Source organism: Miscanthus floridulus, chromosome 11, assembly GCF_019320115.1.
Source record: "Miscanthus floridulus cultivar M001 chromosome 11, ASM1932011v1, whole genome shotgun sequence".
Lineage (NCBI taxonomy): Eukaryota > Viridiplantae > Streptophyta > Magnoliopsida > Poales > Poaceae > Miscanthus > Miscanthus floridulus.
Window position 1 is genome coordinate 7,977,809 of NC_089590.1, and position 72,089 is coordinate 8,049,897.

The 72,089-nt window shown below is 43.1% G+C and overlaps 3 protein-coding genes and 1 pseudogene across 3 annotated transcripts in view; 1 reads left to right on the top strand and 3 right to left on the bottom strand.

The window, feature by feature from the left end:
- Nucleotides 1-10,473: 10,473 nt before the first annotated feature.
- LOC136491600 (uncharacterized) lies at nt 10,474-11,725 on the bottom strand. Its single transcript, XM_066487893.1, has 4 exons — nt 11,409-11,725; nt 10,995-11,154; nt 10,611-10,901; nt 10,474-10,515 (listed from the first exon to the last, which is right to left on the bottom strand). The coding sequence occupies exons 1-4, from the start codon at nt 11,723-11,725 to the stop codon at nt 10,474-10,476; spliced, it is 810 nt and encodes a 269-aa protein (XP_066343990.1).
- A 16,221-nt stretch (nt 11,726-27,946) lies between these two features.
- Nucleotides 27,947-43,627, top strand: LOC136491601 (probable RNA-dependent RNA polymerase 3; annotated as a pseudogene).
- Nucleotides 43,628-60,293: 16,666 nt separating this feature from the next.
- LOC136494393 (bifunctional L-3-cyanoalanine synthase/cysteine synthase 2, mitochondrial-like) lies at nt 60,294-65,391 on the bottom strand. The gene is made up of 10 exons (XM_066490562.1): nt 65,066-65,391; nt 64,621-64,730; nt 62,443-62,500; nt 61,978-62,241; nt 61,717-61,854; nt 61,587-61,638; nt 61,419-61,498; nt 61,269-61,328; nt 60,682-60,762; nt 60,294-60,590 (listed from the first exon to the last, which is right to left on the bottom strand). Exons 1-10 carry the CDS (start codon nt 65,255-65,257, stop codon nt 60,492-60,494), a joined length of 1,134 nt encoding a protein of 377 aa, XP_066346659.1. The 5' UTR covers nt 65,258-65,391; the 3' UTR covers nt 60,294-60,491.
- Nucleotides 65,392-71,568: 6,177 nt separating this feature from the next.
- Nucleotides 71,569-72,089, bottom strand: part of LOC136494394 (protein pleiotropic regulatory locus 1-like) — a 15,289-nt gene continuing 14,768 nt past the window's right edge. Inside the window, exon 16 of the mRNA XM_066490563.1 lies at nt 71,569-72,089. This exon is cut by the window's right edge and continues 49 nt beyond it. Within this exon, the coding sequence (XP_066346660.1) occupies nt 71,966-72,089 (124 nt within the window). The 3' untranslated portion in view covers nt 71,569-71,965.

Sequence of the window (72,089 nt, forward strand, 5' to 3'; positions counted from 1 at the left end):
ATAGATGTGTGTGGACTATAGGCCGCTTAATGTCATAACCATTAAGAACAAGTACCATTTACCTCGTATTGATATTTTATTTGATCAATTGGCAAGAGCAAAGGTATTCTCTAAGATCGATTTGAGATCAGGCTACCACTAGATTAAGATGAGGCTAGAGGATATACCTAAGACAACTTTCTCCACTACATATGGCTTGTATGAGTATTTGGTCATGTCTTTTGGACTGACAAATGCTCCTACCTATTTCATGTACCTGATGAATTCGGTGTTCATGCCCGAGCTTGACAAGTTTGTGGTCATGTTTATCGATGATATCCTGATTTACTCTAAAAATGAGGCAGATCATGTAGAGCATCTGAGAGTTGTCTTGTCTAGGCTGAGAGAGCATAAATTGTATGCAAAGTTTAGCAAGTGTGAATTCTAGCTAAACAAAGTACCTTTCTAGGGTCATATATTATCTAAAGATGGAATCTCTATAGAGCCATCTAAAGTACAAGAGGTCATGGATTGGAAGGCCCTGACTTCGGTTCATGAAATTTGAAGTTTTCTAGGGCTAGTAGGCTATTATCGTCGTTTCATTCCTGAATTTTCCAAAATAGCTATGCCCATGATCAGATTACTTCAAAAGGATGAAAGTTTAATTGGACTCCAGAGTGTGAGGCTGCTTTTCACACTCTACGAACCATGCTAACCACTGCTCCTGTTCTGGCACAACCCGACATTGAAAAGCCTTTTGATGTGTTCTATGATGCATCGAGTATAGGTTTGGGGTGTGTGCTCATGCAAGAAGGTCGAGTTATTGCCTATGCTTCTCGACAATTGAGAAAGCATGAAGTCAACTATCCCACACATGATTTAGAGCTCGCAGCAGTCGTTCATGCGTTGAAGATATGGAGACATTATTTTTTGGGAAATGTATGCCACATATACACTGATCACAAAAGTATCAAATACATCTTCACTCAACTAGAACTGAACATGAGGCAACAAAGGTGGTTAGAGCTGATCAAGGACTATAATTTGGAAGTGCACTATCAGATAGGAAAAGCCAATGTTGTAGCAGATGCACTTAGTCGAAAATCTCAATGTAATGCCTTAGAAGCCTTGTTGGAAGATGGGTTTAATCTATTGCATCCTATTGTGCTACACAACATCACTGGCATTTGTTGACTTGAGAGCAAAATCATAGAACTATAGAAGGCAGATGTATGTGTCTTTCACATAAAGAGAAAGATGAAGGAACAGGAAACCAAGCATTTTAGGGTGGATAAAAGAGGTGTGCTATGGTTCAAAAACCGACTAGTGGTACCGAAAGACCACGAACTTAGAAATCAAATCCTAGATGAAGCTCATTCGTCCAAGTTGTCCATCCATCTGGGTAGTAGCAAAATGTATCAAGATTTGAAAACCCATTTTTGGTGGACCAAGATGAAGAAAGAGGTCGCCGCCTATGTCACTAGGTGTGATAATTGCAGTAGAGTCATAGCTGATCATTTGAAGCCTATCGGATTGCTCCAACCTTTGTCTGTTCTAGGATGGAAGTGGGAGGAGATCAGCATGGATTTCATTGTTGGACTCCCACCCACTCAAAAGGGTTTTGACTCGGTATGGGTAATTGTAGACCGTCTGACCAAGTCTGCACACTTCATCCCCGTAAGAACCAACTATCGACCGCATCAGTATGTAGAAATATACATAGCTCAGATAGTATGCTTGCATGGGGTACCAAGAACAATTGTGTCAGATAGGGGATCTCAATTCACTACTCGGTTTTGGGAGCACTTGCACAAGCAGTTAGGTACCAACCTCGTTCGAACCTCAGCATATCACCCTTAGACCTCTAGGTAGACTGAGCAAGTAAATCAAATCTTAGAAGATATGTTGAGAGCATGTGTGATCTCTTCCAAGGGTTCATGGGAAAAATGGCTACCTTTAGCCAAGTTTTCCTACAACAACAGTTATCAAGAGAGCATCAAGATGGCTCCTTTTGAGGCTTTGTACAATAAAAAATGTAGAACTCATTTGAATTGGGTTGAGCCCGGAGAAAGGAGATACTATGGCATTGATTTTGTCACAGAAGCTGAAGAACAAGTACATATTATCCAACAACATATGAAAGTCGCTCAGTCTAGGCAAAAGAGCTATGCTGACAAGAGAAGAAGGCCTATCGAATTTGAGCTCAATGACTACGTATACCTCAAAGTATCACCCATGAAAAAGGTGCAATGGTTTGGTGCGAAAGGGAAACTAGTACCTAGATATGTAGGCCCATACAAGATCATTGAGCGAAGCGGAAGAGTGGCTTACAAGCTCTAGTTACCTCCAGAGATGCGAGCCATATTCAATGTGTTTCATGTTTCTCAACTTAAAAAGTGCCTTCGCATACATAATGAAGCCATTGAACCCACCAATATTAAGCTCCAATCATATTTGACTTATGAAGAGAAACCAATCCAAGTGTTGGAAGAAATTGAAAGAGTGACCCAGAGCAAGGTCGTCAAGTTCTACAAAGTGGTGTGGAATAACCACAGCGAACAAGATGCCACGTGGGAACGAGAGGACTATCTACGTGAGGTCTATCCCGCTTTTTATGAAAAATGGTAGGTATTTCAAATCATGGGATGAGATTTCTATAAGGGGGAGGGGCTGTAACACCCTAGTGTTAAGCATTGCATTTGGCACTAGCATTTGATGAGCACAAGCATCATCCAAGCATTCATGAGCATGAGCATGTGAAGTTTCATTTCATTCACCTTCTCTTTATCACATGTGATGTTGCTTATATACTTACATATGCTTGTGATCATGTGTGACCAATGTGAGAGATGGTTGTGAGGTCACAAAAACACCTTAGACACATCTAGGATGGAAAATGGAACAATGTTTGTATTCACGACATGGGCCAAATTTGCTTCTAAGTCCTAGTTTACTCATAATGTCATTTTTCATGATCATACTTTGACCAAAGTTGAACTATAGCATAGAGTGTTTGCATGGAAGTGCGCCCTTAATAAAAGTTGTAGCTTATCTCATCTGGAACAAACTTTGTTTAAGGTTCATGAGCTAATTCAGTGCCTAACATGGTCAAATAGGGCCCACAAGAATCAATAAAATGCTATTTTGAGACAAATTTTGCCAAGTCTAGAAGTTGTTTTCAGTTTCAATGTGACCTGCTTTGGAGCTTTGTAACTTGCAAACCATTGAGGATATGATGATGGCTCCTAAAGCAAAATTGTAGATCACATGTAGCTCTACAACTTTCACTAATACAGTTTCGCTAAATCACCATGGATTAGGAGTAATATCACATTGAACTTGCTCTTTCAGTTGCTCGCTGTAGCTTTGAAAAGGCCGAGTTCAAACCGCTCGGTGGCCGATCGTGCGTAGGGGTGAGCCACCGTGTGGTGCCCATATGCCAGCGTTGTCCCTGTGTCACCATGCCAAAGTGGAGAGAAGAGGGAGGCAACGCTGCTGCTCTCTCCCATTCTCACTCTCTCGCCCTACCATTCTCGCTCTCACCCCCGCCAAAGTTGAGCCACGCCATCGTCGCCACCACCGCACCTTCACTGTGCTCGCATGCCAACCATGCCGCACCACCATCCAATCCATCTCTCCCACAACTCCACTTTGACGTGCTCCACCTCATCGAGCCGCTAGCACCGCCATTCGAGCAAGGGTGAGGACACATTGCATGTCGTCATGCCACCATGGCCATGGAGCGCCGCCGAGCTCCAAGCTCGTCGTGGCTAGACATCTCCACTGCTCCTCCTACCTCCTTCTTCCTTGGTCCATCGTCATCTTAGGTCCTAGAAGCTCACGCCATAGCCGGTTTAACTACTACTGCCGCCACTGTGTGGGAATGCGGGACCGCACCGCGCGTGCCCGCCATGGCCGCGAGCTCAAGCTCGCCACGACTGGCACCAACTAGACCCTGTCTTCCCCGTCCTATGTTTGTTTCCGCACTGCCATGACCCATAGCACCTTCTCCTATGATGAAGACCCCTCACCAACCACCATCTCGTCAGAAAGGCAAGCGCCGCTGCGTGCACTGTGCGCCGCCGTGCCACCATGCATGTGGTCAGAGCTCACCGCTGCTTCACCATGGCTCGATCTGCACCGTAGAGCTCCGCTAGGGTTCGTAGAAGCCATAAACATGCTTGCTTGGTCACATCTTCACCAGAGTCAGTGAGTCCATCACCATGTGCTATTGTCAAGCCACCATGCTTGCCGGCGAGGTCGCTCCAGTGATGCACTGAGTCAATCACAGGTACTAGTCAACCCGGGGTGTCGAGGGGAGCACATCGGTGGCGACCTCACTGCTGGTGACCTCGCCGCCGGTGAGATATGGCCGGTCAAACACCGTACCCTACTCCTATGTCGTTGACGTGTGGGTCACGTTGATCGCAGGCCCCTGCTGTCAGCCACAGTGGGTGTATAGACCGGGTGTATGTAGTATATTTTGGATTTTTGAGTAATTTTCTTTATTTGTTTTCACAGATTTTGTAGCAAACTTGTAAAAATCATATCTGGAGTTAGGAGTGTCCAAATGGGGTGATCCAAATTTTGTTTGATTCATCATGAAGTTTACTATTTGATAAAAATATGAAACCTATTGTTTGGGGTATTTTTCTAGGGAAATAAATTAGGCTAGTTAAGTGCTTTTAAGATTGTTTCTATATTGTAAAATGCACACCGCCCCTAGGGTGGCGGTGCCCCAACGGTCACTTCCCAATGACTAGAAAACTAGTCGTTGGTCACCGGACATGGCATGGTGGTGGCACCGCCCTAGGGGTGGCGGTGACCATACCAGCCAAGTCCTTAAAGCCGGCCCTCTCTAGAAAAATAGGGCGGTGCACCGCCATCACCATGGCAGTGACCTCCCTCGCTTGCACCTGTCTTTGGAAGAAAATAGTGGTGGCACTGGATAGCCCATGGTGGTGACCAGGCGGTGCACCGCCATGCCCATGGCGGTGTACACCGTGCGTGTTCGGTGACCACCTTAAACCGGCCATTCTCGGCCCTTCTCTGCCGAGCCCAAGTGGGCACCGCCCTAGGGATGGCGGTGCCACCGGACAGGGGGTGGCGGTGCCACCTAGGCATCTCCACTAGTTCATCGAGTTGCAGACTTTTGCGCGATTTGATCCACGTCAACTCGAGCTACATCCCGCAAGCAATGCTAACTCTCAAAGTGTTTTCTCAAAACATATTAGAGTCAGGTTAGCATTTCTCAAAACATTTTCCATAAATATTTTCGTTTGCTCTCCAGTGTGCACTAGGCCTAAATGCAATGCATGAAGTCCAACACCTAGTGGCACTAGATGACCAAATTGTCTAGTTAAGAACCCCTCTTAATAGTATGGCCATCTATCCTAAACATGATCACACTTTCTATAGTGTCTTGATCACCAAAACAAAATCCCTATTTATACCTTTGCCTTGAGCTCCATAGGGTTTTCTTTTTCTCTTTCTTCTTTTCCAAGTTGAGCACTTGATCATCATCACATGTGGCCATCTTCATCATTCCATGTGATCAACATCACCATTTGAGTGCCACCATGCTCCTTACTTGGATTGCACCAACCTAGCTCACATCAAAGCTTATGACAAAGGTTAGTGCCTAGGTTTCATCAATTATCTAAAACCAAACTAGGGCTTTCAATCTCACCCTTTGTGGTAATTGATGACAACCTATTTACAAAGATATTCAATTAAAACTTTTTGGACTCATGTTGCTTGCCCAAACATATTACCATGTGCAAAGGTTATAGACAAGTTTCATGAACCCGAATTGGTAGTATTAGCTCCCTCTACATATGTGCTAAGAGTTTGGATTTGAAAGCTTATAGATATGCATGGATAGAAAGTTTGGGAGAGTAATAGCTACCAAATGATGCTAAGGTGTAAAGAATGGACCTTTGAAGCATGATACCAATCGGAGTTGCCAATATACACCATCCTTAGCACCATTAGTAACTAGACATTCACAAAAACTAGAAAACCTCGTGAGATCAACATTATAAGAAAGGGTCTAGTTTTTACATGATAATCACAAGTCTAGTTACCTTTCCTATGCATGCTAGTTTTTCATTCATCATTCAAGTTACTACTAGCATACACCACACAAGCATGGATATGGAATTTTAAAACTCGTGCCATACAAGCAAACATATGTAATGCACATACAAATGCAACATACAAGTTTATGAGCTTGCTCCCCCTACTTGTGTGCTTCAAATTTTAATTGATCCCCTTACAATGTCATTGCATTTGTTTGCTCCCCCTATCTCTTACTATCTTTGTGAATTTCTCTCCCTCTTTGTCAACAATTAGCACAAAAGGTGAGCTCAAATTTTAGATAGGTTGGGTGAAACCATGTGAAGTGAGGATCATTTTCCTAATTTGGTTCAATCTAGATCACTTGCAAAAGATATTTAACTTGGTTTGATCCAAGGGCAAGCTTCTTCACACCTCCAAATAAGGGTTATCATGCACCATGTTGAGTTAAACACTTATAGCTCATTTTCTAGATCAAACACTAGGTTCACAAGCCCACAAACATGTCATATGCTACCACTAGATCATTTCAAGCATACAAGCAATAGTGGTACCATACAAACATTAAATTCATTTAATTTCCATGAATGATCCTAAGACATGTGAGGAATGACTAGATGCACTAAACAAGTCCTTAGCAATGGATGAATGACATGTCAATCAAATTTACCTTGCTTTGCTCAAAGGAGAGGAATGTCATATAATGGGGGTGCATCAACACATATTGGAGAAGTCAAGTATGTTCAATTCATTCCTTAGCTTATAAAACCCTTTCTCATCAAGTGGCTTGGTGAAGATATCAGCAAGTTGATCATCGGTGCCCACACTCTCAATGCAAATGTCCTCTTTTTGTTGGTGATCTCTTATGAAATGGTGGCGGACATCAATGTGCTTTGTTCTTTCATGTTGAACTAGATTGTTGGTGAGCTTGATAGCACCTCATTGTCACAAAGCAATGGCACTTGTTTGAACTTGATTCTAAGGTCACTCAAAGTAGCCTTCATCCAAAGTAATTAAGCACAACAACTATTTGGTGGTTGAAAGTGCTACACTATTTTGATTCTTTGATGACCAAGACAAAGTGATCTTCCCAATAATTGGCATGTGCCTGATGTGCTCTTTCTCTTAACTTTGCATCCCACATAATCAGAGCCCGAATATCAAATCTTGTAATCAACTCATATCTTGCTCCTTTGGGATACTACAATCCAACATTTTATGTATGCTTCAAGTACCTCAATATTCTCTTTGTTGCCTTCAAATGACTCTCTCTAGGTGAGGCTTAAAATCTAGCACACATGCATACACTAAACATTGCATCCGACCTTGATACGGTCACATAGAGTAGGCTTCCAATCATAGACCGATACATCTTTTGATCCACCATATTGCCACTAGCATCACTATCCAAGCTTCCATTTGTCCCCATTGGTGTACTAATAGCTTTAGCATCATCCATTCCAAACTTCTTGAGCATGTCTTTGATGTACTTGCCTTGACTCACAAATGTGCCATTCTTCATTTGCTTGATTTAAAGACCAAGGAAGTTACTAAGCTCTCCAATCATGGACATCTCAAACTCACTTGCCATCATCTTTCCAAACTCCTCACAAAAATCTTGATTGGTTGATCCAAATATGATATCATCAACATAGATTTGCAACACAAACAAGTCTTTGCCTAGCTTCTTAGTGAAGAGAGTGGTGTCAACCTTTCCCACCTTAAATCCCTTAGAGAGTAGGAAATCCCTCAATCTCTCATGTCATGCTCTTGGTGCTTGTTTCAAACCATACAAAGCATTTCTCAACTTGTAGACATGGTTGGGTTTCTTCTCATCTTCAAAACTGGGAGGTTGCTCAACATACACAAGCTCATTGATGTACCCATTGAGAAATGCACTTTTCACATCCATTTGGTACAACTTGATGTTGTGGGCACAAGCATAGGCTAACAAGATCCTAATTGCTTCCAATCTTGCAACCGGGGCATATGTTTCTCCAAAGTCAAGACCTTCAACTTGAGTGTAACCTTGAGCCACTAATCTTGCTTTGTTCCTTACAACTATCCCATCTTGATCTTACTTGTTCCAAAAGACCCATTTGGTTCCAATCACATTATGATCCATAGGCCTCTCAACTAACTCCCATACTTGATTTCTTGTGAAGTTGTTTACCTCTTCATGCATAGCATTTACCCAATCAATATTCTTCAAAGCTTCATCTATCTTCTTAGATTCAATGGATGACACAAATGAGAAATGTTCACAAAATGATGCCAATCTTGATCTTGTTTGCACACCTCTTGACATGTCACCAATGATAGAATCCAATGGATAATCTCTTGCAACATTGGTTGGTTGGAGCACTTACACTTGATTGCTTGCATTTGATTGATCACTAGGTTGAGATGATGAACTAGCCACTTGTTGATTTTGCACTTGAGATGATGAACTAGCTTGACTTTGATCATGAGAACCACTAGCTTGCACATTTGAGTTAGAGAGCACTTGATTCTTGTCATCTTCAACTTTAATCACTTCTCTAGGCCTTATATCACCAACATCCATATTCTTCATTGCATTGACTCATTAAGTGCCTCTCACATCATCTAGATTCTCATCATCCTCTCGGAAACCATTTGTTTCATCAAATTCAACATCATGCACTTCCTCAAGAGTACCACTAGCCAAATTCCAAACTCTATAAGCCTTGCTAGTAGTGGAGTAACCAAGCAAGAAACCTTCATCACATTTCTTCTCAAACTTACTCAATCTTGTGCCTTTCTTCAATCTGTAGCATTTGCAACCAAAAACTCTAAAGTATGCAATATTGGGCTTTCTTCCATTCAAGGGCTCATATGGTGTCTTCTCCATCATAGGGTGACAATAGAGTTGGTTGCTATAGTAGCAAGTCATGTTGATTGCGTTGGCCCAAAATGAATGACTCACATTATACTCACTTAACATTGATCTTGCTATGTCAATTAAGGTTCTATTCTTCCTCTCAACTAGGCCATTTGATTGTGGAGTGTACTTGGCCAAAAATTGATGTCCAATTCCAAACTCATCACACAAATCATCAACTCTTGTATTCTTGAATTCACTTCCATTGTCACTTCTCACTTTCTTGATGGTTGTTTCAAACTCATTGTGAATTCTCTTGATGAATGCCTTGAAGGTTGCAAATACATCACTCTTGTCAACAAGAAAGAACACACATGTATATCTAGTGAAATCATCCACAATCATAAATCCATATTTATTTCCACCAATGCTAGTGTATGTGGTTGATCCAAATAAGTCCATGTGCAATAACTCAAATGCCTTAGATGTGCTCATCATGCTCTTCTTAGGATGTGTATTACCAACTTCCTTTCTGGCTTGACATGCACTACAAAGTTTATCCTTCTCAAATGTGACATCTCTCAAGCCTCTAACTAAGTCATGCTTAATCAATTTGTTTAATTGTTTCATTCCAATATGACCAAGCCTTCTATGCCATAACCAACCCATGCTAGACTTAGTGAGCAAACATGTTGACAATTGAGTTTCTCTAGCATTGAAAACAACCAAGTATAGATTCTCATGTCTAAATCCTTTGAATATCAAGTTAGAGTCATCTACACTTATGATCTCTACATCATCCACACCAAATATGCACTTGAAACCAAGATCACAAAGTTGAGCTACTGATAATAGTTTGAAGTTCAAGCTCTCTACTAGTAGCACATTAGAAATGTTCAAGTCATTGCATATTGCAATCTTACCAAGACCATTGACCTTGCATTTACCATTGTCACCAAATGTGATACTATCAATCCCATTGCTCTCATTTTCATTGATTAAATTGAACATTCTTGAATCACTGGTCATGTGTTGTGTGCACCCACTATCAAGCACCCAATGTCTTCCTCTGGCTTTATAATTGACCTACAAAAGAAGACCATTTATTTTTAGGTACCTAAACTTGCTTGGGTCCTTGAAGGTTAGTTACTAAGGTCTTTGGCACCCAAATGGCTTTCTTCTTTAAGCCCACAATTGGTGTACCAATAAACTTAGCCTTCACACCATTCACACCCTTGGTAAGCTTGTAACAAGAATCAAAACAAATAGAGGATACATTAGCATTGTTCTTGTTCTTGCAATATTGGTCTATGTGCCCAACTTGCTTGCATCTATTGCAAAACCGACCATTGCTCTTCACAAAGCTAGCTTTGGGAGTAGCAAAGGCCGCCTTGACTTTCTTGGGGGTATAACCTAACCCCTCTTTGTTAAGAGAGAACCTTTGGCTACCCAAGCACTTTAGCAAGCGGGCCTCACCACCATAGGCCTTGCCTAGGGCGTGAGTGAGCTCATCCACCTCTCTCTTGAGAGTCTCATTTTCAATCATTAGTGAGGCATCACAAGTGAAACCATCACTAGTAGTAGAGGTAGGAGTGGTGGTGGTGGTGGATGATGAGCTACATGAAGGGTTAGTGGGAGCAATAACAATGGGTTCATAAAAAGATTCATCAATTAAGTCACATGTTATGCCCACATCACATGATACTATTACCCTTTCCTTATCTTGTTCAAGAAGCAAGGAATGAGCTTTTTCAAGCTTGGTGTGAGCTTTACCAAGCTTATTATGGGCTTCCTTTTGCCTCTCATGAGTAGCATTGAGCTCATCAAAGGATTGCTCAAGAGCATCAAGCTTCTTTTGCAATTCTTTGCACTTCTTGTTCTTCTTTTTAATTATTGAGTCAGCTTGTTCTAGCATGTTCATTAGTTGTTCATTAGATAATTCATCATCATCACTATCATTTTCACTTTCAATATAATCATTTTCACTTTCATCATATTTTACCTTGGAGCCCTTGGCCATGAAGCATGATGAAGTGTCAAATAGTGAAGGCTTGTTGTTGATAGCAATGCTTGCTAGAGCCTTCTTCTTGGATGCCTTGTCATCATCACTTGAATCAACATCGGTGAAGGCATCACTATCCCATGTGACAACATAGGATCCACCCTTCTTCTTCTTGAAGGTCATCTTCTTCTCATTCTTCCCCTTCTTTTCATTCTTTTCTTTCTTGTTCTTCTTCTCATTGTCCTCATTATCACTATTATATGGACAATCCACCACAATATGATCGGGACTCTTGCACTTGTAGCACAATCTTTCATACCCCTTGTTTTTGAAGTGATCTCTTCTCTTTCTTGAACTATAGCCCTTCTTCTTCATCATTTTGCCAAACTTGCGCACAAAGAGAGCTAGTGCTTCATCATCACTATCATCATTGGAGCATTCTTCATCACTTGATTCTTCCTTCTTAGCCTTGCCCTTGCTCTTGTTCTTGGAAGATGAAGTGCTGACCTTAAATGCCACACTCTTCTTTTTGTCTTTTCCTCCTTCACAAACTCTTCACCATCACTATTGTATTGGTCCTCGGTCATCACATCACCAAGCACCTTATTTGGAGAGACATCCTTTAATCCACCTCTAAAGATCATAGTTCTCAATGTCTTGAATCTCTTGGGCAAACACGTCAAGAACTTGTGAGAGAAGTCCTCATCCTTCACCTTCTCACCCAAATTCTTGAGATCATTGATGATAACTTGGAGTCTATAGAACATCTCTGGAATGGACTCATCATCCTTCATCTTGAAGTTTGATAGCTTGCCTTTGAGCATGTAGAGCTTGGCACTTTTTACCGTTGTGGGGGTATGGCCCCTGGTATCTACAAGACAAGACATGGGCCACACCCTCAGAGGTGGCCTAGCCCACAAGATCAAGGCGTGCATAGCACTGGTCGACGTGCACCGCAAGATATTGTATAGTACCAAATAGGATACTTTCCATGTAACCCTACACCTCTAGAATATATAAGGAGAGTCAGGGTCCCCTAGTGGACATCGATCTCCATAGATCTCATATTCAATACAATACACCAAAGACACAGGACATGGGGTATTACGTCAATCAGATGGCCCGAACCTGTCTAAATCGATGTGTTTGTGCCTTGTGTCTCCATCCGGTTCCTGATTACATGCACTTCTGTCAATCAATCTACCTTCATAGGATACCCCTCAGAGGACTGCCGATGATATTCTATCGACAGTTGGTGCGCCAGGTAGGGGTGTGCACTTGATCCATGGCAAACCAGATGGACCTCAAATCAACATCGTGTTCTCGTCATCAATCTCGTGGAGATCCTTTCGGTCCACGACGATGATTCATCGCTGGCCAACTTGGCGCCTTCAATCGTAGTCTGCGGCACATGCTATCCTCTAGGTCCAAGACTTGGTCGAGACTAGCAACAGAAAGCAGGTCAACGACATCATCGCCGGTGGCGTCAACGTGTACCAGATCCTATCTAAAGCCAAGAAGCAAAATCAGAGCACAAGTCGATCTCCAGTGTGTAATGTCACCTCTGTCTCCGATACAACACCATAGGAATTTTCAAATCAAGGTTTCCACGTTCAAGGCATTATTCCCTTATTACGAGCAAACAAGAAGCGTATATAGGCCAAGCGAATTATTCAATAATCAAGGCACTACTAGCATATATGTGTGCATACATACATGACATGCTATACGCCTAAACCACGCCCAAACACTAGGATGACAAGCAAGCAGAAAAAGGAGTCTGTGTAATCTACAGAGCGATGACAAGCAAGACTAATGGCCAAAAGTCATGCGAAGCTAATTAAAGTAATTAAGGTACGAAGGGCATCTACATGGAAGCCAACTACAGATTGCTAAGGCACTTGCATGCGCGCATGCATTATGCATCGTCTCCAGGAGCATGCAAAGGGCTCACTCCGCGCATACACGTATGCCAAACAAAGGAGGTTTTGGACTGCATCTCACCTCGGTTGGACATGCCCGAGGGCTTCGCTTCTTCACGTAGATTGACTCCATTAGTCTATGATGTTGCCCAGACCACTTACTCCGACCACTTGCAGCGTTGCAATGATGATCGCCGCGAAAAACGTCGCCGTGACAATTGCGATCGCCGCCACGACGATAGGCCGGAAAGCTCGAGGGTCATGCAATTTCGTCAATGCCGACCAGATAACACCATATGCCGCCTACCAGATGTTTTGTCTAAAGCTAAGTCACGCTTTAATATTTTTCTAAATATTCTCCAATCTTTGTATATCGCCATAATATTTCTCCAACCTGTTTTCTCCATGTTTGCTCTCCAAATGATTTTCTGAACCCCGAACAGTCATGTTGATGCTCGGATGTCCCCAGAGATGGCCCTGTCTCTGGCTCCTCCCTACACATGCACGAGCATCTACCCTCTGCGTTATGGGTGGTCGGCAGTGGCTCCTTAGCGACGCTTTGTTCTTCCTACACGCACACGGGCTCCGTGCTCCGCGTTATGGTTAATGGGCTAGCTAGAGCTAGAGACTCAGCTACACACTAACTGTTTGGGCGGTTTATATTAAATATAAATACATATTCACACCAACTGATCACTGAGTTGCATACGCTATTTCATCGCCATTGCTGATTTTTCTCCGGAGTGTATATATTTTTATATCATGTACTACCCATTCTACATATTTGTATTGCAGGATCATCGTCTAGGTGATCGAACCACCTGGTGCTCGGACTTCTTCATCGATCAACTGGTCAGACCGCTAGGCTCATGGACTTTGTCACCGACCAGTTGATCAGACTGTTCACCGGTCACTTCTACTCAATGCTCACTTTGCCGCCGACTAGTTGACCAGACTATTCATCGCTCGTGCTTCATCGCCAGCTACGCCAAGGGCTCCTCGGTGCTCAGACATCGCCAGATACGCCGGGGACTCCTCAGTGCTAGGACATCGCTAGCTACATCGGTTACTCCTTGGCGCTCAAATTCTTCGTGCTCGGGGACTAAGTGGGCACACTTTACCCCACTTCACCTTGTAGACATCGCCAGCTACGTCATGGGCTCCTCGGTGCTTGGACATCACCAGCTACGCCGGGGACTCCTCGGTGCTCGGACAGTCGCCAGCTACGTCGGGGACTCCTCGGCACTCAGACATCGCCAGCTACGTCGGGGACTCCTCGGTGCTCAGACATCCCCAGCTACATCGGGGACTCCTTGGCACTCGAACATCGCAAGCTACGTCGAGTACTCCTCGGTGCTCGGACATCGCCAGCTACGCCAGGGACTCCTCGGTGCTCAGACATCGCTAGCTACGCTGGGAACTCCTCGGTGCTCAGACATCGCCAGCTACGCTGGGGACTCCTTGGTGCTCAGACATCGCTAGCTATGCCGAGGACTCCTCGGCGCTCGGACATAGCCAACTACGCTGGGTACTCCTCGCTGCTCGAACATCGCTAGCTATGCTAGGGACTCCTCAGTGCTTAGACATCGCAAGCTACATCGGGAACTCCTCGGTGCTTGGACATCGCCAGCTACGCTAGGAACTCCTTTGGTGCTCGGACATCACCAGCTACATTGGGGACTCCTTGGTGCTCAAACATCGCCAGCTATGCTGGGTACTCCTCAGTGCTCGGACATTGCTAGCTATGCTAGGGACTCCTCCGTGCTCGGACATCGCCAGCTACGCCGAGGACTCCTCGGTGCTTGGACGTTGCCAGCTACGCCAGGGACTCCCTTGATGGTCGGATCTTGCTATGCCTCATTGGTGTGCTATCATGCTGTTCGGATCAGGGTGCTAATCTTGGGCAGCACATCTGGGGTCTTGATACGCGCATGTCAGATGATGTCGATAAGCTTTCAGACTTCTTTTTCTTTGACCCTACTATAAGATTCATTCTTCATCTTCCAGTAGGCTCGAGGACTAAGTGGGCACACTTCACCTTGCGGTGAATGTGTGCTTTTCAATTCAGGGCTCCGCTCATGGACTGGTTGCCTGCTCGGCCGGTCTTCTACCTTTCTTCTACTTTCTGACCCTGGCACCACATGACTATGTCACCTACTGTCAGGCTCGGGAACTAGCTGTGGGGGTAAGTCCACCGGTATCCACAAGACAAGACATGGGCCGCACCGTTAGAGGTGGCCCAGCCCACAAGATCAAGGTGTGCACGGCACTGGTCGACATGCGCCGCAAGATATTGTATAGTACCAAATAGGATACTTTCCTTGTAACCCTACCCCTCCAGAGTACATAAAGAGAGGCAGGGGTCCCCTAGTGGACATCGATCTCCATAGATCTCATATTCAATACAATACACCAAAGACACAGGATGTAGGGTATTACGTCGATCAGATGGCCCGAACTTGTCTAAATCGATGTCTCTACACCTTGTGTCACCATCCGGTTCCTGATTACACGCACTTCTGCCGATTAATCTACCTTCATGGGATACCCCTCGGAGGACTGCCAACGATATTCTGTCGACAACCATTGAAGTGCCCACATATGTTTCTTCTACTCTCACCCAAACTTCACTTGCCTTCTCAAGATCTTTGATTTGCTCAAACACCTTTGAATCAATGCCATTGTATATTGTGTTGAGTGCCATGGTATTGCATTGCTTGTTGATCTTGTCATTGTTGGTGAGATTGGTAGGGTCAAGAATCACAAACTCATTCTCTACCACATCCCACACCTTGTCATTGATTGAACCAAGGTACATCTTTATCTTTCTCTTCCAATAATCAAAAGATGTGCCATCAAAGAATGGTGGTTTGCCCCCAACATGGTTGAACACAATTTGAGCCATATTTTGCACCTAAGGTTGTTAAGCCTTGAATTAAATGGTGACCATGGCTCTGATACCACTTGAAAGGTCCTAAATGGCTAGAGGAAGGGTGAATAGCCTATAAAAATTTCTACAAATTCACTAGAGCAAGGGTTAGTACACTAAATGGCTAAATGCAATTTTGCTCTAGCTCTACAAGGGTTGCAAGCCACCTATCCAATAATTATAGTTGCTATGACCACTAGGCACAAACAATTGCTATGTCACTACTCACTAAGAGCTCTCAACAAGTCTACACTAAAGAGCTCCACTAGATGATACTAAACTAGCAAGCAAACAAGCTCTCAAAACTAGTTACACTAAAGAGCTTGTTACAACTACTTTGTAAGTAATTAAAGGAGTGAGTGGGACATTTATACCATCGTGTAGAGGGATGAACCAATCACAATAAGATCATCAATACAATCACCGAGAGAATACCAATGACAAGAGACAAGCGATTTTTCTCCCGAGGTTCACGTGCTTTGTCGGCACGCTAGTCCCCATTGTGTCGACCAACACTTGGTGGTTCGATGGCTAAGAGGTGTTGCACAAACCTCGTCCACACAATTGGATACCACAAGAACCTACCCACAAGTGAGGTAGCTCAATGACATGAGCAATGCACTAGAGTTGCCTTTGGCATTCCACCGGGGAAGGCACAAGACCCCTCACAATCAACCGATCGAGGCCGGAGACAATCACCAACTCCGCTCAATGATCCTCCAATCACTGGGCCATCTAGGTGTCGGCAAACACCAAGAGTAACAAGCTCACAACTAGCCCAAATCACCCAACTAGTACCACAAGATGATGCAACTCAATGCAATGCACTAGAGTCTCTCCAAACTCACTCAAGATGATGAAATCAAGTGAACAAGTAAGTGGGGTGTGTTGCTCATCTTCCAAAGGGTGTGCACAAGTGTAAGAAGTGCCTAGAGAGTGGCCAAGGCCGGCCACACACTCTATTTATAGCCACACAAGCAAATAGAGTCGTTATACCCCTTGGAATTGTCTGTGTGGGGCACCGGACACGGTGGTGGCACACCGCCCCTGGGGTTGTGGTGCCCCAACGGTCACTTCCCAACAACTAGAAAACTAGCCGTTGGTCACCGGACATGGCATGGTGGTGGCACCGCCCTAGGGGTGGTGGTGACCATACCAGCCAAGTCCTCGAAACCGGCCTTCTCTAGAAAAATAGGGCGGTGCACCGCCATCACCATAGCGGTGACCTCCCTCGCTTGCACCTGTCTTGGGAAGAAAATAGCTATGGCACCTGACAGCCCATGGTGGTGACCAGGTGGTGCACCGCTGTGCCCATGGCGGTGTACACAAGCGTGTCTGGTGACCACCCCAAACAGGCTGCTCTTGGCCCTTCTCAGCCGAGCCCAGGTGGACACCGCCCTAGGGATGGCGGTGCCACCGGACAGGGGGTGGCGGTGCCACCTAGGCACCTCCACTAGTTCATCAAGTTGCAAACTTTTGTGCGATTTGATCCACATCAACTCGAGCTACATCCCGCAAGCGATGCTAACTCTTAAAGTGTTTTCTCAAAACATATTAGAGTCAAGTTAGCATTTCTCAAAACATTTTCCATAAATATTTCCGCTTGCTCTCCAATGTGCACTAGCCCTAAATGCAATGCATGAAATCTAACACCTAGTGGCACTAGATGACCATATTGTCTAGTTAAGAACCCCTCTTAATAGTACATCCATCTATCCTAAACATGATCACACTTCTATAGTGTCTTGATCCCCGAAACAAAATCCCTATTTATACCTTTGCCTTGAGCTCCGTAGGGTTTTCTTTTTCTCTTAATTCTTTTCCAAGTTGAGCACTTGATCATCATGACATGTGGCCATCTTCATCATTTCATGTGATCAACATCACCATTTGAGTGCCACCATGCTCCTTACTTGGATTGCACCAACCTAGCTCACATCATAGCTCATGACAAAGGTTAGTGCCTAGGTTTCATTAATTATTCAAAACCAAACAAGGGATTTCAGACTATGACCTCACCGTGCCTACCTCGATGCTGGCTAGCTCTCCTTTCCTAGCGTCACTCTTCTTCCTTGTTGGAGCTTCTTTTCCACTGTTGGTGAGCCACCGTGAACCAAAGTTCCCACCTTTCCCTCTCCCTTCCCTTTCCATTGCCAAGCTTGTCTGATGCTTGGCCTTCATACCACGTTCCCTCACTACCACAAGGAGGCCCCGCCTCTACTGTTCCTCGGGCACGGCGAGCCCCTGTTCTAGGCCGCATCCAGCAGCAGCAGTCAGCTTCCGGTAGTTCGCTGCCATGGCCAGCACCATCTTGCCATCGATCATCATCCTCCTCCACATCGGTGAGCTTCCAGCAGCCAAAGCTCCATGTTTTCCTTGAAAACCCACCTCTATTCCTGACCGCTTCCTGCTGCGAGCTCAAGCCGTGGCCTTACAGCTTACCCCACTGACTCCGGCCATCACCATCGCCACCTTCAGTCGCCTGTAGCCCCGTTCGGCTAGCCGCAGCGAGCTGCAGCCAGCCAAGAGTGGCAGCAACAAGCCTACAGCTCACTCGTGCCCATACTCGTCTTCATAGCAAGGTCGAACCCCTCCAACCCTTGCCAGCGCCATCCCCGACATCGTCGACAACCTCTTTTCATAATTGTTCACACTCATTCATATGTCTCTTATCACCTATACTTGATCATACACTTGATGATGCATGATCTATCTATTATCTATATCTACACATGGTTGTGTCGTGCCTTTGCCGTCGGTCTAATCTCTTATTGCTATGGATATGTGCTACTCTGTCTAGTCATCATAGTGTTGATTTGGTTCTTGTTCTTGTATTGTTTGTGTTGTCGGTTGTGTGTCGTTTGTTGTCATCTGTGGACCGTGCCTTTGAGCCAGTTGAGAGAGCGATTGTTTGAGCATTGCGATTGTGAGCTCATCTCACCATGGAATTGACGCCAAGCATATCCCTTCTCTCGTGCTTTAGTTGTCTCCTTCGGACTACGATCATTAACGACCCTATTTGTCCCTAGGGCGAGGCATTGTGGACTCAAAGTTAATATCACCATGGCTCTTACCCACACATTTCGAGCCCTCGGTGCCTAGTCTAGTGGGATATAAACTAGGGGATGACAATCATGGATCGATGGATGCTGACTTGTGTAGGTGAAGCTCATGGCCGCGAGTTGCCTCCCCATGACCATCGGGCTCTACCTCTTGGTTCTTTTATTCTCTTTTGCTCTTCCTTTCCTCCTAACCACCTCGTATGCTTGTGCCACCTAGACCATGGCATTTCTTTGGCTCTCATGGTGACAACCGTATTGCTAGGGACCATAGGAATAGCCTTGTGCTAATTTAATTGCGCCTAGGTCATGGAGCCTTATGAGTTGGTGTGGATCAAAAGACCATAGGGTTTGTGTCTCCTTCTTTCAACCCTTGCCCGTTCCCATGACAAGTTGGTCGGAAGAGTGCGAAGACTATTCTTCTCTCCTCTCTTCTCCCCTCTATCGATCCCCATCGATCCAGTAAGATGTGGATTGATCTTCTTGTTCCAATTTCTTCGATTCGTGTCTATTACCATGACATGTAGATCGAAGTGCTGTGGAACCAAAGTAATGACATGCGAGTTGAAGTGTTGTGGAACGAAGTTCTCTTTTCACTTGTTTGGTGTTTATTGCCCTCTTGTTTCCTTTCCTTCGATTCTCATCAACTGCTATGGCGATTGGATCAAAGGAAGGTGAACCCCGTGCTCCCCACTTTTGGTTCTTTCATGCTTGAGCCCTTGTATGCTTGTACTTATTTTAGACCATAGCATTCCTTAGGTTCTCGCGGTGACAACCGCACCGCTAAGATCTCTAGGGGTGTCTAGTGCCATTTAGCGCACCTATGTTGTGGTACCCTACAAGTGGAATTAGGCGTTTGTCTTCTTGTTGGTGTTCTCTTGTGTGTCGCTCCTTCCGATACCCCGTCTGTTGCCTTGATGTGTGAATTGGAAGAGGTTGACCACTGCCCCTCCCTTTCTCCTCCTATTCCACCCTCTCTTTGGTTCTCACCGATTCAATGGCGTATGGATTGAGAGAGACCAAAACTATTTCCCTTTCCCCTTAGCCCGCTCTGTTTGATCCTGTCTTTAACCATGATGATCGGATCAAAGATCAGACTACCACTTCTAGTTAGCAAAGCTAATGTCTGTGTTGTGTTCTCGAAACCATGTGAGTCGACCCAATCGACCATTAGAGTGCCATCTCTACCGAGGATAAGACATGGATGTGCTTAGCTGACTTTCTCCTTCGCCCCTTTTTAACTCGAGGAAAACAGACTCGCTTCATCAGGGCTAGCCTTGTTTTTCCCGTGGTGTTTGCTTAAGCTAGGCTAGGGTCTAGGCCATTTTACATGAAGTTGTATAGGTCGACATGATCGGCCCGAGAAGTACTAGCTAGGCTGTGACTTGAACTTTTGCTTAATGAACAGCCACTCCTATTTCTTTTGGCCCAAGGATCAGACATCGGCCAAGAGGGCTAAGCCATTTCCCCATTGGTGTTCTTTCAGTGTTGTCTGTTCTTTCTGTGTCTTGGCCTTTTTGGAGTATTGATTGCTTATTGCCTTGTTTGTCGCTCTATCAACGTAGTTGCATCGAGGATAGCATTGATCGGACCGAAACCCATTGGAGGAAGGAAACGTGAACAACAATAGGACTTTGAGGAGATCAATTGTGAGTACACTGAAGATCTTAGAGATGACCAATCAACAGGTGCCATGTCCCACCCAAACTCATAGAATCCTATTGGACATGCAATAATGTAGCTGCTTGTGCTTTATTTTCTACAAATGAATTGTGATAGGTTGCATGGTAGAATTGCTTGAAAGCCATTACCTTAACGCAACCTTTACCCCTACACATCCGCTGATAGGTTAGACGCTCGCTTATTACTTACTACTGCTTCTACTATGCATTATATCTATGATGTGATGCCTGGTGGAGGATTGTTTGTGAGTGGCTAAGGCACATGGTGCCGCTAAAACTGGTGATAACTTGGGGAGATCTTGGCATGCGTCTTGGGTGTGTGGTGAGGGTCAAGTTGACCGAGCAGGATTCTATGATGAGTCATTGGACGAGTCTTGCCAGGGGGATGTGACCTAGGCATTCCCTATGAGAGGTACCTGTGGTGGGTACATATGAGATGAGAAGGTCCTAGGGTGGAGTGTCTTTGTGGGATGAAGCCTCAGGATAGAGGTGTCATCAAGGCACGGGGCGTTGGATGGCCCCTTGAGAAGATGTCTTGTTCGGTCACCCTAAGGACTGATATGTTCTAGGAACCAGTTCATAGGAATCCTTGCACCCCACTCGCTCTTAATGGGAAGGAGACGGATGACCAACTAGCTAGGGCGGGTCACTACTACTAGGTTAGTGGATAGTGTATGGAGATACGAGCATGGGATCCACACCCTCCTAAGATAGTGTAGTGACCTCTGGGGGGCGGTGCTACGTCTCACAGTCTCAGCGTGTCGGTGGACTCCGGGGTGGCCCAGGGCTAAGTGGTAGGGTGGCATCGTGCTAGTTGGAAGGCAGCCCGGAATCAGCCTAGACGAGCTGGATCGTCGATGATGGTGATCTTGTGGGTAGTGTAAACCTCTATAGAGTGTCAGGTTGATCGATTGATACATATGTCATCTTTTCGGCTATGGACCCTTTATATGCTACTACTTCACTTGACTAGAGAGAGGTGTCCTTTCTTCTCCCCGCTGAGTTTGATGTTGGTTTCTGGCTTTGGCCGTTGAGGCAAGGCACGAGAGGGAGTCGTCCTTGCCACCTAGAGAGTGAGAGTGTGGTGGGATGGGTGTGATGGGATGGGTGAACATGTGGGTGAGATGGATTAAAAACTTGATGAACTATTATAAAATATTGATGAAACTTGCATAGGAAACCTGCAGCCATAAATAGGACTTTTGCTATACCCTTGCATTCCACTTACCACAAAGCAAATGCAAAGTATAGGGTGGGAGCCAGTGGCCAGTACAAATTGTACTGAAAGATATTTGGTAGGTTCAGATGTCTTATACGACGATGACAACACAGATTAGGAGAATTAGATGGTCTCGTTCCTGCGCTCAAGTTTGGTTGAGGAGATGAAGTCTACGCCCTCTAACTTCTACGCCAACTCTGATGATTGCCCGTGATGGAGGAGCGTTCACCAATCAACGCGCTACATCAACTCTGATATGTGTGCATTTTTTGCTAGTATGCGTTGTACTTAGGTGTGATATCAAATGTTATAATACCTTGTAAACTTGTAATTTCTCAATGTATGAACTGTGGTATCAACTGAATAATGATAATATGATAGCTGGTCTTCATGGACTATCACATTATGATGTAATCTGTGGATTTCCCTTTGAGAAAATCGTGGATCATTTCATGTAGTGTCAAGGTGCTTTGAGGAGAGTGTATTGGCTTATGCAGATGACTAGATAAGTTGCACTACGATGGCCTGGATAAGAAGTTATGCAGACAACCAAAATAGACCCTCGGGTCCGCTGTAGCGAGAGAATTAGGAGCATTGTTGGCTCACACGTGTCGCTGGACGTTTTACAAAAAGGCCTCTACGTTTTAGAAAATCAACCCTCCGTCCAATATATCGCTTCTACACAGTAATCGCGTTTTGCAGAAACCCCCTCAAAGCTTTTTGGAGAGCCCCCCGCAGCAGCGTCCCTAGCCCTAGGTGCCGCGCCCTGCGCCCCCTTCTCACTCTCCCTCACTCTTTCTCTCTCTTCCCGCCGCCGTCGCACCACGTGCTCCTCGGTGCTCGCCATGCATGCCTTCGCCTCCATCGCTCGGAGCGTGTGGATGCACCCAAGTATTCGGCTATGTTCGACAGACAAGAAGGGGGCGGGGGAGGTATTCATGGACATAGCAGCTTGGGGGAGTCGCGGGAATCAGTGATGTCGACATAGAGCGGAGCTCACCGGCCTCCGTGGCGCACATGCTCGTCGCCACCACCCCCATAGGCAGTCAACTGGGCCCCCCATTCTCGATGAGAAGCAGCATCTCGCCGTCCTCCAAATCCCATCGGCACCTCCTCTAGATCTGGCATGATGGTGATGACGGCTGCTTCCACCATGACCCGATTTATGTCGTGTCCATCTTGAACTCGTCGGCTTGGTAAGTGTCATCCCTCCTGCATGCAATGTGCCATTGATCCATCCATCCTCTCTTCACCTCGATTCTGATCTAGGTGCTTTGAATATGGCGTGGATCTGAAGGCACGGCGTTCATCTCTGGCGAGCTGCCCTAGATGCGTCAGCGGTAGAGATCATGATGTGTTCGTGAGATTCTATGGATCTTTGGACATTAGTACTATATAATTTCCTCTTTGTTTAGTCAAGACATTCTGGTGGAGTGTGAGTTGCCCTACTCTGTGGATAGGTTGCTCTGAATGTGTCTACTACTGGCTAGGTTATGCTTCTATATTTGTTTTGGTCCTATTGTTCCCTAGATGTATTTTTTGGCTTTAGTTTTATGGCATGTGTACAAAAGATTTATCATCTTATCTAGTTATATATGTTTTCTTGTATGACCGCAAATCCAACGCAACATACGCATTTCTGTGACACTTATCTGTTGAACATGTCGTCTTTTCGTAGGCCAACATTCTGCACCATACAACATAGTAGGTCTAATCGTCGTCTTATAAACCTCACCTTTTAGCTTATGTGGTACCCTTTTATCACATAGGACACTAGATGATTGGCGCCACTTCATCCACCATGCATTGATTCTATGGCTAACATCTTCATCAATATCCCCATCTCTCTGTAGCATTGATCCTAAATATCGAACGGTATCCTTCCTATGCACTACTTGACCTTCCAAACTAATATTTTCCTCCTCCTGAGTAGTAGTGCTGAAGTCACATCTTATATACTTAGTTTTAGTTCTACTGAGTCTAAAACCTTTGGACTCCAAAGTCTCCCGCCATAACTCTAGTTTATGATTCACTCTTGTCCGGCTTTCATCAACTAGCACTACATCGTCCGCAAAAAGCATGCACCAAGGGATGTCCCCTTGTATGTCTCTTGTGACCTCATCCATCACTATGGCAAACAGATAAGGGCTCAAAGCTGACTCTTGATGTAGTCCTATCCTAATCAGGAAATCATCCGTGTCTCCATCACTTGTTCTAACACTAGTCACAACATTGTTGTACATGTCCTTAATGAGCCTGACATACTTCGTTGGGACTTTATATTTGTCCAAAGCCCACCACATAACATTCCTTGGTATTTTATCATAAGCCTTCTTCATGTGTATGTCCTTCTTCTCCCTATACCGCTCCATAACTTATCTTATTAAGAAAATGGATTCCATGGTTGACATTCCAGGCATGAAACCAAATTGGTTCATAGAGACTCGCATTATTGCTCTCAAGCGATGCTCGATAACTCTCTCCCATAGCTTCATAGTATGGCTCATCAACTTAGTTCCCCGATAATTAGTACAACTTTGAATATCCCCTTTATTCTTGTAGATCGGTTCCAATATACTTCTCTTCCACTCGTTAGGCATCTTGTTCGATCGAAAAATATGGTTGAATAGCTTGGTTAGCCATACTATAGCTATATCCCCGAGACATCTCCACACTTCGATTGGGATACCATCTGGTCCCATTGTCTTACCTCCTTTCATCCTTTTCAACTCTTTGACCTTAGATTCTTGGATTCTCCACACAAAGCATCTATTGGTGTTATCAAAAGAGTCATCCAACTGAAAGGTTGTGTACATATTCTCACCATTAAACAATTTGTCAAAATACTCTTGCCATCGATGTCGCATCTCATCCTCCTTCACCAAGAGATGCTCTCTTTCATCCTTAATGCACTTAACTTGGTTGAAGTCCCTTGTCTTTCTCTCACGAACCCTAGCCATCCTATAAATGTCCTTCTCTCCTTCCTTCGTACTCAAATGTTGGTAAAGATCCTCATACGCTCTACCCTTTGCCACACTTATAGCTCGCTTTGAAGTCTTCTTTGCCACCTTGTACTTCTCTATGTTGTCCACACTTCTATCATGGTACAAACATCTATAGCATTCTTTCTTCTCCTTAATAGCCCTTTGGACTTCCTTGTTCCACCACCCGGTATCTTTAGCCTCGCCTCCACTTCCTTTGGTTACTCCACACACACATCTGAGGCCACCTTCGGAATGTTGGTTACCATCTTCTCCCACATGTTGTTTATGTCCTCTTCTTCTTTCCAAGAGTCCTCTTTGATAACCCTTTCCCATAATACCTCTAATGTCTCCCCTTTCAGTTTCCATCACTTTGTTCTTTCAATCTTAGCTTGTTTATCCCTACGGGCACGTACGTGAAAAAGAAAGTCTACCACCAAAAGCTTATGTTGAGAAACAACACACTCCCCGGGTATCACCTTGCAACCCAAGCATGCTTGTTTGTCCTTTCTTCTTATGAGGACAAAGTCAATTTGGCTAGAGTGTTGTCCGCTACTGAAGGTCGCTAGATGAGATTCTCTCTTTCTAAAGAAAGTGTTGGCTATCATTAGGTCAAAAGCTACCGCGAAGTCCAGAACTTCCTCCCCCTCTTGATTCCTACTACCATACCCAAGAACTACCTTGAAACGTGCGCTTGTAATACCTACATGCCCATTAAGATCTCCTATAAAAAGCTTCTCACTACTAGGTACAGCTCTAATTAGGCTATCTAAGTCTTTCTAGAACTGTCTCTTAGCACTCTCGTCGAGGCCTACTTGGAGGGCATACGCACTAATTACATTCAAGACCATATCACCAACGATAAGCTTGACTAAGATAATCCTATCTCCTTGCCTTCTCACTTCCACCACACCATTCTTGAGGCTCTTATCAATCAAAACTCCTACTCCATTTCTATTCATGACTGTCCATGTGTACCAAAGCTTAAAACCTATATTGTCCACCTCCTTCGTCTTTTGACCCTTCCATTTAGTCTCTTGAACGCATAATATATTAACACGCCTCCTAGTCGTGGTATCAACTAATTCTCTTAACTTACCTGTAAGCGACTCTACATTCCAACTACCTAAACGAATCCTAGTTGGTTCGACTAGCTTCCTTACCCTTCGCACCTGTCGACTCAGATATGAAGACCCTTGCTCATTTTTCACTACACCTAGGCGCCGATGTAGCACGCCACTAAGGGAGCGACGACCCGATCCTTGCTCACTTGACACCATGCCTAGATCGTGACATGGCACGTCACCAAGGGGGTGCGACCCGGCCCTTGCCCATTTAACACCATACCCAGGTTCCAATATGGCGCGTCGCTAAAAGGGTTATGCCCCAACGGTTTTCTTTCAGGTTTTATCTCCATTAGAATGGCTAGATTTAACATTGGCTCATCACGCCTATCACAACCCTCCTCCTTTATCAGGGCTTGAGACCTGCTATGTTGAGACAACATAGGTGGAGTTTGATCATAAGTACCAATGTTTCATTAATTAAACTAGGATGTAGAGCAAAGAATCGAGTCTCCTTCTCTGAGAAGCACAATGATTCGAATTGATTTGGCCCAGCTGGGGTTTCCTTACCACACAACATATGCAGGTCCTAGACCTACATATATCAATCTTCACTCAGATCCTCCAATACGTGATGGTCTGCGCTACCCAAGAATACAATACTCCACCGTCCTATGTCATCCGTGATGTTTCCGTAAGGTGGGTACATGTTATCCTCGCCATCTCCCATTCCTAGTGCGCAGTTAGCTTTTCACATAATGGAATAGCCGAGGTCTTAGGCTTATCGGAGTATGTGGCCAGTACTGCAAAGTCTCGACGCACATAGGTTTACAACGAACGGTTTTTAACCGACACAGATGGGACAAACACGACCAGGCAACCCTGTCGGCTTAACCACCAAAGATAATTTACATGTCCCATCCAGTCTCAGTTATTCAAATTCATTATTAAGCCTCAGGACATTTCCTGAGTATAGAACCATTGCGAATGATGAAATCACCACTCGACTCTTATCAACTAAGCATGGCTAAGCATAACTACCCTATGATAACTAACAGGGTGACAAGGAAAAGTATTGAAATACCAAGGTAGATATACAGCAATTGGTAATCAATCAACTCCTAATCTTACTTAATGCGATAGGCATAAGACTTAATTGATTAACGTTTATTAAAACATAATGAATGGGTTTATGCTCCGGGGCTTGCCTTCGGTGTTGGGGTTGTCAAATTCCTCAGATGGTCCACAGATATTAAACCCAACCTCCAAGAGTGAAAACCCGACTCTAGGACTTGCTCAACCAAAGGATCACCACATTCGTTCACTAAACGAAGTAAAGATGCATGCTTTAGAATGATGAAACACTAAGCATGGGTTATGAACACTAATCAAGATTAATTAACTTGAATATAACTTTCCTTCACTAAATAATTAGGTTAACTACTCACAAAGCAACAAGGTAATTATGAGTACATCAATCATCAAATTAAGTTGCCAAGGAATAGCAAGGGATTAGTGTTTCAAGGTCCACAATCAACCCTAAAATCACATCAACACTAGACAAGGATTTATGGAAGTCATTTTGGTATTTATTTAATTAATTTCAAGGCATTTTAATATACCTAAACTAAGTGGACAATTTATCATTAACAAAACAGTACCAAATTTTTTGTGAAGACATTTCTAAGCATATTAAGCATACACAAAAAAATTCAAGATCAAAGGATAATTATTTCAGCCTATAAAAATCATGGAAGGTCCATTTATTAATTAAAAGATGTAATTTTTAGACCTAGCAAAACTACTGATATTAACCAACTCATATTTTTCCATGATTAAGCATATCATAATAAGGCTACACAAAAATTTCATAATTTTATCAGCTTTAATTATGTAGTTATGAATTAATCAAGTTTTATGATTTATTGGCATTTTTTGAAAATCGATAAAGGAATAAATTCCTTTCTCACTCACACCCAGCCAGCCACTGCAGCTGACAGGCGGGTCCCCCAGTCAGCACACAGTGCTTCCGCGCTGACCGCGGCGGCAGGCCGGTTGACTGGCGATTTCTCGCCAGCGGCGACCTCGCCGGTGACGGGACTTGCCCCGGAAGACTCGCCTCGCTCTCGCGCACCTCCTGGTGCCACTAATCGACCATCTAGGGCAGCGCAGCACGCACGCCAGCGGCCATGGCGGCACGGCGGAGCTCCGACGTGACGGCAATGATCGACGGCGATCGAAGCTACTCCTACACCTCCCTCTCGGCCTCACGAACACAACCGAATGGTCACTCGGGCGGATTGACGCCAGCAGCGCAATGGCCCGCAACCACAGCGGCCTGGCGGCGCTCTGGCGAAGCGGAGGCGGCCAACGGTGAGGTCACCGGCGACGCGAGGGGCAACGGTGCACTCAGCACACTCACGCGAATGCGCCCAAGGGGTTGGTTGAGCGCGCGCAAGTTCGCAACGCACGCGACCGCGGCTGCGGTGGCTCGGCAAAGCAGAGCACGCCGGCGTGGCGGCGCTACGGCCATAAGGACCCGGTAGAGACTAAACTAACGACGGCATTAGAACGAGGGGCTCACCGCTACTTCAAAATGCCAGACGGTGAAACCGGGGACGCGGCGGAGCTAGGTCGTCGACGTCGAGGACGAAGGCGGCGGCGCGGCTCACGGACACGGCGGCGTTCTGTCTTGTCTGGACTTATTCTGCGAAAACCGTCAAGCGTATGAGCAACAGGGCGACAAGGTGAAATGGAAACGCGAAGCGGTTGAGGCGGAAGTGCGCCACAGAGGGCTGGCCACGGTGAGGGGCTCACGGTGGCGCTTTGCTCGACGCCGGGGAAGACGACGGTGCTAGGGCGATTCCGACGGTTTGGGCTGGCGCGAGAAGGTCGGACGGATGTGCAAGAGGACGGCGAGCGTGTCTGCAAGGCGAATTGCGATGCGGTGGAGTGGTGGCGGTGATTTTGCCGACGAACTGGAGTGCTCGACGGCGGCGCGAAAGGGAAGAAAGTGAGCTCGGCGGCCGGCTCCGCGACTTAAGGGCGTCGGGGCGGCTTCTGGGCGTCCAGCTCCTGCTTGCGAAGCGTCGAGGCGAAGCAGCTGTGTGCCCGCGCGAGGAAAGGCGGCGAAACGATCGGCGGCGGCGGCGAGCAGGTAGGCAGAGTGCTCCGGCGACCCTGTAGCAGACTGACGGCCGATGTTCTCCATCCATTTTCTCCCGATTTCATACGGCAACTCGCTGAGCTCCAAAAACCAAAGTTCATCTAGCTTCAATCTTCAACTTTGCTTTAAGCATGAACCTCTAATTCTAACTGGATCAAAAGATCAAGAGCCAAGAACAGAGAAGAAAAGAAACTGCATACTCTGAACTTTGGAACTGACAGTTAGGGTTTTGAAATTGACTTAGCTTAGCTTTGTTTGTGAATTAATTAGTAAGCAAACCAATCAACCAATAACATCATTGTAAAGTACAAACTTCATACTTCAAAATGATATTATTGTTTGAGCAAGTTTATTTAGGAAATTCATTTTAATAATGCCCACAACATTGAACTTAATGCTGAATTCCAACACTTAGCCAAATATGGTTAAGTACTGAAATCCATGTTTAAATTCAAATTTGGAGCTCAAGTTTTAATAGGTTGGACTTGAATTCATACTCCATACTTGACACTAGTATAAAGCACCAACTTTACACCTCAAAGTTTATTAGAGTATACGTTCCAGTATTTTGGTGAAATTAAAAAATATAAGGTCACAAAGTACCTTAAAAGGAATTTTGGTTTTAACTCAATACACCACACATGCATTGCAATGCTAGCCAATTAACATTGATTTTAGTGAATGCAGTGCATTGCAATGCTAGCCAATTAACATTGATTTTAGTGAATGCAGAGCTTGGTTAGCTAGCATGAATGCTTAACATGCATGATGATGACATGCTCAAGTTTTAGTGATGCTTAACACCAGGGGTGTTACATAAAACCACTAGACTTCTTAATTTATTTGCATTTTGCTGTGCTGCAGCAGTTCTCGAACTTCTAGTTTTTAGATTGGTTTCATTGGTTTTCTTTCACAGTTTACAAGGATGATAAAGATATGAAAAAGAAATATGGTGAACAGGGGGATATCAAGAAAAGCAATTCGTCTGTAAGGTGCTATTTTATTTGCACTAAGTCTGGGTGGAGGGGGGACGAGACTTATATTCCTTCCCACAAAACAATTGACAAGTGCCGCAAACTGTTCATGCATATCCATACTGCTCCCACTCTGGCGAATTATATGAAAAGGTTTGTCATCTAGACTATTAAGCTCAACCAACCATGTCTGTTGACTCTTCCTAAGGCCAAAGGCAACTCACAAGTGCAATGTACGTACCTTTTCTGGTTGGTGATAAGGATGTAGGGAACTACAAATTCTGCTACAATGATATAACATTGAGTTTTTAGAAAATAGCCAAAAAGTGGTGCACTAAAGAGTGCCAATATTTTAGATTATGAGATAAGAACTATGCTACCCACTTTTGCTATTTTATGTTCTTGCAATTGTTGCAGCTCAGGAGAACTAACAATATGATGTTATTGTTTTTTACATGGATATGCATCCTCCACCTTCTGGTGTTTTAAACATATGTTCTTTGATTGGAGTGATACAGGTTTTCTTTGATACTTTCCAAAACTCTAACACTGGATGTTGATTTATCGGCAATTGACGTTATACTGATTGATGATGAACCTTGCCACGTAATTATTTTCTTCCTCTCCAATAGTTTCTTATTACTATTGAGCATGCAACTTTTATCTTCAATGTGGTATTTCAGGACGAACATGGGAAAGTTGTTATGTCAGATGGTAAGCGTTTGATCCATACTGATGGGACTGGCTTCATATCTGAAAATTTGGCTAAGAAATGCCCTAGCAGAATTATCAAGGGAAAGAAGTCAAAAGTATGTACGCTTGGCCCTGTGCCTTGCCAGTTTCTTTACAGGAGCTTATTACTAATATTTTAGCTTTATGGATGATATGTGGGGGTTCTACAGATGGTTGCTATTTTTGTATTTTGATTTTTTTTATGTTGTGGTGGGTTATTTGTGGGACGAACTCAGCATAAAGCATAGTCGTGCGAATTGCACAGTCGAGGCCCCGGTCCTCATGGCCTAGTTTTGATGCTGTTACCGGCGGTCCATGCCAGCAAGGTCAGGGAAGAGAGGAGATATGAAAAGATTCAACCTATTACTTAATTGTTCTGAGTACATGTGTAGGCATATAAATACCCAGTGACGATGTTTGTCCGACAACAGCCCATCCTTGCGCTGACCCCACATGACAATTTATCAAGTCAACACATTCATACGAAGAATGATGTAGTCCCTTTTAGTACCAAGCAAGTTGCGGCAGGCTAGAGTTAAAACCTAACATGATCCACTAACAAAAAGGGGGGGAAAATTAAATAAGACAAATATATATATATATATATATATATATATATATATATATATATATATATATATATATATATATATATATATATATATATATATATATATATATATGAGGCTCAATAAAAGTGATATTATTAGAGGGTCTAAAGCGTGTTCATGGTTTAGGCACGTGAATAGCTCCTTCTCATGCACTCCTATCGAAGGACGATTCTTTGGGTATATTCCTTTGTTTCAAGTTCCTTTTTATTGCCTCTTCACATATCAAGTTGTTGTTGTTGCTTCACATATCAAGTTTGCCTCCCCATGAATAAAGAGCTCTTTCAAGTTTGGCCGACCCCTACTTCTCCTTATATTATTTTCACGCCTTAGGATTGCACTATTTGCTGGTGCCTTGAGGCCTCCGCTGGACATGTCCATACAAACCACAATATGTAATGGATTTCTTTTGCTTTGAAGTTGTTCAGTGAACTGCTTTTCCCTCCATTCCTCCAAAATTGAAGTACATATGTAAATAAAGGAGCATTTGTGGAAATCACTCCTGCATATGTATGCCCCTGCATTCAATATGCAGTAGTTTATGGTAAAGGTTCATACAACTGTCAGTTAATATATTGATTCTTTCTATCCCTTTTTCAGGATTATATGCATCGAGGTGAAACAACGGTGAGGTCGAGTTCAAAGTGGCATCATTCTCAACATTGAATTTGTACATTATTAATCATGTGCCTATTCTCTGTCTTTATATATTCTGTTCTTTTCTCTAGCCTCTTCTCATGCAGGTCCGCCTTTTTTATAATGGATATGCTGTAAATGGAACTCTGCTAGTTGACAAAAGGGTATGCATTAAGACTTTAAGAATCTGGATATTACTCTCTCCAGTCACCAATATATGACTGAAGGGAGTATGTTACCTACATTCAAATTCTAGCTGTTTTACTTGGCAACTGGCAGGTTTGGTATGGAAATGGTTGTTTGGGGACCATAGTTGATTCAAATATTTGTTTATCTTTTTACATTTCTACACAGTGATCACTTCCTTGTATAGTGTCCGGTTTTTCGTTGCTCTCATGTGATTTGTGTGACTGAACTCAAGGGATACCATTTCCGAGCAGTTTAGTCTTTGAATTCTTTTAGGATAAGCAGACAGAGCTGTTGTACAATCCCAACTCATCACTAATGCCCCCCCCCCCCCCCTTCCCCCAACAAAAACAAAAAGCAACATTGTGACATTTCCCTAACAAAGTATATGCTATGATATTTATTTGTAATGTAGATTTGAAGGTGGATGAAGTCTCTCAGTTCTTTGGAAATAGTTAACACAAGGTATATCTGGAAATATTTTGAGTTTGTAATGCTGGATTTAGGTATTAAAGTTCATACTTATTATCTAGCACATTTGAATATTTGAGATTTCATATACAGCCTTTTGTTGTAATTGTAACCCTAAATCCACTACAAAATCATTCTATGCCATTTTTGGTGGTGAAACTATTTTGGTTCCTTTTACTCTGTTTTGTTGCAAAACATAATTTGTTTCATTATCTCTTATGATTTGTTTCATTATCAACTTGTAGCCTACCCCAACTTGTTTGGAACTTAAAGGCTTTGTTGTTGTTGTTGTTGTTGTTGTTGTATCTCTTATATACTGAAGTCTTATTGAGGTAAGGCCATCACAGTTAGTTTTTCCTTTATACTTATATTTCAAATTGTAACTGTTAATCATCTGTTATAGTATATTTTGTAGTTTAGATATTGTGTATCGTAAAGTACCATATGTATCTGCGGGTTGCCTTGGCTCCTGTCTTGTACTCTATATAAACTGCCCAAGGGCTCACTGCAATACATCCATCCAATTGCACCAATTCTAGTCTCCTTCATGGTATCACGAGTCTAGGTTTAGATCCCCTAGCCGCCGCAGCTTCCGCATTGCGTGCCCCCTTCACCATTGTTGATGTTAAAAATGGTGTGTTGTGATAGTTTTTTCTCGAATACGTAGGAGATCTGCGTATCAATATATTAAGAAGAAAAGGTTATAGAACCCAAACAACGATACACAACCCCACCAAACAGCCAGATCATACACACAAAAAGAAAAGGAAAAAGAAGAAAAAGAAACTCGCCAAAGACTGCAAGCACCAAACAGCCTCGACCAACAAACTAACGGATGTTGGACCCAAGGGCGAGTAGATGTGAAACCCCTCGAGCCCCAACTAAATACCAGAAATGTAACTCCTCCCTGATATACTCTAAAACTCCATTCATACTAGGCAAGATCCCATCTAACACGCATCGATTGCGGAGATTCCAGATTGCCCATGCTCTAAGGATGATAATGGAGTTGTGACCTTTGCTCCAAGGATGATAATGTTAGTGCGCAACGGAATCCAACATGGCTCAATATACGCACGAGCCGGCGCCCCTCAGGCCTAGGTCCATCAGAGCCCACAACATACCGAGGCCTTGGGCCTAACTCAACCCAAAATACTAGCTTGATAGGTGAGGACTGCACACGTCTTATATGTTGTGCTTCCCCACCACCAATTATCGATGTGGGACTAAACCTAACAATCTCCCCCGTCACACGTCGGACCCAACTCTTCACACCACACAACCCAATATGATCTCTGGAAGACGTTTTTCAGGTCCTGAGTCCAACGCTCCATATCACACACAACCCGTGTGACCTCCGAGACGTTAACGGGCTCCCCTGTCACCATGTGACCACTGAGATTTTCTAGGTTTTTCCTACCATGGGCTCCGATACCACTTGTTAGACTGCGCAGCGGAATACGGCCTAGCTTGCTATACACACGAGCCGGCGCCCCTTGGGCCCAGGCCCACCAGAGCCCACAACATACCAAGGCCTTGGGCCTAACTCAACCCAAAAGACGGTCCTAATAGGTGAGGACTGCCCCGCCTTATATGTTGTGCTCCCCCACCATCAATTACCGACGTGGGACTAAACCTAACAGATAATGGAGTTGAGACCTTTCTGGACTTGACTATACACTCTTTCATTAGATTTGGGCCATTATCTCTTACATATCAACTTTTGAATTGGTAGCTGCAAGGGGGTTTTGTTGTGTTAGCATAACCTCATCTGCTATTTGAGACACTTCCATGCATCCCAACAAAATATGAATAAATAATTGTAGCATTTAGGGAGTGCTAGTGAGACAGTCAGGGGATGTTCTTCATCATGTCATGCCTTATCTGAAGCTCTTTTTGAAAGCAATGGAATTGCACAGAAAATTAGTAGATTGATTAGAAGGCCAATGGGCAGGGGGGCATATATGGCAAAGACGACCCCGGGTTGGTTTATAGAAGTAAGACCGCCGTCGGATCTCCTTGCCTAACATAATAGCAATCAATCTATAATAACCATAATGGGCTGATAGCCCATGTGCCTATATGCGGCTGTCTAACACTTTTGGCAAACAAGTTCATTTTTGGTTCAAAACAAATAATACAAATGTTTGTGTCTTGATTGCGTTGCTTCACTATGGAGGAGTTAAGGAAGAATATTTTATGGAACTTCTACATAATGCAATTGAAGGGGTTGAGAATGCTCGTTATAGTTTCAGACACGCACTAAAGCGTAAGTTCGAAACTTCGAATCACTGGGTTTCCATATATTTTTTTCATTGCGTGCTTTTATTGTTTGTGCTTCCTTGTGCTATAGATCCTATGCTCTTATTGTTCATAACTTTGTACATGTTCTAATAATGTATTTTATATTTTTTCTTTCGCTTGCCTGCTCTTGCATTGATCAAGGAGCTCTTTTTTATATGGTTCATGTAGTTGCATCTGGATATGCTAATATGGAGGATTCAATGTTGGAACGCATGATTCAATCTGGAATTCCACTAGAAGAACCATACTTGCTATCTAGGCTGAGTTTCATGGCCAAACAGGAAATGAAAGGATTCAGAGAAGGAAAGCTACCGATTGATGAATGCTATTATTTGATGGGTACAACAGATCCTACAGGAACGCTGAAACCAAATGAAGTTTGTGTGATACTGTAAGTGGTAGCATTCATCTGTCTGTTTCATCTGTGCCTTCTGAAGGCATTTGCCTGTATGTTTCATTGTTTCAATGATCCTCCATTTATTGATAGCCAACTTTGCCATTTAGTAGTACTTGATAACAATGTGATTATGTTAATAAAATAGTGATAATGTACACCTTTTTTCTATAAGCACAGTGAGGATAACCCTAATGAAAGTTATTAAGAAACTTCAAATTTCTGTGACTGTTTGCATGATATACAATTTTAGTAGTAGCAAATCTCGAAATTTACGCCATTAAAACCTGTCATCCGGTGCTTTGTTCCATGTTTCCCATACCACTAGGATGATGAGAGAATGGAGGCCCTTCTTGATTTTCTTTGGCAAATTTTTTATTGCTTCGCACCACAAACTTGAACTACTGGGGTTGGCCTAGGGCGCCTGGAGGATCAATCCCAAGTTCTGAAGAACCACAGACCAGACCAGGCGGGCGCAAACACATGAGACAAGGAGGTGTTGGATGGATTCTTCAGCTTGATCACAAGGTGGCAGACAACTGGGAGAGGAAGACCACGCTTGGCAAGGCAATCAGCAGTCGAACATCGATTTTTCACCGCAAGCCAAATGAAAAATTTGCATCGTAGGACCCAACTTTTCCAAATCCTTTTCCAAGGCGTGAAAGCAAAACCTTCCTAAGATGAGGCATTAATTGCAGATTTGCTGCTGTATTGCCCAGATTTCGTGAGCTTCCGGCAGTGTTGATCCGCTACTCCTAGCTGCAAGATCAAACCATCGACCAGCTCCCATATATAAAGACACTCCCGTAGGACTGAAACTGTCAATGTGCCATTTATATCAGACACCCTGCGATGATCCACCAATGCTTGGGCTACTGTGGGCTGTGTGATGGCCCTCTTGGGGATTATCTTGATCAAGTTAGGGGCCAGATCAGATATTGTTTTCCCCTCTAGCCATCTATCAGACCAGAAAAAAGTGTTATGGCCAATTGGCCATCCCCAATTACAAACTCCACCGCCACGTAGAAAAAGATATTGCCAATTTTAACTGCTTCAAGTGGTCAAAACGAGCTATTTTGCTCTATAATTTTTTTCTCACATGGTACCGTGCACCACCCTACAGCAACGTGGCCTTGCCCCTGGGCCCACACAATGCTACGGTTGAGATTCACACGCTGTCACATCTCAGCTTCGTTGAAGTCCATGTGCCCTGATCGAAATCTGCCAAGGCATGCAAGGGGGTGTTCGTGAGATTGCTGCGACAGGTGAGGACTATGTCATGCTTGATGCTTCGCCGCTGCCATCACCCTCATCCATGGCGAGCCATTGCTAATCCCCCTCCTGCCACTAGTGCAGCAAGGGTTTTTGCTCCTGGTTGGGAAACCCCTTTAGTCCCGGTTTTCCAACCGGGAGCACCAATCCGGGACTAAAGGTACCCTCTTTTAGTCCCGGCTTGGCGCCCAGGACTAAAGGGGGACCTTTAGTCCCGGTTGGAAACACCAACCGGGACTAAAGGGGGTCTCCAGGGTTGGCGTTCAACGCCACGCGGCAGGACTTTTAGTCCCGGTTGGTGTTACCAACCGGGACTAAAGGTCCCTCTTTTTTTTTTCCTTTTTCTGGTTTCTATTTTTGGTTTCTTTTTTCATTTAATGATTAGTTAGTTTTGATATTAAAATATATTTTCGAATACGCTGCTAATAGTAATATATAATAGTAATATATATGTGTACTTCGCACGCGTAAGTTTTCGTTCGAACTTTGTACATAAATAACAAACGAATATACGCGTCCTTACTTTGTACACCATACTCTATATATATTACAAATGTTTGATATATAAATTGTTTAGGTTCTTAGGAATTCACTCCTCCAGATTTGGATTCCACGTTTCGTTCGGGTCATTGTAGAACTCGCCGTTGGGGTTGATGACCTGGTCATTGAGAAATTCTGCTATAGTCTCTCGAATTGCTTTAAGTTGGTCAAGTCGTATGACTCTTTTCCTCAACCATTCAGTCTTCAATAAAAGTTAAAGGAAAAAGTATTAATATATATATATATATATATATGTATGTGTATTGCTCATGTAATTACTTATACAAATGAGAGCAATAAAGAAATTGTAAATATACGATCAAAATAATATGAAGGAAAAAGTATTTATATACGTACTTTGAGACGCTCTTCAGGAGTTCTCTTTGAGTACGCCATGATGAACTCGCAAACATAGTATCCGCAGTAGTTGTTATCCTGCTCCTGCCTTAGAACCCACTTTTACGAAAAAAAATCAATTAGGGTGAATTGAAATCATCATATGGTGTTAATTGAATATAAATGTGTAGTTATAGTACTTACTTTGTGTACGATTACATCCAGTGGCTCTTTGCAATGTTTCATTTTTTGTTCCTCAATTAAAGGTCCCCTGCCACAACGACCTGGCGCAGGAGCCGTTGGGCAGGGACCTTTAGTCCCGGTTGGATCCACCAACCGGGACTAAAGGTCTTTCTAGTCCCGGGCGCAAAAAATGTCGGGACTAGAGCCTGATTTGGCCCTTGGATCAAAGGTCTGTTCTCTACTAGTGTGCATCAAACTAGATGCAGATCCTTGCCAACAGTGAGGAGGAAGAGGGTGATGTCAAGTTTGCGAGCCGAAACGAGCTAGCTCAAGCTTTTCATGAGCTTAGCTAGCTCGGTATCCAGCCCTAGCCCTTGGAGCTAAATTGTTCTCTATTTTCTTTTGTCAATCCTTTTTGGTTACGGTTGAAAAGTAAAATATCCCAGACAGAAGCAGAAATAGTGGTCTGAACTTAAAGATGGACAAATAGATCTGGCCATCTGATTCTTCAAAATATTGAGGGCATTCTATTTTCTGTTGATCAAATTAGAATAGCTTTTCAGTTGTGGAAGTCTTATTACTATTACGGTATTACCTCACATAAAAAGGAAATGTTTTTATGCTTCACAGGAGATATTGAAAACTTGCATTCTTTGGCATTGCTAGCCTCCTACAGAACATACATAAATATGCAGTTATTAATTATTGGAGCATGCATGGATAATACTGTATTTGACAGCAGGCTTTACTGTTGTCTATTGCTGACTTTATGTCATGCTAAACAGTGACAGCGGTCAATACTCTGGAGATGTGCTTGTGTTTAAACCTCCTGGGCTACATTTTGGCGATATACATATCTTAACTGCAAGGCAAATGGACGGACTGGAGAAGAATTTTATCGGATATTCAAAAAATGCAATACTTTTTCCTACTTCTGGACAAAGATCATTGGCTGATAAGATGGCTGGCAGCGATTTTGATGCTGACGAGTTCTGGGTCTCAAGAAACCATATGGTCAGTTCATTTCTGTTTCTTTTTATGTACATTTTTAGGAATCTTTTATTTCGCACTGCAATGTCACGTCCGTGTGGGGGAGTGACCTAATGGGGTAGCTGTGGGAGGTCGCCGGCCGTTCGGCCGCCGGTTTCCTAACCATGGTGGCTGGTGTCCAGAGGTAGCAGCACGGAGATGAAAAAACAGAGAAGGGAGGTAAGAATAGGAATTGGCTGTAATTGCTTGTTTATTCCTTGATCACCTCTGATTATAAAGAGGTCTGCATGCATAATTCTCTCCTAGACTCTTGCCTGTCTAATTCAGGCTTTCCTGATTGATCCCTCACAACTCACCTGCTTAATTAGCCCCTCTGACGGCCTCTATAGCTGTTGCCGACCATAACAGCAATGGCTAGGATTTGCTCCCTCCAGCCTGGACACTATCATATGCTCACAGGAAGTCTCACAAGCCAGCTGTGGTCTTTTTGTGGACCTTGAGTAATCTGACTTTTGGACATGCGTAAGTTAAAATTCCCATCTATGTGACAAATTTTCTCCTTCCACAATTAAGCTACATGATGATCCACAACGGCCAATCATCTATCGTGAGCTTAACATGCCTACTGTCGAATTGGATACCAAATTATTTAACAATTACACAGGTAATCCATAACCGTTCATGCTAGAGTTGTACGTGTGGCCTCCCTCCACCTTCTCCAGGACCACGTGTCCTACTGCATGAGCATGTAGTTCCGTTTTTATAGGAATGAAATTCCACCAAGATTGCAGTCATAACATGTGCTGCTTTATTACATGACCTAGGAACATAATTACGTGAGGGGCTAATAAAATTCAGGGTCGAAAGCTTCAAATCACAGACCAGATCACCAACTAAAGATAGCTCAGAAGCTAATGTTTCCTATTGGAGCTTAGTGTTTCGACTAATCCACATGATATGGTAGCAGTTACGATTTGTATACATGCAACCAGCTCTGCATGCATGAGATGCCTAACCCAATCCAACTTCCCCGCACCTTTGCCCAACCTCTTGTCTCCATCAGAATTAATTTCCAACTTATTTGCTTGGGTGTTTCAGTTATGAATAGCACTTGTATCCAATACGGGGGGTTCTAGGCCTGAATATATATGCATACAGGTGTGGGCAATTGTGCACTGTGCTAAGCTCTAATCCGTGCATTTGTGAAAAATTCTACCAATTGAAACTCGAGAGGTGACACTGTATAAGAATCATCAGCACCAGTATGCTTTGTAAGCTAATGCTTCACGGGATCTCAGGCAATTCTACCTGTACTGTTAGGCAACACAAAAGTCAGCACTGAGACAAAAACACCAAAATCCAAGTAATCTCTGTTGTCACACATGCCATGGCATGCAACTCAGCCTTGTTTTCTTCTTGGTCCAAGCAGTGAGGAAACCACCAAGAAAAAAAAAATTGTTGACAGAAAGAGGGATCAATGATAAGAGGAATCACTAGCCCTATAAAGAGCTGGAGTGTGAAGAAAGATGGTGAGAGAGAGTCCCACAAAGATTATGATGATGCATGACATGATCTATAAAACATGCCCTGCAGCACGCTCACCCAATCATGTGTAACAACTAACAAAAGCATCACATCATGACGAAGTGGGAGTAGGCTCGTGCTGACATAGGAGCAACTTGTTGCCACTTGAACTTATTGGTTGAGTGGGCATCTCCCTTCAAAATCAAACTTTATGATATTGTCATTCTGCCTATGTCAAGTTTCTCCTAAAGATGGAAGTGTAGAACTTTGATAACAAACTACCAGTTCAAGCGCATGGCCCATCGTCTTCCCAAGGCCTGGTGCTTAACCTTGGCCACTACACCACCAGCTTTCCCTTGAGACACCCTGCACAACGTCCTAACTCTTTAGCAGTGGGTTGCACATCCTTGTCTTGCCATTGGGCAAGCCAGACTAGCTAGACTTTCCTTTAAATTAAATATTACATCAGTATTTCTTGTTGTAGAGAATTACATCCCCTGTGTGCTAGCACAATAGCATTTTTCTGCACATTAATATGCATTATTATTATTTTTTAACTTGCCAAAAGGAGTTCTGCAATTCTGATAGAAAAAATGGTGTTTCAGTTACTAAAGGCTTTCGAGAAGCGAAGTGAACCTTGGGTTCAACTACTAAAACCAAAGGAGACCCAGCACAAGCTTAGCGGACCCAGGGATTTTAATGAATCGATTCTCGAAAGAGTGTTATTTAATGAATGTTTGACGACTACGTTTATACCCAAGTATTGTATCTCTTCAATTATTAATCATGTTCATATCATAGTGTTCACAGGATGTTACTTGGTTTTGAATTGATCAGTATTGTTTGCACAAATTTAGATTTTATCGTTTATAACTACTTTTGCTAAACCATATAAACATTCTTTATTGTGTACTGAATTACATATCTTTAATTTATTTGAAGATATCCAGTCAACTATGTGACATGCATGCTTGGTTGCAAAGCAAGGTGAAGTTGCGGTATGCTGAAATATCAAAAAACTAGGCGCAGTCTTGCTTACAATGGCATGCCTCCCTAATAACTTTTATGTACTGCTCATGCATTTTGTCAGTGAGGACTGGTGAAATGAATTATTTCTCATCCTTGCCTTTATTTGTGCGGTTCAACTTAGGACCCTGGATATATGTTATCAATTGGATATATAGTGTCTTTGTAACCCAACACATGGGGTGCATTCCTTATCATATGGCTTGTGGGCACCCAAAGATGTCCATTGTTGCCTTTTTCCAAATTTGCTTAGTTTATTATGATCACCAAAAATTCCATCATTATATTGTTGATATGAATCAGCTTCATAACTACTTAGAGTGCAAGTAACATGCAGCCTGTTCGTTTGGCTGGGCTTGTTCGTTGCTGGATCATGAAGAAATACTGCTGGCTGGTTTGGTGTGAGAGAAAAATACTGTTCCGGCTGGAAATTTACGATCGTTTACGAGGCAATAAGCCCAGCCGATCAGGCTGATGATATACATGTGTTAGACCATACATATCTCTCATAATAACTATAAACTAGTTGCAACATAATTGGTAATAATTTTTATATTGTTTTATGTTATATGAGGATGTTTCCTAGAATAATGAACACTGAATATCCTGGTTGTGCTGAGATCCTTTTTAATTCTTCATCACTTGTCTCTGAACTATAATTTTGTTTTCTCTGCAACACCTGTTTGGTTTCGTTGTGTTGATCTGATGGATACATGTTTGGATTTCCCTCTTACAGTTATGCACTTGGTTTATCGTCTGATTGTTGGTTACATTATATGGACCGGTTCTTAACAGAAGAAGTTGATCAAGACGAAAAGAAATCAATTGCGGCAAAAATGATTAAATTAGTTGACCTTTATTATTTGGCTCTGGATGGGCACAAGGTTAATTACAATCTTATGCTTTGATATGGTCTAGGCTTCCATGCAATTATGAATTTCAAATCATTCTTTTTTGTAATATTTGATCTGTCCAGCAAAAAATATGCGAAATAAATTTAAAATGCAATTTCCTGTTGGTTAGATATTTAATACAAAGACCAAAGTTCACTTCACTCGGTTATTAGTCTTGTGGCAGCATGCTCTGTTTCAACAGTTGTTTCTTGCCATGTCTCTGCCAATTAAACAGGTAAATGTGGATCGTAATCTGAGAGTACAAGCATATCCACACTTCATGGAGAAGAAAGGATTTGATTCCTACCATTCTACATCTATTTTGGGCAGAATCTACGATGAGACTGACAGAGTAATATCGCAACAATGTGATGAACAAATTCGTAAGTTGTCTTTCTGCTAGTTGGCACTCCACTGATCTAGCTTAGCTTTCTTCTAGGTTGGTCTGTTTTTTTTTATCATCATTCTACCAGTACTACTTTGCATGTTCATGTGATTTCTGGGTACACTCTGAATTTTGCAGATAATGGAATAGTTAATATTCCAGTTTCTACATCTGAGGATGTATGCACCAATACTTATACAGAGTGAACCGTATTAGATAATGTAATATTTAACTTTTCCAACCTCTACATCTGAGGATGTGCACAGCCAGTATTTATTACAAAGTGAACCATATGCTTTCTTAGAATTATTTTCCTGATTTCTCTTGATACCTGTCAGATGTTCTTGTTTTCCTAATTTCTCTCTTAAATAATAATATATGAAGCTAGTTTTTTTTTTAAAGGAATTTGAAGCTACTTATTTTCTCATGTCTCAATTTCTTGTGTTGTGATCAGAGATAACGACACTGCCATGCTTCGATGAGGTGGAGGCAACCCGAGAATGCACCTCCCTATGGGAAGACCGCTACCAAGAGTACTTGACAAAGAGCAGCCAACTTTTTGACCTGGACAAAGAAGAAAAGAACGATGAGTTTCAAAAGCTCTATCAAAGCTACAAACATGTAAGCATCCTATCTTCTTACCTGATGTGTGTAAAAACTACAAGGAAACAGAGGTAGCTTCAGGGTCGATCGGCTATCACGATCAATAAATTAATTAACCCTGCGTGCAATGCAGTTGCTCTATGACGCTGACGAATTCGAAGAGACCAAGCGGGGCCTCTCAGACGTGTTCATGGAGGCGTGCGCGATCTACAGGATCGTCTACGAGCGAGCAAGGTCTACTAGGGATGAAAACGGATCGGATACGGACGGATATCACCGATATTACATTTGTTTTCATATTTCTGTCCGGATTCGGATTCGAATACGGATAGTGTCAACTATGTCGGATAGGATACGATTGGATATCAACATCATAAATATGCGATTTGAATATTCGGATACGGATACGATATCGGATGTTGTATATCCGGACTCGGATACGGACAGATCTCAACCCCTCTAAACAGATTCGGTTTCGAATACGATCGAAAAATATCTGTACCGTTTTCATCCCTATCTACCAGGAGCGTTTGTGGAATGTCGCTGGAGCCGCGCTGTGCTATCTCCACGCGACCAAGTACGCGGTGCAGCGTGGGGAGAAAACCTCGCTCTGCCCACTCTTAGTTATCCGCCAACTTTACATCTGATACGTTGTATAAATATAAATAAAAGCTACTTATTTCTGTCTGTGATGAACCGGGTGAGGTGAGGTGATGTGGTGATACGACTTGTCTCTGCAGTTGCGACAAATCCAACCACTCGTACGTATCGGACGGTGAGCGGAGCATATGGGCTGCCCTCCTCTCCACGCTGGGCTTTGGCCCAACGAGAGCATGGCCTATTTCAGTATAACACAGCCGCGACGTTCCTTTTTTTGGTGCGAGTATTCGCTGTTTTGGCGCTATTCTTCTTGTTTTTGGCACAAGTGCAGTCGGGCGGACGTATTTGGGTGCCGCTCGGCTTCCATGCGACGGTGATCGACATCGGCTGGTGTTGCTCGGTCTCTCGCTCGGGTTTCATGCGACGATGATCGACATGTCCTGGTGGTGCTTGGTCTCCACCGATATACAAGTCCCAAAAATCTCTGCACTCACGTCCTCTCTTCTGTATCCTGGTGCTGCTAGCTAATTTGATTCTCGTGTCCTCTCTCATCTGATTGTGCTGAAATGATAGATTTAGGAAATCTGAAATAGAACTTCATCAAAACGAAATCAACATGTTTAAGATGGAAGGTTGAAGGAAACAAAATCTGAGATCTACGATGGAAGAAAATGGGTATGTAATGCCACTACTGCTCCCTTTTGTCCATCCGATAAGATGTTCATTTCACCCTCACCACCAAATCAAATATTTATTTGAACAGCATAAATAATATCATGTTCATCATTATTTGTTTATTGTAGGGAGGGTTTGTTTCTTAGTCTTTGACCTCAAGTTGGAATGGAGTTCAGCACTATAGATGAGGCTTGGATGTTTTGGATTAGCTATGGGGGTCAGGAAGGCTTTGAGGTGAGTAAAATGTACACAACCAAAAGAAAGTTAGATGGGAAGATTAGTTCCTGCAGATATGTTTGTGTAAATGAGGGTCATAGAAAACCAGATAAAAGAGATCATCTAACAAAGTGTCCAAGAGCTGAAACTAGAACTAACTGTCAAGTTCGCATGGGACTTATAATGGACAAGAAAAAAGGAAATAATAAAGTGACTGATCTATTTTTTGAACACAATCATACCCTTCAGCTGCCACAAACCTCACACTTGATGGCGTCCCAAAGAAAAATTTCAGAGTTAAAAGGAGGTGGAAACAAAAACCTCGAAGCGCAAAAGAACTTGGCTTGACAAGAAATGCAAGTGTACAAAAAAGGGAGGTAACAAAAAAGAAAACAGTACAAAGGTGTGTGACAAGAAAAAAAAAGTTCGAAGGTTTGTGACAAGAAAAAAAATGTTCAAATGTATTTAACAACACAAAATATATCAGATTCTCTCTAACTGTATTCGCTACAAAAAGTTTCAATTGTATTTAACTATTTGATTCTCATCTATCTCATCCGGAGCAACAGACTATAAAAGTGTCAGTCGATGATGGCGCAACACTACAAAATACATGCCTGAACCATCCATCTTTACCTCAGGAAGAGATCTCTGAATCATACACGGCCATCAATATTTTCTCTCAACTATTGACGGTAATAATACAAAGTAATACATTTTTCCTTTGAATCATACATGGTCATTATGTTAAATTATTTTTGTTCTATTTTTCAGGGAGCAATGACAGATGGTGTTATTGGTGAATTCTAGTAGTACAGATTATGTTCCCTTTGCATTTGTCCTGCAATGACAGATGGTGTTCAGATAGTTTTGGTTTTGTGGTTAAAGTGTAATCAGTCAAATGGAGCTTCCAGTAATATGCATCATTTTGTGCATCTTGATGAAATTGCAGTAACCAACATCTTTTGTGCAGCCATATGAAATTACAGTAACGAGTGACATCTTTCTCTATTCAAAATGTATAATGCACTGTTGAGATCCTTTATGAGAGTACTGTAACACCTCAGTGTTAAGCATGCATTAACATTTTGCAAATCATGAGCATAATCATTATTATGCATCCATAAGCATGACATGAAATATAGAATTGAAACATGTATGTTGCATAGTTTTGTTTTAATAGATTGGATGCTATGTTTGTTTTACCATGTGTGTACCTTGGTTGATCACTTAGACCACTTAGAAGTAATTAGGATGCAATTTGGAGCAAAGTTTATATTCAAAGTTTTGCCAAATTATGCTTTTAAAAACAATTCTTCAAAATTTGGGTTTTGAATTAATATTGATTTTAATTTTGTAATTCAAAATCTATTTGGAATTTGACTTTGGTCATAAAAGCATAGTTGTAGATCTTGAAAAATGGAACAACTTTTATTTTTACACCAACTTGTGAAAATGCTTTTAAAATGGCTCAAAATAGAATTTTAGTTCTGCTTATTTAAGAAATAAAAAGAAAATCAGTTTATTTTCCTTAACGGGCCGCCGCCTCCCTTTCGGCCCAGCCGTACAGGCCGGCCCGGCCTGCCTCCGTGCTGCGCCTCCCGTTCACCGCGCCTGTGCTCCGATCGCGCCAGGACGCGCACGCCGTGTGGCGGCCATGCGCTGGCGAGTTCGCCGCGCGGCACCACCGGCCTGCCCCGTCCCGACCGGCCGCGCTGCCTTCAAGGCTCGACCACCCGCACCCTGGCGCCGCACTCCAACCCCCCTGCCTCTCGCTCGGACAGCAACAGCAGCGCTCGCCTCCGCCACCGCCCACACCAGCTTCCTCGCTGGAGTTGGCCGTTCCGGCCGCTCCAGTTCGCCAGGGCTAGCTCCATCTTGCCCTGAGCACCGCCTCCACCTCGCGCACCCGGTGCTCGCGTCAGTTCGCCGTGGTAATTCTTCATCGGTCGGGAATTCCTCGCCGGAGTGAGCTCCTCCTCGCCGGAGCTTGGCTCCGCACGGACAGCCCTGCTCCTCTTCCTCTCCCTCCTTCCTTTCTCGCGCACGAGCACCGCACCGCGTCGCTAAGTCTCCCGAGCACCTCCTCATCACCGTGTCATGGCCGGGGACGCCTCACCGGCGACGACCCGCGCCGCCGCTCCGCCATGCACGGCAACGGCCCGGCTTCCCGTGCTCCTTGGCCATGCCACGGGCACCGTTGGGTTCGCACGAGGGTGGGGAGCATGCCGGTCACCTTCATCACCGGGCCGGAGACCTCGCAGTCGACGAGATCTCGGAGGTCCGCCACCTCCTCTGTCCCGTGAGGCTGGCAGCAAGGGCCGGCTAACCCGCGGGGGCCACTGTCAGCCGCAGGGGTGCGAGCCCAGGTGGAGATCTGGGTGGATCTAGCAGTTTTGAACCGGAATTTTCAGAAATAATTAAAGAAATGATTTTTAGATTTCTGTTTAAATGCTTTGGAAATTTATAACTTGCTCAAAATAGCTCCAAATTTGTTGAAATAAGTTTTGCTAGGTTTCTTGTGACTAGATCTATCTGTTAAAAATATTTCATGTCAAATTTGTGATACTTTTCTGTGTAGCTTTATTTAAATTGAATAAATGCTGAGTTCTTAGAAAATGTCTAATAAATAGAATGTACATCAGAAAAATATGATTCCTAGTTGGTTGATCTATGCTTGAGATATACTTTGTAGGAAAAATATATGTCATGCATGTTCTGTAGAGAAATATTGATGTGTAGTTCAAGTGCCATTAATTGATGATTTTTGTTATTTTATATAGAGAGCAAAAATTGTATAAAACATGTGTATGATAATTTTTGTGCAGTGATTGTTTACTATGTAGAACATAGGAAAAATACCAAATCGGTGGTTTGACACTTTTTATAGTACAAAGTAATTTCATGCTTAATTATCAACCATAGCTTGTCATTTTTGTGTAGGCTATTTTACTTATCCAAATGCTATGAAAATTTATGGTAGTCTACTTAGAGTAGTACTATGCTACTGAAATTTTCTCAGATTTTTATGAGCAACAGAAATATATGTTGCTGTTGTAGCCCTAGTTTAAAATGAAATAAACTAATCTTCTTTAATGCATGATTAGTTAATAATGTTTGATTTGGTGTGTCTTTGAAGCATCTTAGATTGCTGTGGTGACTTGGCATGTTAGTATAGTGGTTGTAGTAGTAGTATAGTAGTACATGTTCTTGGATGATGTTGGCTACCTTGTAGAAGAGCTTTACTTCTACTATGTCCAATAAAGTTAAACATGTTCATCTACATTTCATGCATCATGATCATTACATGTCATCTCTTCGATGCACCTATGCATTAGCACTCATACATCTGCATCATACAGGATCGTAGGAGGAGTTGCTAGTAGTAGTTCAAGAAGAGTAGACTGGGACAGATCCATAAGAAGTCCAGGCACAGGAAGTGCCAGAGGAAGAGGAGCAAGGAGAGAACTTGCCCGAGTGTGTGGATCATCACCCTAGTTCGTTCGAACGAGGCAAGCCTCGGAGCATTCTAAGTCTCATACTTTACAAAAGCAACTATTTCTATATATGAGTTTATATATTGTTGCATTAAGTTGTAGGAGTTGATTGAAACCGTTGATGCATTTATTACTATCCTTGCCTACCTTATTACCTTATTACCCTGTTAGGTCAGGATCGAATAACTGCTTAGGCTTGCTTAGACTGGTAGCAATCGGTGATATCTGGTCACCTACATTATAGGTGTTTACTGGAAGAATTTAGCTATGGAAAGAATGATATCCTGGAATTAACCATGTGTGATGGATAACTGGAGACCGGACAGAAAAGTTGGAGGCAACCAGACAGGGTTCTGGGGTGCTGTTAGTTTCCATCTATGTCAATTAAGGACCGATCGTTGCTCGTCCCTCTTGTCATGTTGAACGCATGCCTCACATTTAGCTGGCCGAATAAAGTACCTTTCGACCACGAAGCTAGTGACAATATTCGAGCCGGGATAAACTCGGATTGGCAGACTGGTGCTGAAGGGGGTATGACGGGGACGCGAAGAGTGAGCCCAAGGTGCGTCCTGGCAGTCGGGCGGTCCCTGGGTAGTGCGGTCCTGAACTATTATCCCGCGGCTACTTGGAAAGTGTCATTGGTGATCTGTAGCTCACTTGATCAGTGAGTGTGGTTTGTGTGAGGAATAAATCACCAGCTGGTTAGGAATCGATTCGAATCGCCATCGCTCCTGGATAGTGAGCACTTGACTCGAGCTACGGCATCGTAGTAATTATGATGGAACATTAATGGTTATCTGAATGGTATGAGGTATGCTAAATCTAAGTTGGTAACTGGATGTTATTGGTTAGTCAAGTGATTGCTATAGTATAGGTGCTTACCTAGATGGATAGGTCATAATAAAGATGATGCAAAGTACTTAAAATGGTTTCTTCATGATAGCTTATACTTTTCGCAAACAAGTCAGCTAGCCCACTAAAGAAAGCATTGCATAATCCTTGGTGTCGCTTTATTTTGGTTTAAGACGAGTAAGTCTAGCTGAGTACTTTCTCGTACTCAGGGCGTTGTTCCCATTGTTGTTGCAGATGGTCAAATGTACTACAACTATTGCACTAACTGCCTGTACCCGGTGATGGGTGACAACTAGAACCAAGGGCAAATGGTCACTCTGTATCTCTCATCTGATGCTTTTGTTGGAGATAACTACCTACTGGCACTATATCTGAACTAAAAGTGTATGTATGGCTTTAAAACTATTTGCTTCCGCTATTTCAGATTGAACTTGGTTTGTAATAACTTTATATTCTAAACTCTGATGTATCCAACTGTCATTGCGAACTTTATGTAACATGTGACGGTACTTGCTAAACTTGTACGATCTTGGTTTGTATGTCAATTGGTTTGAAATCCTTCGTGGTTTCACGGACTACCGGGTTATACGGGCTTAAGTTTGCTAAATTATCTGCTTCGGTGGAAGATTTTCCTTACTTAATCTCGTATAATTGGTCGGTTCTGTTACAGCTGGCATCAGAGCAAGGTTTAGCAGGTTACTGTTCATGCATGTATTTAAAACAAAAGGGTTTTTGTGTTACAAAACTAATTACGAACTTATAGTATATAGGTGTTTCAACCTCTAATTTAAAACTTAAAGAGTGTGCCAGTGGTCATATCCTGTATGCCTAGTTAAGGGCTCTAGGTGGCTTATTTAAGTACTGATTTGGTGGTCTTTGCATCATATTTCTATTTCGCTGCTCATACGGCGTGCTATTGTATAAGTTCCATTCACTTGAGTGGTAATGTATGGATCCATTGCCTCTATGCCTCGGTAAGTAAGAGTTGTGAGAGCATGATCGGATACACTGCCTGATCTAGGGAAGTGCTTATATGATGCCTGGTTATTTACATGCCATACGTGTGTTTGTATGAAGGTATCCAATGTGTGGGGAATTCCGTCCCATGGTGACAATGCCGTCGATAGGACGATGGTTCGGGTAGTTACTACCGTTGTACGCATATCTAGGGATGCGTGTAGAGCGAGTAGATTACCTTACTGCTTTCGTGCATATTTTTCATACTGTCAGGGTTTGGGCTGAAGTGGATCTTTTGCAGGTACATAACAGCGCTATCGTGTAGTACGTATTAACTACATTTATGAGAGACCGTTGTATGCCACCGTCTATGCCGCTAGCAATTGTTATTTTTCCTAAGTTTGTGAGAACGTACGGAACATGTATGCATCATGTTGTTACATATCATTCATGGCATTGTTCCTCCCCTTATAAGTTGATTATCTCATTTTGATAAAAATGACAACTTAACCTTGTTCTCACAGTGAGTAATAAAACAAATTTGCTACAGATGGCACGCATAAAACAGACCGCTCGCAAGTCCACCAGAGGCAGAGCTCCCCACCATCAGCTTGCTCCACGTACCCAGTCAACGCCACACGTTTCTTGGAGAGTTTGGGATGCCTACACTCTTGTGGAGAGTGCTCAAGCTATGTAGGCTATCCAGATGGAATGGAGCCCCGCTATTTCTGGACAAATGAGCAGTTGGGGGAAGGTCTCTTGGTTACTGTGGAGGCCGTTGTTTGTCCCTGAGGTGATGGTTCTGAGTGGACTGGTTGGCGTTATGAGTCAACTGGTAGGACTGCTGAAGAAGCAGCTGACAGGGCAGCCTTTGGGATACTGAGGGATATTATGGATCGTTTTCCTCAGGAGTTGGCAGCCGCTTTAGTTGGAGTCTTTCCAAGGGGCAACCCCTCCACTGACTCATGGCAACAAGCAAGAGGAAGATCTCTAGAGATTGGTGCAGCAGAAGGACAGAATAGTGATAACCCTGCCATGAGCACCAAGTTCGCAGTGATGAAGGCTTTCGATGGAGTAGAAGGTAGCCTAAGATGTGTGTCTAGTGCTCTTGGTCATGCCCATGATGACCGACGTTAGCTTCAGAGGGATCACGACACCGAGATTGAGAGGCTCAGTGCAGAGATGGCTCAGTTGACTTGTCAGAGGGATCAGGCAACCTTGAGGACTGGAGCCTATGAGGGAGACGTATGTACACTGAGAGAGCAGGTTGAGCGTCTGACCACCGCCAACAGGAATGCTGAGCGCATGTTGATCCATGTGCTCCACTAGAGGAATGAAGCATGGTCCGCAGAAGATGTTCTGAGAGCTCGACAGGTTGAGCTAGAGCAGCAGCTGGCCAATGCAGAAGAGTACAACGACAACCTACATAAGGAGGTTCATCAGCTGAATAACCAGCTCCACCCTTACGTTCCGCCTGGAGCCGCATAGATGGATCTAGATGAGGACGAGGATCCCGAAGAGCTTGAGGCACCAGCTGATGATGACGACGATGATGTAGATAGTGATGATGTCGACATCTCCGACCTAGACAGCGACCACGATGAGTAGGCTAGTAGTTGTTGCGCTAGCTACTAGGGTTTCGTTTGCGATGACCTTTTGCATGGTTGACATGTCTGGCATGTAATCATGAGTAGAAAGACTAAGACCTTGATGTAATGTTGGAAAACTTGGATGTGTTTGTGGCGATATCTAAACATCAAAAGTCCAGTGTATGTATGCTGGCAATTTGGTTGTAATGGACGCGATGTGTGCGCTTAAGTAATCTAATTAGTAATGTTGTGTTAATTGGAATGACTTATTGTGCCCCTGTTTTATTATATGAATTTATTCTCTCCAGTGAATTCAGTACGGCATAATTTTTCATTCACTTGCAATTTCTACAACATCGCCTAATAATTACTGTTGCTGAAATATGCAGATGCCGAACACTCGCCGTACTGTGTATGACGCTATTGAGGCAGGTGGCCATGCCGCTAGGAATGAGAACCATGATCCACCACCACCACCTCCTCCTCCACCGTACACCTGCGGAACAGTTCTTCGCACAGTTCCTTGGAAGTCAACACAACATGGAGGGCATGTAGTAGAACATGGAAGCTGCATTGCGCCATATTGCTGACAACACCCGCCGTGGGTTAAACCCAGGTGGACATGAAGCGAATCAGCATAGCAGTTTCAAGGACTTTATGGACACCAGACCACTAATTTTCAAAGAAGCGGCAGAGCCATTGGATGTAGAAGAGTGGATAAACACCATGGAAGATAAGTTTTGTGTTATAAGGATGACAGAAGTATTGAAGACTGAGTATGTAGCTCATCAGCTGTAAGGCCCTGCAGGAATGTGGTGGAAGCACCACCGCACCACTTTTCCCCCCAATGCCCACATTACTTGGAGGGAATTCACTGAGGCTTTTTGTGGAGTTTACATTCCACCTGGTTTGACCGAAATGAAGTTTAGAGAATTTCTAGCACTGAACCAAGGTACCAAGACTATGACCCAGTATCTACATGCATTCAATAATCTAAGTCGCTATGCCTCTGACATGGTGAACACCGATGCCAAAAAGATCACTAGTTTCAAGAGAGGTCTGAATCCCTAAGATGATGAAGCACGTGGGTACTAACACCAGAACTGGTTTCAATGACTTTGTTAGTGACTGCTTAAAGCAAGAAAAGAACAACAATGTATATGCTACATCCAAGACTCGCAAGAGGGCTTTTGAGTTAGGTCCGTCCTAGCCAAGGGCCCCGATGGCAAATCATTCTGCGTATCGTCCGCTTGCCCCTGGTGCAAGGTTTAGGCCACCCCAACTGGAGGAATCAGAATGCCCAACAACCTCAAAGGAATCAGAAGCAATTCAAGATGGTGGTGCCACAAGCCAAGACCGGACAAGGCAGTTCATCTGGAGCTGCTACTCAAGTAAGAGGACCGTGTTTCAACTGCAATCAACCGGGGCACTTTGCAAAGTTTTGCCCATATCCCAAGAAGCAGCAGAATCAGTACCAAGCTCGTGTGCACCACACCACCATTGATGACATCCTAGAAGGAGGGCCCGTGACAGCCGGTATGTTTTCTATCAACAATCATCCTACAGTCAGTTTTGTTTGATTCTAGATCATCTCATTCATTCATAAGTCAAGCATTTGCAAGAAAGTATGAGCAAAAGATAGTTGAATTGGAATGTGCTTATTGGATCAGTTCAGCTGGGGCTGATCTATTAACTAATCAGATAATTCGGGGGATAACCCTGAGTATAGCAAACAGGCAGTATCAGCTTAACTTGATAGTTATGCCAGGGCTAGTTCTAGATGTGATTATAGGAATGAACTAGATGAATAAGATGGGAGTAGTAATTGATGTTGGAGGAAGAAGCATTTCTCTCAAGGAACCTGTTGGAGAAGGTACATTGCAAGTAACCTTACCTCAGAGAATAGATCTGACCAGTACAACTTGTGTAGTCCAAACTACTCTTCTAGCCAAGATTCCAGTAGTATGTGAGTTTCCAGATGTGTTTCCAGATGAGTTGCCCGGTCTTCCACCGGACAGAGATGTTGAGTTTGTCATTGAGTTAATCCCTAGAACGCCACCGATCTCAAGAAGGCCTTATCGGATGCCTCCAAATGAATTAGCCAAGTTGAAGAAACAACTCCAAGATCTGTTGACTAAGGGTTTAATTCATCCAAGTTCACCTGGAATGGGGATGTCCTGCACTGTTCATGAAGAAGAAGGATAACTCCTTACGAATGTGCGTAGACTACCGGCCACTGAATGCGGTGACAATTAAAAACAAGTATCCTCTACCTCGGATTGATATCTTGTTTGATCAATTGTCAAAAGCCAAGGTGTTCTCCAAGATAGATTTGAGATCAGGGTACCATTAGATCAAGATTAAACCACAAGATATACCCAAAACCACGTTCTCCACTAGATATGGTTTGTACGAGTATCTTGTCATGTTCTTTGGTTTGACAAATGCTCCTGCATACTTTATGTATCTGATGAATTTGGTCTTTATGCTAGAGTTGGATAAGTTCATGATTGTGTTCATTGATGACATTCTAGTATACTCAGAGAACAAACAGGATCATGAAGAGCATCTAAGAATTGTCTTGACTAGACTCAGAGATCACCAGCTGTATGCTAAGTTTAGTAAATGTGAGTTCTGGCTGAAGACAGTTCCTTTTCTCGGCCATGTGTTATCTGAGAATGGAATCTCAGTGGATCCTAGTAAGGTACAAGAGGTTATGGACTGGAAGGCACCAAGCACCATTCATGAGGTTCGGAGTTTTCTTGGATTAGCCGACTACTATCGTCGTTTTATACCAAACTTTTTGAAGATTGCTAAGCCAATGACAAGTTTGCTACAGAAGGATCATAAGTTCGTTTGGACAAAGGAGTGTGAGGCAGCTTTCTGCACCTTGCGGAATTTGCTAACCACTGCTCCTGTTCTAGCGCAACCGGATATAGAGAAGTCGTTTGATGTGTTTTGCGATGCATCAAAGAATGGTTTAGGATGTGTTCTGATGCAAGATGGAAGGGTCATTGCTTATGCCTCACGTTAGTTGAGGAAGCATGAGGTTAACTATCCTACGCACGATTTAGAGCTTGCGGCCGTTGTGCATGCTCTAAAGATTTGGAGACACTACTTGCTTGGGAATGTGTGCAATATCTTTATAGATCATAAGAGTCTCAAGTACATATTTACTCAGTCTTAGTTGAATATGCGACAAAGAATATGGTTAGAGCTAATAAAGGATTATAATCTGAATGTGCACTATCATCCGGGAAAAGCAAATGTAGTGACAGATGCCTTAAGTAGGAAGTCACATTCTCTTGCTGTGCAACCATTGTTTGAAGATGGGTTCAATTTGTTGCATCCTGCTGTGTTGCATAATATCCAGGTTAGTTGTACCTTGGAAAGCAAGATCATTGAGGGTCAAAAAACAGATAAGGGAATATTCCATATCAAGGAGAAAATGAAGAAAGAACTGTCCAAGCACTTTAGAGTGGATGAACAAGAAGTGTTATGGTTTAAGGACCGTCTGGTTGTACCTAAAGATCGAGAGCTCAAGAACAAATTGATGGATGAAGCTCATCACTCTAAGTTGTCTATCCATCCTAGAAGTAACAAAATGTACCAAGAATTGAGACCTCGTTATTGGTGGACGAAGATGAAGAAGGAGATTGCAGCGTATGCTGCTCGTTGCGACATGTGTTGTAGAGTGAAAGCTCTTCGCATGAGACCCACAGGAATGTTGCAACCTTTGTTAGTACTAGATTGGAAATGGGATGATATAAGTATGGATTTTATCACCGGTCTTCCCACCACACTAAAGGGGAATGATTTGATTTGGGTAATTGTAGATCGCCTTACCAAATCAGCTCACTTTTTACCAGTCAAGAACACTTTTTGACCACCTCAGTATGCTGAGAAGTACATTGCAGAGATTATCCGATTACATGGTATACCAAAGACTATCGTGTCTGACTATGGGTCACAGTTTACCGCTCATTTTTTGGAGCATCTTCATAAAGGTTTGGGTACTAGCTTGATTCGGAGTACAGCTTACCACCCATAGACAGATGGGCAGACAGAGCGAGTTAATGCTGTTCTAGAAGATATGCTTAGAGCTTGTGTGCTATCATCTAAAGGTTCATGGGAATCATGGTTACCTTTGGCAGAGTTCGCTTACAACAACAGTTACCAAGAGAGTATCAAGATGCCTCCATTTGAAGCATTGTATGGTAGGAAATGTAGGACACCATTGAATTGGGTTGAGCCTGGAGAAAGAAGGTTTTACGGAATCGACTTTGTTGACGAGGCTAAAAAAAGGTTCGTATTATCCAACAAAACATGAAAGCAGGCACAGTCATGCCAGAAGAGTTATGCCGATAAGAGAAGGAGACTGCTAGAATTTCAAGTTGGTGACTACGTTTATCTGAAGGTTACTCTAATGAAGAAAGTACAACGGTTTGGAGTAAAGAGAAAGCTCGCTCCTAGATTTGTAGGACTATACAAGATCATAGAGAAGAAGGGTCCCGTGGCTTATAAGTTACAGTTACCAGAAGTGATGGGTTCGATCTTTCCGGTCTTCCATGTATCATAGTTGAAGAAGTGCTTGCGTGTTCTGGAAGAGAGAATAGAACCTCAGAGCATTCAGCTCAAATCAGACTTGGAATACCGTGAGCAACCGGTTCAAGTTTTGGACACTAAGGACCGAGTCACTCGGAATAAAGTGGTGAGAACATATAAGATACAGTGGAGTCATCACGATGATGGTGATACGACGTGGGAAATAGGAGAATATCTGAAAAACGCTTATGAGGATTTTTATAACAAATGGTTCGTAACTCAAAATCTCAGGACGAGATTCTTATAAGGGGGGAGGGCTTGTAACACCTCGGTGTTAAGCATGCATTAACATTTTGCAAATCATGAGCATAATCATTATTATGCATCCATAAGCATGACATGAAATATAGAATTGAAACATGTATGTTGCATAGTTTTGTTTTAATAGATTGGATGCTATGTTTGTTTTACCATGTGTGTACCTTGGTTGATCACTTAGACCACATTAGAAGTAATTAGGATGCAATTTGGAGCAAAGTTTATATTCAAAGTTTTGCCAAATTATGCTTTTAAAAATAATTCTTCAAAATTTGGGTTTTGAATTAATATTGATTTTAATTTTGTAATTCAAAATCTATTTGGAATTTGACTTTGGTCATAAAAGTAAAGTTGTAGATCTTAAAAAATGGAACAACTTTCATTTTTACACCAACTTGTGAAAATGCTTTTAAAATGGCTCAAAATGGAATTTTAGTTCTGCTTATTTAAGAAATAAAAAGAAAATCAGTTTATTTTCCTTAACGGGCCACCGCCTCCCTTTCGGCCTAGCCGTATAGGCTGGCCTGGTCTGCCTCCGCACCGCGCCTCCCGTTCACCGCGCCAGGACGCGCACGCCGTGTGGCACCACCGGCCTGCCCCGTCCCGACCGGCCGCGCTGCCTTCAAGGCTCGACCAGCCGCACCCTGGCGCCGCACTCCCATCCCCCCTGCCTCTCGCTCGGACAGCAGCAGCGCTCGCCTCCGCCACCGCCCACACTAGCTTCCTTGCCGGAGTTGGCCGTTCTGGCCACTCCCGTTCGCCAGGGCTAGCTTCGTCTTGCCCTGAGCACCGCCTCCACCTCGCGTACCCGGTGCTCGCATCGGTTCGCCGTGGTAAGTCTTCACCGGCTGGGAATTCCTCGCCAGAGTGAGCTCCTCCTCGCCGGAGCTTGGCTCCGCGCGGACAGCCCCACTCCGCTTCCTCTCCCTCCTTCCTTTCTCGTGCACGAGCACCGCACCGCGTCGCTGAGTCTCCCGAGCACCTCCTCTCACCGTGTCATGGCCGGGGACGCCTCACCGGCGACGACCCGCGCCGCCGCTCCGCCATGCACGGCAGCGGCCGGCTTCCCGTGCTCCTTGGCCCATGCCACGGGCACCGTTGGGTTCGCACGAGGGTGGGAGCACGCCGGTCACCTTCACTGGGCCAGAGACCTCGCCATCGGCGAGATCTCGACGGTTCGCCGCCTCCTCTTTCCCGTGAGGCTGGCAGCTGGGGCCGGCTAACCCGCGGGGGCCACTGTCAGCCGCAGGGGTGCGAGCCTGGGTGGAGATCCGAGTGGATCTATCAGTTTTGAACCGGAATTTTCAGAAAGAATTAAAGAAATGATTTTTAGATTTCTATTTAAATGCTTTGGAAATTTATAACTTGCTCAAAATAGCTCCAAATTTGTTGAAATAAGTTTTGCTAGGTTTCTTGTGACTAGATCTATCTGTTAAAAATATTTCATGTCAAATTTGTGATACTTTTCTGTGTAGCTTTATTTAAATTGAATAAATGCTGAGTTCTTAGAAAATGTCTAATAAATAGAATGTACATCAGAAAAATATGATTCCTAGTTGGTTGATCTATGCTTGAGATATACTTTGTAGGAAAAATATATGTCATGCATGTTCTGTAGAGAAATATTGATGTGTAGTTCAAGTGCCATTAATTGATGATTTTTGTTATTTTATATAGAGAGCAAAAATTGTATAAAACATGTGTATGATAATTTTTGTGCAGTAATTGTTTACTGTGTAGAACATAGGAAAAATACCAAATTGGTGGTTTGACACTTTTTATAGTACAAAGTAATTTCATGCTTAATTATCAACCATAGCTTGTCATTTTTGTGTATGCTATTTTACTTATCCAAATGCCATGGAAATTTTATGGTAGTGTACTTAGAGTAGTACTATGCTACTAAAATTTTCTTAGATTTTCATGAGCACCAGAAATATATGTTGCTGTTGTAGCCCTAGTTTAAAATGAAATAAACTAATCTTCTTTAATGCATGATTAGTTAATAATGTTTGCTTTGGTGTATCTTTGAAGCATCTTAGATTGTTGTGGTGACTTGGCATGTTAGTACAGTGGTTGTAGTAGTAGTATAGTAGTACATGTTCTTGGATGATATTGGCTACCTTGTAGAAGAACTTTACTTCTACTATGTCCAATAAAGTTAAACATGTTCATCTACATTTCATGCATCATGATCATTACATGTCATCTCTTCGATGCACCTATGCATTAGCACTCATACATCTGCATCATATAGGATCGCAGGAGGAGTTGCTAATAGTAGTTCAGGAAGAGCAGACCGGGACAGATCCATAAGAAGTCTAGGCATAGGAGGTGCCAGAGGAAGAGGAGCAAGGAGACGACTTGCCCGAGTGCGTGGATCATCACCCTAGTTCGTTCGAACGAGGCAAGCCCCGGAGCATTCTAAGTCTCCTACTTTATAAAAGCAACTCTTTCTATATATGAGTTTATATATTATTGCATTAAGTTATAGGAGTTGATTGAAACCGTTGATGCATTTATTACTATCCTTGCCTACCTTATTACCTTATTACCCTGTTAGGTCAGAATCGAATAACTGCTTAGCCTTGCTTAGACCGGTAGCGATTGGTGATATCCGGTCACCTACATTATAGGTGGTTACTGGAAGAATTTAATTATGTAAAGAATGATATCCTGGAATTAACCATGTGTGATGGATAATTGGAGACCGGACAGAAAAGTTGGAGGCAACCAGACAGGGTTCTGGGGTGCTGTTAGTTTTCGTCTGTGTCGATTAAGAATCGATCGTTGCTCGTCCCTCTTGTCATGTTGAACGCATGCCTCACATTTAGCTGGCCGAATAAAGTACCTTTCGACCGCGAAGCTAGTGACACTATTCGAGCCGGGATAAACTCGGATTGGCAGACTGGTGCTGAAGGGGGTATGGCGGGGACGCGAAGAGTGAGCCCAAGGTGCGTCCTGGCAGTCGGGCGGTCCTTGGGTAGTGCGGTCCTGGACTTTTATCCCGCGGCTACTTGGAAAGTGTCATTGGTGATCTGTAGCTCACTTGATCGGTGAGTGTGGTTTGTGTGTGGAATAAATCACCAGCTGGTTAGGAATCGATTCGAATCGCCATCGCTCCTGGATAGTGAGCACTTGACTCGAGCTACGACATCATAGTAATTATGATGGAACATTAATGGTTATCTGGATGGTATGAGGTATGCTAAATCTAAGTTGGTAACTGGATGTTATTGGTTAGTCAAGTGATTGCTATAGTACAGGTGCTTACCTAGATGGATATGTCATAATAAAGATAATGCAAAGTACTTAAAATGGTTCCTTCATGATAGCTTATGCTTTTCGCAAACAAGTCAGCGAGCCCACTAAAGAAAGTCTTGCATAATCCTTGGTGTCGCTTTATTTTGGTTTAAGACGGGTAAGTCTAGCTGAGTACTTTCTCGTACTCAGGACGTTGTTCCCATTGTTGTTGCAGATGGTCAAATGTACTACGGCTATTGCATTAACTGCCTGTACCCGGCGATGGGTGACAACTAGGACCAAGGGCAAATGGTCACTCTATATCTCTCATCTAATGCTTTTGTTGGAGATGACTACCTACTGGCACTATATCTGAACTAAAAGTGTATGTGTGGCTTTAAAACTATTTGCTTCCACTATTTCAGATTGAACTTGGTTTGTAATAACTTTATATTCTAAACTCTGATGTATCCAACTGTCATTGCGAACTTTATGTAACATGTGATGGTACTTGCTAAACTTGTACGATCTTGATTTGTTTGTCGATTGGTTTGAAATCCTTCGTGGTTTCACGGACTACCGGGTTATACGGGCTTAAGTTTGCTAAATTATCTGCTTCGGCAGAAGATTTTCCTTAATCTCGTATAATAGTACTCACAGCTTGCATTGCCTCCAAAGTCCAATCTTAGAGTTGCATGCTGAATCACTTGCTGTTGTGAGTTGACTACTACTTGGTGCAAAATTGCATCTACACCTGTTATGCTGGTTTGAACTAAGCCATGTAATGACCCAGAAGCCAAGAAATAACCATCACAAATGTCTAGAGACTAAAGTTGCTCTTTTTCAACATTTTCTATTTTTTTTTTGGTTTTTTACACAAGGTTCACAAATGAGATGACAGACCGATGATAGAAATGGGATGAGGGGAATGGAAGTAAACTGGCAGTTGTAACATATCTGCCGGCGAGTTTATTGTGCACCAAATATCCAGATTCCAGTGCCCTGTTTGATTGGCCAAATTAATCCACTGCCACTGGTTCCATGGCTTCAGCCTCCTTTCTCAACTCATCAAACAGCGCAGACGACAAGTATCGCTCCCCAAGGCTTGGAAGAACAGTCTGTACCAATGGTTCACTGGTCAGTACTCTGAAATTGCCTTCATGTCAACATTGTAAAGCAATGTAAAAGGATTCGATACGTGTCACATACCACAATGAGTTTTCCTTTGTTTTCCGGCTTCTTTGCTAGCTCAAGAGCAGCAACAGTGTTGGCTCCTGATGATATCCCAACCTGCAAATATTTTAACTAGTTCAGTGTCTATTAAAACAATATGCATCTATCTTAATTCAAAATTGGTTCATGGTGCAGCATCCACGTGCCACACCACCTCCAAAACAATACTCCATCCGTTCCTTAATATAAGCCATATAGTTTTTAGCACCAATATTAACACACGGCTTGGGGAAGGATATGAGACCGAGGAAAAAAAAAATCAGGCCATCTTCTCTCTCCCAATCAGATTGCTTCCTAAATCTAAGAGATTGGTTGGGGGCATGTGCTATGTATGGTGAGAAGGTTTTCAAACTAATTGGCGTAGGGAGCTGATACGTATCTATATTTTGGAATTTTCTTTAGAAATCTATATGGCTTATATTAAGGAACGGAGGGAGTATTAAACAATGCTAAATTTCAAAATAGACACCTCAGGATGAAGTTCTAGATTTTGAATGTTTTATTAGGTCTTCCTAATGGCTTTCTTCTTTCTTAAGAGAACACTACTTATTTGTCTCACTTACCAAAAGACCCTCCTTGACTGCTAATTCTCGAGCCATCTTAACAGCATCCTCACTTTTAACCTGTCATATGCCCAATTCAATTACCATTACATAATTACATAGTCTTTGTGAATTTAAAAGAGCATCGACTACAAATAGTTTCAGAATTACCTCAAGAACCTTTTCCATTACATCCATATCCAAAATATCTGGCTTAAACCCTACTCCATTTCCAGTGATGAGGTGAGGCCCTGCAATTAGGTTCGGTAAGCAATATAAAAGATATTAAAACCATGCACAGTGGGGAAAGTAGTTCTTTTATAGAATGCCAAAGCTCACCTGGCTTTCCACCATTCAGAACATTTGCTTCAGCAGGTTCAACTCCATAGATCTGCAAATTTCCATGTACATGCTATGAGATATGAGCATCTAGCTATGAGATTTTTTTCTGTCTAGTCTATGATAGTACCTTTGCATTAGGGTTCTTCTCCTTGAGGTACTTGCCGACGCCCGTGACAGTACCGCCACTCCCGATCCCCATGACGAAAATATCAACCTGTCCAAGTGTGTCCTCCCATATTTCTGGACCCGTTGTCTCATAGTGTACCTGTCAGATTCAGTCAGTAAATCTTAAGAAACAGCATCAACTGGGTACTAAATACTACCTCTACAAAGTGAAACTCATGGCCAGATCAGGCAAAATTGTTAAAGAAGAAGAAAGGGAGAGTACCTTGACATTAGCAGGATTCTGAAACTGTTGAAGCATATATGCACTAGGATGTTTCTCATAAAGCTCTGCTGCTTTTCTCACTGTTCCACCCATCCCTTTCGTTGGGTCTGTAAGAACCAGATTTGCACCGAAGGCCCTCATGGTCACCCTCCTCTCAAGACTGGTGTATGATGGCATCGTAAGAATGAGTTCATACCCTTTTAGGGCAGCCATGAACGCCAAGCCAATGCCCATGTTCCCAGATGTGGGCTCGATCAGTGTGGTCTGTTGAACAAGTGATTTATTTGGTGTGTGTGTCATAAATGTCATCTCAGTGTGCAATCAAGTTAATGCTTTGCTAGAGGGAAAAAATACTGAAATTCGAAGTAGGGTGTTCTTTTTTTTGCAAAGTTGTTATTTCCTCTTATTTGTGAGGTAGATATTAATTCTACATATAATTTTTATGAACTGTTCGTGATAACTGACCTTTCCTGGAGTGATCAACCCCTTCTTTTCAGCATCTTCCAACATTGAAATTGCTGGTCTGGATCAAAGCACACCCGAAAAAGAGTATCAAGATCAGTCGTTGGAATCATAGTTCCACAAGTAAATATGTTACTCTGATGAATTATTTGGCTCTTAGAATAGGCATCGCACGGTTAGCCGTGCATGGATCATATGCCAACATGATCGTGAAGTTTCTCATAATGAACTACGACACCAGCAAAAGGGGAGGATGCAGCGAGTACTTTTCAGATGAAGATCTTCAAGAGCATATCAGTTTGTAGATAAAATATAAAACAGACTAGCAGTTGAAGATCGATTTTTGGGAAACAATTATCAATTGGTATATGGGTGGTAACATATTAGCACTTCATTGAAATTATTTTTCAAATTTTATTCATAACTGTAGTGCATACTTTCATCTATCCACCTAATTACACTATGCTATCACAATTGATTTGTTGATTATTACTCAACCAAATGTATCAGATTCAGACAGTGACAACCCTTAAATTTTCACCAAGTTACATATGCAGTCATATCCCATCTCCGGTTATTTCCATATGTACTCCATACATTAACATCCTAGATCCCTGTATCCTGCAACTGGGGGCAATAGTTGATCCAATTTTGAAAGTGATAGATGGACTCCCTTGCAAATGAAAAGAAAAAGAAAAGAAACTGGACTAATCTGGTGTCTAATCGTCTTGGCTCATGAGCTCCCATGGTTCGTTTTCCTTGACTTTAATGGGCAGACAGGACATTCATCCCCAATTGCTATCATCTGCCGAAAGCGATAAGATGTTGTTTTCTTAGGGCCTGTTTGGCAGGGCTCTGGCTCCTCTGAAAATGGCTCCGGCTCTGGCTCCTCTGAAGGAGCAGCTCCTCTAGGAGGAGCTGAAGCCGTTCTGGAAAACATTTGGCAAAACGGCTCCTTCGCACTAGACGACGTGAACCCACAGCAAGGAGCCGCGCGAAGCTCGTTTTTGAGGCTTCTCCTGCACACGCAAAAAATGGCTCCGGCTCTTGACCGGCTCCCCATGCGGAGCCCTTTCTAAAACAGGTGTTTGGCACAGCTCCTGCAGGAGCCGGAGCTGAAGCCCCTGCAGGAGCCCTGCCAAAGAGGCTCTTAATTCTTGCATCAGGCACTCTTGAATGTTACTGTCAGTAGTAGTATTATTACTCCAGACACCAAATATTGGTCCCCATAAAAACCCAATAATGGTCCCCATTTAAAATCACTATCCATCATTACCGCAAATTTCCATTCCATATATTCATTCCTTATACACCACAAGTTGGGGTCTCTCTCTATCCTTTCGTCCATGCCCATTATCCTTTAGGGAGGATAAGTCTACACCAATATAAATGCGGTGTTAGTCTTATTCTTGAAAAGTACTCTATATGCATGTTTGTGATGGAACGAAGGTGCATCAGTCTTCATCTCTACTGTCAGTTAGATATGCCTAGGACCAACGTGAGCCCTTGGAATTCAGTTAGTTTTACTGATGAAACTGGACTTTGGAGACTCCACAATTAATATCTGAGAAAACCACTTCCGTATTCAACATTATGTTGATTCAATTGGAAAGTCGAAACAAAAAAAATTACCCGAATTCCAGTTTTGAAATATGGATATGTTGGACGTGGACGTTGAGAGTGAAAGTATACATGAACATAAATGGGTAATTTCCATATATATCCGAAAATAAAAATGAATCTAATAGACACACACACTTACACAAATTGGACCCCTAATAAAGATTAAAGAGTACATCATCCGTCCCACGCTTTACTCCATGGTGGAACAGAGAGAAGATTTGCGGTCCCCTCTGTTTGATTAATGGCCGGAAGCGACAATCCAATAAGCTTTTAATATATATATATATATATATATATATATATATATATATATATAGAAGAGAACCTTTTACTATTCTGTAGGAGTATTAGTATTTTGCAAGTATTGAACCAACCAATGCAACCAACCGGCAAGCTAATAGACAAATCCCAACAAATTACTAATAGACAAATGATAACCCGTACAGTACGTAGCTGTTTTTGGCGTTAGAGTATTGGGTTGGAGTTGAGAGATCCTGCGTGTGGGCGCTACTAGCAGTAGATTAATTAAGGTGGGATCAGAGAAGGAGGACTGTCGACCTATCTTTGACGCTGAAGGAGGGCTGCAGGAACTCGAGCTTGGCAGCGATCCGGGCGCCGCATCCCTCCGTCACCTTGTTCAGGTACACCATCGGGGTCCGACCAATCAGCTGCATGTAGATGTATTATAAATATAATATACGGAGGATAAATTAATCAGACCAAAACCAATGAACCACAAGATACGTAGGAGTAGCTAGTTGATGGGATCTTTGCCCTATTTATTTTATTGGCAAACACAGAGGTAATAAAAATTAAAGAAGCCGTAAATAAACACCGGCCGTGGCCCAAGATATTACTACCAGGGTAGTCCGTCGCTACGCTGCATTTTAATTCACTACTAAACACGTACTAGACACATAATTAACTGATGATGTTGAGGCTGTGAGCCTGTGACGGTGGAGGATTATACTGAATCGAGTGAGGACTGAGGATATATATGCACCTGGGACGCGGAGTCGCAGATCTTGAGACCCGGCAGGGCGGCGGCGGCCGTGTGCTGGTGGTGGTGGTGGGACAAGAGCGAAGAGTCCTGCAGCGAGGCGGGCGCAACCGAAGCTGCTGCTCCTCCCTGGTGGAGGAGGCCGGACAGCGGGGAGCTCCGCCGCCGCATCACCCTGGCCAGCACCCTCTCCATTCCTCCTCGATATGATAGCTTAGCTAGCTGTGACTAGTGAGGGAGAGGAGAGGAGAGGTGGTGGTGGAGGAGAGAGGGAGGAGGAGGAGAGGGCAGGCCAGTCACCACACCGGTGTGTTGTGCTGTGTATGTAGTCGCAAGCACTGGCAGCGTTGGGCTGCTAAAATACCCGGGGGCGAGGCGAGGCCAAGAGGGTTCTGTGTGTCGTCTGTGATTGGTTTGGTTGGTGAGAGACGATCCAGCACGTTGCATTTGCTGCTGCGTACAGCGTACAGTACTACTGGGGGCCCACTAGCCACACACCTCGCTCGTGGGCTGCTCCGCTGTCGATCTCCGCCGGCAGGGTGCAGGACTGCAGGTGCAGTGCACCACGGATCGCAACAAACTTCGTCCAAGGCACATGCACGAAAAGGCATGCATGCATTCCACCCTCGCTAGCTGTGTGTGCCACTGTATATCATTTCCGTCTATCGAATCAACCACCGTTGACATTGACCATCGACCCATCGACGTACTCGCTACGTCTCTAAAGAAAAAAAGAGTCGTTACGTGAATCGTATTGGTCAAACTTTTTTTTACTAGGTTTATAGAAAATACGTGCAATATTTATAGAAAATCAACCACCGTCGACATTGACCATCGACCCATCGACGTACTCCCTCCGTCTAAAAAAAATAAATGTCAAACTTTCTCAACTTTAACTAGGTTTATAGAAAACACGTGCAACATTTATATCTCTAAATAAGTTTATTATAAAAGTATATTCCACGATCTACCTAATGCTACTAATTATGTACCATAAATATTAATATTTTGTAAAATATATTTGGTTAAAGTTAAAAGTTGTTGACTTTTGGGAAGCAAGAATAACTCTTTTTTAGAGACAAATGGAGTATATAGATGGATACATGCCATTCAAGGTAGTAATCTTTTTTTTCCGCCTTTTCCCTTTCCTCTTCTTAGAGCATGTGTAATGTATAAAGCCTAAGTTTTTTTTCTTTTGTTAAAAGATACTCAGAAGAGTATCCCATATCTGATATATATATTAAGAAAATCAACGGCTAGTATAAAAAATGGACATCATGACACAAAACGGTCTCTACAAATTAAGAGTACATCAAAACCCTATCCGTTCGTCTTCTTTCTTTGATCGTCCATTGTCAATTGAACTTGAAAATCGAACTATAAACACAGCAAAGAAAGCGACACTTGCACACACTCCCGCCAAATATGGCTACGAAAAATCTCGCAAAAACCATGCTTGTCGTTGACAACGAGATCTAGTATCCACTATGAAACCTTTCACCATCGGTTGGAGAAACCGTTCAACAAACGCAGGTTTACAATCCTTCACCATTAGAACAGAGTATTAGAGATGTCGTACTTTGCTATACAACAGATCAAAAAGAAGAGGTCGAAACCACCACATTAAAATCTAATCGATCGCTTCCCTTGACCAACACACCAGCTGCCAAAATCCGAAGAGAACAAATAGGTCAATCTGTCAAGCCATACTCTCATCACAGGCCATTCGTCGACGCCAAATTGAATTTGGTCGAGGTAGAGACATACTAGAGTGACATTAATACAATGCACCATCATCGTCGCCACCTCGTTGATGACACCAGAAACCAAACCCTAGATGAACAAGGAAACAATAAAACCTAAATCGACAAAGGGATCAGATCCTTGCTCCTCTAGCCACCGATGGGTCGCCCGCTGGAGAGAGAGAGAGGAGGGGGCCAATGCAAGTGTTGGCACGGGGGAGAGCAGCGGTTGTATAGTCATGGGGGCGCCATCGATTTTTTGCGTGATGCAAGTGGTTTTTATGGGTACACCTTAGAGAAGTAGGCTTTAGTTATTTCTAATAAGCCACAATCCCGCTTGGAATTAAAAAAGAAAAGGATCTCAAAGCCCAATAGCTTCTTCCTGCAACAATCTCATCCGCTTTATGCGCCTTTGCACCAGTTGCTCCTCCCTCGAAGCTATGATGACCCGTGGTAATGATGTTTATCACCGCCAGTTATGAATTGGTGGTGTTAACCTTGACTGATTATTACTACCCACTTTCACAAACTCCGAGAAAAACCGACGGTGAAGGAAGGTTATGAATTGGTGCTCGGAAGTGGGATGGAGTTTTTGCAGTAGTGTATATGGACTATTTTGGAGGCTTTATGGACTGTTTTTTTTTGTAACAAATTGTGTGGCTACCCTTATTACTTTGGGTGAAATTGTCGGCCGGAAGCAATGTACGTTTACTGTGATCATATCGTACATGCATGACTCCATTGTGTGTTTCACGTACACGCTCATAAAAGAAGCTTCATATTGTCACGTCACAGTGCACGTGCTCATCCGTGAAGATATACAATTTCGTTGGATATTTATTCTCTCTTGAGATGCATGCGCTAGACAGATTTTGTCCATCTTTGGCACTCATTCATCATGTACCTCCGGCTTCGATCATCACATAGCGCGCTACGTACGGTGGTCACTACACAGTGTGAAGTCTAGAGCCAGAGAATGTGGGTGAGTTTTGCTAAACGAGGCAGCTCTTATTAATTTGGCATTGCAACCTACGCATGTGCTACTATACTAGAAGCACACGCCATCAGTCAGTAAAGTTTGTTGGATACAATATTTTCTTGTTTTACAAAACAGTTTTGCAAAATAATTTGGTTTGAGAATCCCATAGGGGGTTTGAAAACATCAAACTTTGTAATTTCTAAAAGATAGTATTTCTAAAGCAATGCTATTATTGGAGTTTCAGAATCTTTCATTCTAAGCCTCTTTTATAAATCTCGGCAAAGCTTTCAATTTCTTCGTCTAATATAAATCGCGACAAAGCTTTTACCGTCCCTTCTAAAAAAAATCTCTTTTATTTTCTTGCTCTATACTCACCCCTCCTGTTATATATATATATATATATATATATATATATATATATATATATATATATATATATATATTAGCTGTGGCGAGCTATACATAGCAATCATCGTATGTTCAGTTTCAACACAAAAATAAAAAGTTATATTTTACAAGTTTCAGTGTTGCCGGCAAGCCATGTGCAGCAAACGCCCAGCTAAGCTATATATTGTATGGCCACAAATAGATCTTGTTATGTTAAAGTTTCCCCGCATAACGATCTGAACTCAAAAGTCTGAGACAAACAAATATGGCAAACAAGCTCTAAACAAACATTGCAATTAGCTAGAATTAGCAAACAAGTAAGGTTCAGATTAGTCCTCTCAATGCATTTTCTTCCCCACAGCAACACTCCCCTTTCCCCAGGTTTTTACCACAACGATTGTTTGTTTCACTAGCTACTATAAAAAGAATTGTCATGCTTGTCTCTGTAAGGGCATGTACAGCCCAGCAAGGAACTAGCTTTATTTTTCTCCTACCGCCTCCTAGAAGAGACATAAACTTAGCAAAAAGTGATGCAATGGTTATTAGATCCTGGCATCCTGCTCCAATCCTAAGCGTGGGACCCGTACGTAAATAAATAAAACAAAAACAGTCGCCACTGACTTGTATTATTGGCCAGCTGCATGCCCAGCTTTGAGAGAAACTGTAGCAAATGATTCCTTTATTCTCTTATAGCATTCCCAACAGATTGCTTATTTCCAATCCCCTAAAAATATGTATAGGTGATCTCCAAATTGGGACTTTCAAGCAGGCAGACAAGTTTAATAATTGATTTATTTATTCAGAGATTCATCATTACTTATATGGAACTTGCGGTTCGAGACTTCGAGCCCTTTAGATTTTTTTCCATAATAGCAAATAAATTAATGGCAACAACATGGGTGTACCTACACTGCAAGAATAGAATGATTGTAAGGAGGGAGAATGGGAGAAGAAAATGTGTCCCTAATTTTGGTTTGATTGATTGGTATGGTCGCCATCCTGTCCTTGAAAGCAAGTATAACAACAAACAGATAATGCGATCTCGTGCACAGCGTAGGCTTGTGTATTGTCGTGATATCCGGTGCACATGACATGCAGAGCACCACATAAAAAGCTACGTAACCAGAAAACTCAATATGTTTTCATATAATTTTAGTTAAATATGAGGTGGATTGACTTTGGACTAATGAAAATATGTTATATTTTAGGACTGTGAGAGCATGGGAGGATCCAACGGTGGAGCCCCCCCCCCCCCCCCCCCCCCCCCTACCTATACCGAAGAGCTGTGGAAAACACTGTAGAGCCCATATGAATTTTTAGGTAAAGTTCTATAGTGCAGGGGGGCTGAGACTTAAGATCGAGTAGCAGTCTAAGTTATGCGTTGTTCAGTCTCCCCTAAAATATTTACGGGATCCGCCGCTGTGTGGAAGTACACCATATCTTCGATAAAATAAAGATACACACTATATCAAAATAAATACTACAAAATCATGTATGTAGAAAAGCTAAGTTTAAATAACTTACAATTTAGAGTAGAAGTCGTACTTATAGTTTATAATGGAAGCATCAGTAGCAGTCATGATTCAGTGGCATGTATATACACGACGTAAAGGAACAAACAAACAAATTTATGCATGTCCCAGGAGAGTAAGGGCAAACTTAACAACGTCGCCGGCTAATCCAAGTCATGTGCGTCAAGCCAAGAAGGTATCAATCCCCTTCTTCAGACAGCGGATCTTGATGCGTCCCGGCCCTGTTGTTCTTATATACCCCATTATCTTATATATTACAAAAAAAAAAGAGAGAGAGTATGTGCTCCGATCATATATATATATATATATATATATATATATATATATATATATATATATATATATATATATATATATATATATATATATATATATATATATCGTACGGCCAGAGTTGATTGATTGATTTATGTTTGTTTGATTTGATTTGAAGTGGATTTATTTACTTATTATATGGCCTGCGTATCCTTGATGGCTAATAAGGAGATGGAATCTCGTCATACCGAAGATTCCATGACAAAAGATCTCATCAAATTTTGGAGTTATTATATGCTACGTATAAGTAACGCTGAGATGATTACAGTCCGGTTCTAAGCGCATTAGTTTGTCAGCAGGGCTAACACTGTCACTGTCACTGTCACTTGCTGGCCGTATCATCATCGCCTAAATTATCGAATCATCGAATTATGTTTCTTTTCCCTTGGGCCTCGCTCCACTGTTGCTGCCGAATTCTGCCGGAATCCCACCCAGCGCCTTTTGCTAACGCACACACTGACGTACCTACGACCTGCATGCGTGGACTGGATCACAAATGAAACCGGACGGACGGTATGTGGTGTATCCCAACAACAATCGTGGCATCATGCATCCTACTGCATATATGTGACAAACAAAGTGCAATATGTCATGTGGCAGAATAATAGCGTTCGCACCGAAAAGAGCAGTATTTGCTTACGTATGTACTGACGCCCGCCGGCAGCTGTTTCTTAATTCTTCTCCGCGCCTAGCTTTTCCTTTCTTTGTTGACATACTCCAATCCACGTTGGTCGGTCGCTGAGCCTTGTGGCCTTGTGTTCGCGACCAACAGCTGACCACCTGGCTCACATAAATACAATTGCTGCCTGGGTGACCTTTATTTATGACTCTATTCTGTTGATCAACGTCAGGTCAGGTTTCGTTTCGATGCATCCATCCATCATGTTCAAACCATACGATACACCTAGTCGTATTTGGTTGTCTTTGTTACTGGTTCAGTACGAGACGGGATCTTGTTTAGTTGCAGGCATAGATCACAGTTTTGAGTGCATAATACATGAGCCCCTGCACCATGCGTGCATCGTGAGGGAAAGAGAAATCAACAAGACAAAGTCGTGTGGGGTGGCGGAGGGTAGAGGAATGAGACAAAGCAGACAAAGCGTGCGAGGAGGGGAACCAAACACGATAGAGGAAGCCCTGTTCACTTCGCTGAAAAGCCAGACTGAAAAGTACTATTCGCCAATTTGTTATGAGAGAAAAACGTTATACCATGACTGATAAGTTCAAGCGAACAAACGTTATACCATGACTGATAAGTTCAAGCGAACAGGACCAATGAGGTCAGACAGGCAAAGCATGCGAGGATGGCACGGTTCAGACAACCAATCACGCCACTATTCTGTGACCGGATTGGCGTGCACATACACATGGTATTTTTTTTTAGCAGAACATACACATGATATGATTCCACAATATTACAGTACATGGGTCCCGGCCAGCACAACGCTGTCTTAACCATGACAACTTCTCTTGTCCTACCATAAATTAGTTATGCTACGTTATATATTTGATTGAATTGAATAATACCCTAACAATTTGACAAACCCGATGAATCTCGATGCAACCAAACTTGTTTCTCAAAACGCAAGATAAACACGAGATAGCATTCACAGCAGTCAGAAGCACGTCCCCGCAGGGAACGGACGTCGATGGATGAAATGAAGCAACAGAATTCCAATCACCAGAATGCCACTGGGATGGTACAAAACAAACGCTCAATGCTTGCTCAAAACGAATTTGGCCACGTCAACTGGTTAAAATTCGGCATTAATACAACCACCGGTGCAAATGCACCTATTATACAGCTAATGTAGAATTAGTCATCCATACAGTCTTCCCAGGAATAGTGTACAGTTGAACGTGTACGCAGAATTTCAAGCAGCGAGTTGGGTCGGGCACAAGTGGGGAGGCTCCAACGATCCACTAGCTTGTAGGATTTGAGTATCGATCAATATCTTCGGATGTCCTTTGGGGGCTTGAAATTGATGGGATGTGTCTCTGGCGTCGCTGTTAAGTCCTCTTTCCACATCTTTATGGTCTTATCCGCCTCGCAAGTCACAAGCCTTGATCCA

Coding starts and splice junctions, on each gene's coding strand:
- LOC136494393 (XM_066490562.1), bottom strand. CDS start 65,257: ATGGAGAGGGTGCTGGCCAGGGTGATGCGGCGGCGGAGCTCCCCGCTG. Junction 64,731..65,065: donor TCTGCGACTCCGCGTCCCAG/GTGCATATATAT, acceptor ATCTACATGCAG/CTGATTGGTCGGACCCCGAT. Junction 61,499..61,586: donor TCTGAATGGTGGAAAGCCAG/GTGAGCTTTGGC, acceptor ACCTAATTGCAG/GGCCTCACCTCATCACTGGA.
- LOC136491600 (XM_066487893.1), bottom strand. CDS start 11,725: ATGCTCAAAGGCAAGCTATCAAACTTCAAGATGAAGGATGATGAGTCC. Junction 10,902..10,994: donor ATTCAAGTGATGATGACAAG/GCATCCAAGAAG, acceptor AAGGGCTCCAAG/GTAAAATATGATGAAAGTGA. Junction 10,516..10,610: donor TTGAACAAGATAAGGAAAGG/GTAATAGTATCA, acceptor CCCTTCATGTAG/CTCATCATCCACCACCACCA.